At 49.2% G+C, this 55,072-nt stretch overlaps 1 protein-coding gene across 1 annotated transcript; it reads left to right on the top strand.

The window, feature by feature from the left end:
• The first annotated feature begins 4,683 nt into the window (after nucleotides 1-4,683).
• On the top strand, nucleotides 4,684-54,632 carry HTRA1 (HtrA serine peptidase 1). The gene is made up of 9 exons (XM_081074165.1): nucleotides 4,684-5,304; nucleotides 30,451-30,550; nucleotides 30,964-31,168; nucleotides 47,365-47,559; nucleotides 48,540-48,572; nucleotides 49,953-50,067; nucleotides 51,300-51,357; nucleotides 52,852-52,947; nucleotides 53,926-54,632. The coding sequence occupies exons 1-9, from the start codon at nucleotides 4,725-4,727 to the stop codon at nucleotides 54,092-54,094; spliced, it is 1,551 nt and encodes a 516-aa protein (XP_080930291.1). The 5' UTR covers nucleotides 4,684-4,724; the 3' UTR covers nucleotides 54,095-54,632.
• Nucleotides 54,633-55,072: the final 440 nt, after the last annotated feature.

Raw genomic sequence — 55,072 nt, 5'->3', positions numbered from 1 at the left:
CTCGACCTCGGGGAAGCGCCAAGCCCCTTGCCTCAGCCGACGATGGAATGGCTGCTAGCCCTAACTCTGCTCAACATCTGGGAGAGGAGCCACGCAGGGATCAACCCTCACCAACCCCATAAGCTAACATGGACCCTAACGGACGGACAAACCCACACAACCCTTAATAGCACTACACATATTGCCCCAGTAAATACGTGGTGGCCAGACTTGTTTTTCGACCTGCGTGACATTTTTGGCACCAAACGTGGACGGCAGTATGACTACTCAGTCATGTCCAAGAGGGCCATAATCGACACCTCTCAAGGACATAGTGCGCAAGGGTTTTGGGCTTGCCCAGGGAACTTAAGAAACAATTGGAAAACCTGTGGCGGCCCAGACCGCTACTATTGTAGTAGTTGGAGTTGTGTCACCTCCAATGACGGGCCCCAACGGTGGGACGTAGAGAACAGGGATCTAGTCAAATTCTCTTTTAGGGACCCCCACAACCGGGTACCCCAGGTACGTGTCCAATTTAACCAAGACGCGGCACAAAAAGAGCGTGGTTGGTTATCAGGATTAACTTGGGGGTTCCAATTATATACAGGCCGTTGGGCATGGGCAGGACCTCATCCCGGCGGTCTTCTAACTATTCGACTATCGGTCGAAACAATCAACACTCAGGTAGGTCCAAACAAGGTACTGGCCCCTCCCGTCCCTACCAAGAACCCAGGTATATCAAGGGATAAGGACACCGCAGGAGGGATCGCAGGACCCCAGCCAAAGACCTCTGTAACTCTTTCGACACCTGCTACGCAGGCAACCGAAGACTCCTTGCGGAAGCTGGTGCGCACTGTATATGAGACCCTTAATGCCACCAGTCCTAACCTCACGACCTCCTGTTGGCTGTGCTATGATGTAAGGCCCCCGTTTTATGAGGCAATAGGACTTAACGCCACCTACAACGCCTCTAACAGTAAGAACCCCTCTCAGTGTTCATGGGGGGATCGTAAAGTTGGCTTAACCCTGCAACTAGTGAGCGGCAATGGGACCTGTTTAGGGAAAGTGCCCCAAGCTAAACAAAGTTTATGTGCCTCCATGAACAGCTCCCCTAGTTGGGAACGTGACACTAAGTGGTTAATCCCCAGAACTGATGGATGGTGGATATGTTCAAAGACTGGCCTCACCCCGTGCCTATCTACTTCGGTCTTTAATGCCGCCGATGAATTCTGTGTCCTAGTAACTGTGTTGCCCCGCATCCTCTATCACCCTGAGGAAAGCATATATTCGCATTGGGATGGTGACACAAGTACGAGAAGTAAGAGAGAGCCCATCACTGCTCTAACCATTGCCACCCTATTCAGCTTGGGGATAGCTGGAGCCGGGACCGGCATAGCTTCCCTGGCCACTCAACAATCAGGAATGACCTCCCTAAGGGCGGCTATAGATGAGGATATAGAAAGACTAGAAACCTCTATTAGTCATTTAGAAAAGTCGCTCACTTCTCTATCTGAGGTTGTGCTCCAGAATAGAAGAGGACTTGATTTATTATTCCTCCAACAAGGGGGACTGTGCGTCGCGCTAGGAGAAGAATGTTGTTTTTATGCTGACCATACTGGTGTAGTAAAGGAATCCATGGCTAAAGTAAGAGAAGGGTTAGCTAAAAGGAAACGGGAAAGAGAAGCTCAAGAAAACTGGTTTGAGGCTTGGTTTAATAGATCTCCCTGGCTCACCACCTTAGTATCTACCTTAGTGGGCCCGATTGTCTTGCTTGTACTCATTTTAACCTTTGGCCCTTGTATATTGAACAAGCTTATTAATTTTGTAAAAAAGCGCATTAATACCGTCCAGCTCATGGTCCTCAGACAACAGTATGAGAGAGTGGCTGCCCCTGAGGACCTCTACGGCTGGCCCGCACATGAGCAAGATTGCTCATTATGAACAACAAACAGGGGGGAAATGTAAGAGACTGTTAGCCTGAGAACTGCTATCTTAAGGTCAGGGTTAACGGCCCCTGGCTTGAAACACAACCTGACTGTAAATTCCAAGATGTGGGCAGTGACAGCGAGGAGACAAGCGGCCCTGTAGCTTATCTTATACTCTTTGAAGCTGTGTAAATCCTGTAGTTTATCATATACTCCTTAAAGCTGTGTAAGTCCTGTAGTTAATTGCTGTGTGCCTTTACGTCCTGCAGTATATCACATACTCCTTAAAGCTGTGTAAGTCCTGTAGTTTAATTACTCTGTGCCTTGAAGATGCTATATAAACCCTGGGTTTTTAGTGTTTGGGGTCCTTGTTGAAACCCGCTGTGTCGGGCAGATACTCGGACCCCAGCTAGCTGGAAATAAACCTCGCTGTGTGACTTGCATTATCGTGTGACTTCTGTTCACTTGAGGAGGGGTTGACTCCGGACCCTAACACCAGCAGCATGGCTTCCAATGGCAGGGAGGTGCCATCGTTCTTCCCTGGCAGAATAACCATGTGGCCTCTGTGGCTCACATTTATCTTTACACACCCTCTTCTAGGTTGTGAACTACCAGAGGAGTGGTTCCATTGCCCCATACACCCTTAGGTTAGTCACTGCAAGGAGACATGCAATCAATGCCATTTTCCCGGTGAAGATCCCTGACGTTCTTAAACAATGTGCCAAAGTCACAGAAGGGCCACAAGTGAGATTTTGAATCCAAGCCCATCAGATGGCATGGCTCCTGCCTACTTCGCTTAGTCACCCTAACCCACATTGGGGGTAGAGGAAGGGCATTTCAGGAAGAGGGAAGAGCATGAGCAAAGGCACAGAAACTTGGAACAGGATGGTTTGCTTCAGAAAATGCAAGCTATTCAGCACTGGCAGAGTCGTGTGTGAGGTGAGAGGATGGGGTGAGGAGGGATGGGGACTCAGTGGGACCCTCAGGGACTGTATTCTCTCACAGGGCAGGAGCTTGGAGACCCACCCAGCACAGGGTGGGAAAGCTTTGGTCACATGTTTTTAACCAGCTAGTTCACTCTGCAGTTTGGCCAGTTGGCTATGGGGTGGAGGATGGGGCCTTGCAGGCGGAGAACACTTAGAAGGCGTCCTGGCTCCATCATTCTTGTCTGTGAGGCTGGCAGAGTCACCACATATTTTGTTTCTGGCCCTCAGTATTCTCATCTGTAAAAGGAGACTAATGGACAATAACAACTTTTCACCAATTTATTAACCACCACGCCCCCGCTTACTTTATCTTCCCTCTAGACTGCAGTGGGGAGTTTTCATTTGCTGATGGACTTTGCTAATTATTCCCTTCACCACACCCCACCCACTTTTTGGGTAATCACAGCTAGCCAGCTCTGGGAGCCTCTAATTAGCAGAGGTATCACTCCCCCTCTTCAGTATCCAGGGCTGAGTGACTTCTCTGTCGAGGCCTTCCTTCCCACAAAGATGAGGTTCTGGCTTTAGGAAATATTGCTCTGGGGTCTAGGTAAACAGGCTGGGGACCCCAAAGTCCTTCTCATACCTCCAGCTTCCAGGCTCTTGGTCGGAGGGGCCCCTCCAACCCCTGGAAGATAACATGACTCACATTTGGGAGATGCTTTGAGGGCAGCTATAAATATTTGGATTTCATTTTTAAACTACTGTATTTTTTGGGGAAAGTATTGGATGCACAAGGGAACGACCCCAAAGCAGATGAACAGTGCAAGATCCCTAAGCCTCCCCGCTCCTCCTCCTCCCAATCCCTGCCCTCCTGCCCTTGGGCGCCTCTACGAGGGGTAGGTCGGGGTAGGTCGTGTGCAAACCAGCCTCCTCCTGGCTCCTTGGGCCCAAGCTTGCCCCATCTGGTCCACCTCTGCCAGAGGCGGCCGCCTGAGGGCCTGGCACAATAAGGAGATCCACCTCCAGGGTTGCCCCTGTCCTTCCCGGTGCCGCCTAGACTTTCGCCTGTCCCGAACGATGCACCAGACTCACACGTGGGAGAGCTGTTTTATTTACAAACGTTTTGAGATAATCATGCACGTGGTGAAAAATTCAAACAGTACAAAGCCTCTCTCCCACTCAAGACTCCCACTTCCCAGGCCGTTTCCTAGCTTCTCCCATCTCCTGGAGCGCTTCTGTGCACCTGGTACAACTCGCACCCCACCCATAACAACTTTTTAAAGGCATCAAATGCAAATGATTATATTCTAATTAATAGTGCTCTTCGCCTTTTTTTGGGTATTAACCGTGGGTCTATACACAGGCTTCCCTGAACGGCTGCACAGGACCCACGGTCACGGTCGCGTGTGCTGGGCACGCGGGTCAATTCCAGAGAGGAGCTCGCCCTCTTCTGGAGCGCGTGACCGGCGCCAGCGGTGCCACGGCCACCCGAGGTCTGGGAACCTCCCCCCCGCCCCCCGTGGTGCCGGGGCGGGTCCCCAGAGAGGCAATTTGCGGGAACTTTCCGGGCTCGCGCGCGCGCGGGGCATCCGCAGGTTGCCTTTGCAGAGTCTCCTTTTAGTTTTAAGGTCGCGAGTCGCGGTGAGAGACCCCACGAATGCGGGATAAGTGGGACCTGTAGACCGGGAAACCGAGGCCGGCGAGAGGACAGCCCCGCGCCCCGCCCCGCCCCGCCCGCGAGCCCCGCCGTGCCCAGACGCGCCCGCCCTGCCCCCGCCGCAGGCGGTCCCGGGTCCCGCCGCCCGCCCTGCCCCCGCCCCTCCCGCCCTCCGGCCGGCCCCCCTCCCGGGCGCGGTGCCCGTCCGCGAGGCGGCTCGTCACCGCCGCCAGGCCAATGGGCTGGGCCGCGCGGCCGCGCGCACTTGCACTCGCTCCCCGGTCCCTCCTGCTCGCCCCGACTCTGCTCTCCAGCCCGCGCCCAGCCGCCGCCGTCGGAGCCGCCATGCCGCCCGCGCGCGCCTGGTTCCTGCCGCAGCTGCTCCTGCTGCTGCTCGCGGCGCGCGTCTCGGCGCAGCCGCCCCGGGCCGGCCGCTCGCCGGCTGCCGTCGTGTGTCCCGAGCGCTGCGAGCCGGCGCGCTGCGCCCCTCCGCCGGGCCACTGCGAGGGGGGCCGCGTCCGCGACGCGTGCGGCTGCTGCGAGGTGTGCGGCGCGCCCGAGGGCGCCGAGTGCGGCCTGCTGGAGGGCCCGTGCGGCGAGGGGCTGCAGTGCGTGGTGCCGTTCGGGGTGCCCGCCTCGGCCACGGTGCGGCGGCGCGCGCAGGCCGGCCTCTGCGTGTGCGCCAGCGGCGAGCCGGTGTGCGGCAGCGACGCCAACACTTACGCCAACCTGTGCCAGCTGCGCGCCGCCAGTCGCCGCTCCGAGAGGCTGCGCCAGCCGCCGGTCATCGTCCTGCAGCGCGGCACCTGCGGCCAAGGTACCTGCCCCGCCTCGCCTCGCGCCGCGCTCCGGGGAGCTCCCGGGGCTCGCCATCCCTGCCCTGCCCTGCCCCCCGCGGGACGGACGGGCAGACCCAGGAGGCAGGGCGGCGTTGCGGGGTGGCCAGGACACCCCCTCGCTGGCAGAGAAGGGCACCGGCTCCCGGGGTGGCAGTGTTCCGCGGACCCGCTCTGAACCAAGCTTTGCGCCCTTCCCGGGGTCAGTTCCGCGCCTGGCGGGTGCCCAGCGCGCTCTGTCCCGCTGCCAGGGCGTCCCGCCTGGTGGCCTGCTGCTGGGTTCACTGCTGGGACCCACACAGCACCAGGGACAAAGGAGTCAGAAATGTGGGCATAAGGGAAGAGAGACGTTCTGGACTGGTAAAGGTGCTTTGTGTCGAGTAAGCCTGAGTAATGAGCCCTTGTGACTCATGACTGTCCCTTTCCCTCCCTTCTTCTTCTTTGCACCCGATCCCTCTCCCCCCTTTAAAATTAACTATGCATTCATTTTATTGCGGATCCTGCCCGTGACAACTTTATTTAAGTTTTTATTTGAAAGGGGCAGTGTTGCTCACCCCACCCCCCACTTTCTCCAGATGAAGTGCCTGGCGAGGCACCGCTTCCTACCATAGACCTTTCTTTCAGTGGCGGCGCTGCCTGCCTGGCTTCCCGTGTTTTGAGTTTACTCCACAAAAATGAAAGTGACTGTTTTTGAGTAAGCCCATCGGGGTTTGGGATCACTCCATCTGAGGGGCAGCGGTGATGGTCAGATTAGGGATGAGGAAGTGTACCCCTTCTCCCACCTTAGGCATCTTTTCTGTGTGAACAAGCTGGGTCCTGGCAGGCACGGTGGTGGTGATGATGGGGCCATGGGTGGAGAAATCTTCTATCTCGGGGAACTTTCCAAAGGGATGCTCCTTGTCTTCAGACAGAGAGACCGTGTGGAAAAACAATACGGAGTTCAGCCGTGGCCAGTGCAGCTTTGCAGGGATGGGACAGCCAGGCTTGGCAGTGTCCTTGGCTGCTGCCACACTCTGCCTCCTCATCGCTGGCAGTGCATGGAGAGGGGGAGAGGGTACCTGACACAGTTTGGTTCGCACTGAGAGGAAGGTGCAGAGCGTGTAGAACTCGGAGAGTGTGCATTCCAACACAGGAGCAGGGCGCCTGGTATCCACCCTCAGGAAACAGCCTCGTTAGAGGGGGGAGGAGAGTTTTGCTGGAGAGAGGTGACCTGCAGAGCCTGGGGACGGGCATGAACACGCACAGCTGTTGGTGCCCAGTCTGTGCCCCAGTCCTTGTGCCGGGGTGTTACTCGTGGAACCTCACGTGGCCTTTGCAGCCTCCCAAGGAGAGAGACTCTGCTCTCATTCCCATTTTACAGGTAGGGGAACTGAGGTTGAATTACTTGCCCAAGGCCACTCAGCAGGACGTTGAACCCAGACAGCCTACAGCTAGCTCCTTGCTCAATCCCGGGGCTGTGGAGGAGAGGTCAGGCAGGGTAAAGGAAGTTTCTGGAAGGCTGGGAAGTGCCTCCCAGGTGGAGTGGGGAACAGTCTGAGCTAAGCGTTGTTTGGGAGGTGGTGAATAGATGGGTGCTTTTGGGGACATTTGGGAAGTGCAGCAAGAGTGACCCAGGCTGGTCGCGCAGTCCCAGGGCCATAGAGGACGGGGGTGTGCTGTGTACTCAGGTGTTCTCTAACCAGAGCAGCTCACAGGAAACCTGGCGTAGGACTCGCCTAGCGGTGGGGTGCAGAACGTACCAGCGTACGGAGCCAGGGCTACTGCTGTAGTCTGGGTGTGACGTGATGACCTTAAAAAAAGCATATTGCATATTTTTGTCAAACACAAGCCAGCTGTTACTGTTTGTAGCCTCCCTGCACAGGGCCCTGAGTAACTGGCACCTTTCAAGCACCTAATTTATTGCCAATGAGGTGGAGTTCCTTAGCAAGCTTTGGAATTGGCAGTCATTAACAGTCATTGTGTGGAGAGAAACAGGTCCTCTCCCATTAGCGGTCAGGCCTGCAGCAGCCTCCCGGGAGAGCAGGCGAGGGGATAGCCACAGAAGGAAGAGTGTGGTGGCCCTGAAAGGAAGGAGAGACAGAGAAGGTACAATGCTGTTTCATCTTCCCCTCTTTTTTTCTGCAATAATTTGATGAGCTCTGTTTGTCTGTCTGCCTGGCCCATAGGAGTCACCTGATAGATATGTGGGTGGGTGAGGAATGAATGAATGAACGAACAAAACGAGATGCTTGAGAGATACAGCCATCCACTCTTCCATTAATGGAAGGCTTTACTTTTGCTGCCCCCCTCTGCCCTCATCTAATACTGTGCCCTTGACCTCTGGGAGGTGCCCTTGAGGACAGGAGCCTGGGAGCCAAGACTTCATTCAGCCCCAGCTCTTCCCAGGAGTGGATCACTTGACACCATTGTTAACTGAGGTGACCTGGCTGCCTGCTCTGGCTCAGAGGTTTGGCACGAGTGCTGTCTTAGCTGGCGGAACATGGGAGGCCTTTTGGAGGAGGGGCCGTTGGACTAGAGGCCTGAAGATGGAGCAAGCCACGCGAGGATGTGGGGAAGGAGCCCCTGAGGCAGGAGCGGGCCCACGATGTCTAAGATCCTTAGGAGGGTTTGTTTGGATCAGAGAGTCAGGACAAGGGGGGTAGCAAGTGGTGTCAGACGAGAAGTCCCTGGGCTGGCGAGCAGCCAGTTTTGGAAGTATGGTGGGTCTTTGGATGGTGGAATGCGTTGTTCTTTGAAAAAGAGCACTGTTATCTGTAAGCTGTTTAGCAGAGATTTTAGGGAGCATCGCTAATCATGGTTCTGGAAATGAAGGCAAATCTGTTTTAGAAATCCATGCTGCTGTCAGGGGTTGGATAGGAAAGTGTCTGGTTATACTAGAGAACAAAGGTCTGTCATCTTCCACTGTTAGCAGTTTAGATTAGTTTAAAGCCAAAGCGCTCTACTGGTCAAGAGAGTACCAAAGAGAAAGGAATTGCAATTGATAATATTGTCATAATACCATGTTTAGTGCCTGTTCTGTGCCCCGTTGACCCTCCTCACCATCCTGAGGGGGTGTGGCTGTCCTCCCCATGTTACAGCTGGGAGACAGAAGCCAGAACACCTTGTGCAGGATTTGAACCCCGTGCACCTGGTCCAGAGCCCATCCCTAATCACCATGCTGTGCTGTCGACAGAGAAACTGAGATTCTAAGCCAACCCCCCTAAGCCACAGCTAATAGCTGGAATCAGTGCTCCAGATGACTGTGGCCTTGAGATAAAACTTAGGATATTCACAGCTCTCACTGCGCAGGCACGGGAGTCAGAGGACATGGTTGTCCCTAGTTACCATCAGTGCAGCTCTTGCTAAAGAAAAGAACGGGGGGCTGGAGTAAAAATGGTTCCAAAGCAGAGCCCCAGGGCCCAGACATTGCAAAAGACCAGCCCGGGTGTGCAGCACTGAAGATTTCTGCTGAAAAATAGACAAGAAGCCAGGAAAAAGGCCTGAAAAAGACTCCCTAAACATCAGCAGTCTAGTCTGCTTCTCCTCCTAGTACACTCAGGAAAGCCCACCTGACCCCAAAGAGCATCCCAGACGAGCCCCGGGGTCTCCAAGCCCAGGGATGCCTGGTCATTGTCTCCCTTTGGGAGACAATGAGTCCCAAGGGGGGAAGGTCTTTGAAGGGGGAGGCCAGCCATCCATTCCTGGTGAGAAACTCCTGGCTAGGATGTGTTTTGAGCAGTTTATAAGGCTTTGTTCACTCTGATTGGTTATCTTCTTTGATTCTCTGTTGGTTTTGCTAAAGAGTCAAAATATGAAGGTTTTATAGAATTAGTAAGTTAACAGTGAAAGCCAAATGTTTGAGTAACTTCATTCCATTCAGAGCGCTGTAAGTAGGTTGCATTAGAACTTAAAATAACTGCCCTCAGTAAGCTATCATGGTGTGGACCATGAGCTAACTGTGGTCAGCCGCCCAGCAGCCTCGGGGCTGCGGGGCTGGATTCTGAGTCCATTTGGACTTGTGTGATCCTGGACGCAGTTCCGTGCCTTGGACTGAGAAGTCAGACTTTCCATGAGCTTATATTTTAAGTGAATAAATAGCTCTGGTCAGACTTCATTTGAAGAAGAAATCAAGCTTGGCAGGGGTTCAGGGCTCCTTGGGAGGCCAGCGGGGGTGGAGGGTCTGGTGGGCTGGTGACTGTCTCTGGCCCTTCCCAGGCTGTTACCTGACCAGGTGACCGGCCCCCAACTTCTCAGGGCCTCAGAAGTGAGCGGATTGGACCAGATGATCTCTGAGGTCCCTTCTCGCTGCACTGGTCTGTGATTCTTGTCAGAAAACCAATCTATGAAGAGTTGTGGTCACTCATCCCTATGTTAAAGACCAGGCAGGCTTCTTTAAGAGTTACTTCTTTTTCTTAAAATATTGATGGTCAAAGCCGAGGTTGGCATTGAATGCATGTGGCCCATCTTGGGCCTGGTTAACTGTATGTCAGCTTTGTGCCGACTGCTCAGAGACCCTGGATAACCACAGTGATGACATACCCACCCCCTAGACAGGAGCTTCCCAGGGGCCCCAAGCCTGGGCCGCAGGCGTCCTTGGAGTGAGATCCCTCTTGAACCGTTTCATGTTTCCTTTCCCACCTTCTCTACCTTTAAAAAAAGAAAGAAAGAAAATTAATACCAAACAGAGAAACTGAGACGTATAGCCATCCCATTCGCTTTTCCCAAAGGCTCCCTGAAGTGGCAGAGAAGTTTATGTGACCCAGTGCTGCTCCGTGACACGTGTCTAGAGCCACCGACAGACACCAGCAAGTACAACAAGCCTAAGGACAGAAATGAGTGGCAGTAAAGAAGCACATCAATTGTTGCCGGAAGGCGCAGAGTTCAGTTTTTGGAATCAGCGACATGAGATCCATTTCTAAGTTCATTTAGAACATTTATGACCACCTAGTATATATTCAGAAGTGTCCAGAAATAGGGAGTCAGAGGTGAGTAAGGCTTGGTGGTCCATGATCTCAAGGAGTTCATTGCGGGTCACGTAACATCTGGCTTTCTTACCGTGTGGCTTAATCTCTCCAAGTCCCAGTTTCCACATCAATAAAATAATAATAGAAGTAATAGTACATGCATACATACCTCATAGGGTTGTGGGAGGAAAGAAACACCTAATTATATGCCATGCTAAGAACTGTGCCGGATACATTACTGGAACTCAATCAATATAGCTGTAATAATAATAATAATTATTAATAATAATAAACCTCATCATCAAGACATCTAACCAGGAGTCAGCTCAGTGGAGGAAGTGCTGTCGTGATCTTGTCTCCTGGGGATAAGGTGGGTGGGTGGGCCTGTTAGAGGGAGATGATGATGCAGGAAGTGTGTCAGCTGGAGGCTGACTTGGAATTTGCCAGTAAATACGTTAGGAAAGGTTCTCCGGGCAGAAGGACACTGACACGACCTTGCCTGCCACCCTCTGAAATCCCCAGTGGTTGCCTATCACATCTGAGAAGTGTGTGACTCCTCTTGAATGAAGAAGTACAAGTCTGGAACGCCGGGTGTTTACAAATGTCATTAACCCTCCCAGGAGTTTGTGACCCTCAGGGGAGAGCAGTGTATGGAAGCCCTGACACCTTGACCGTTGCTTGGTTTGGTATCCATGCTTTGGGAATTCCTCACAAGGAAAGATTTGTCACATCTTTGGGGAAAAATAGTGTGGGATCCATGGATACCCTATTGTTTTAGATTCCGAGGACAAAGTGTCAATTAAGCATATTTCATAAAAACTGATCTCCACGTAGCGTGTGACAGCAGCTGGTCCCTCACCAGGAGACAATCATGATGGTCTCAGAGGACGTATTGTTGTGGCTGGAGTTTCTGATGATTTTCGAATTTGAATAAGCCCTGTCTTAATGAGTCAGAGCCTTGTGCAATATTTTCAAGCCTCGGGAAACATCTTTTTCATTAGTTGTGCAATCAAATCTCAAGAAGACGGCAGGCCTGCTTGTGTGATGAGCTGTTCTTTTCTCAGAATTTAGTGAGATTTGCACTAGAGGTCCTTTTCACATATTCTCAGGAGAGATTTTAGTGGGTCATCCAGCAGTTGAGTCATCTGGCACCCTGTGATCAGGAGAGCCCTCTCTTTGGTGCCAGTATTCCAAGTGGCAGCCACTGCTTGGTGGGGATGGATGGACCCGGAGAGTTCTGCCAGTTGAGGCTGCCCAGGCAGATACTGCCAGCTGGATACAAAGGAGAGAGGGCTTAGCATTCGGCAGTCACATCTGCCTTTCTCTGGCACAGAGTGAGCTAGCCTGGGGTAAGGGAGCAGGGGACAATCTTCTCCAGGACAGAACTGGACAGAACAATGACCCGAAGAGCTGCCACAGCTGGGAGCTCTCAGGGAGGTGGGCACTGTGCTGATTGTGTTATGGGCCTGCCTTGTTCTTTCCTCATTACCACTCACAGAGGTCATTTCCCAGCTGAGGAAATAAATGACGCTCCAGGAAGGGAATTAATTGTCCATGGCTACCCTGTAGGAAAAGGCACAGCCAGGATTGAACTCAAGTCTGTCTCATTCCCAAACTATTCTTGAGTCTTCTTTGACTTAGGTGTTACGTAAAGGCGTGTTGGGGGTCTCTAGCTATCCTTCTGTGACTGATTTCTAGCTCAGTCCTATTGTGGTCTGAGAACATATTTTGTATGGTTTCTGTTCTTTTAAATTTGTTAGCATGTGTTTTCTGGTCAAGAATGCGGTCTTTCTTGGTGAATGTGCCATGTGACCAGCAGAATATTCTGCTGTTGTTGGATGGAGTGTTCTGTAAACATGAGTTAGGCCTAGAGCATTGACAGAACTGCTTAGGTCTACTACCGGTATATCATCACTGGTTTTCTGCTTAGGTAGTCTTTCAGTTCCTGACAGGGGATGGTTAGGTCTCCTGAGTCTATTAGGAAGCCCTGAACTGCTGTCTCCTTTATGACTCATAGTGTTCGGGAACCTGGGTCCTAGCACCCCTTTGACCTTTTGGATGAGTTACTAACTCCCTCCAGCCTCAGTTTCCTCATCTGCAGCATGGGTATAATGACCTTGGAAGGACACTGTGAAGGTAAGGGGAGATAACGGGTGTGAAGGTGCTTTGTCAACGAGGAGTGCTAGAGCATTGAAGTTACAAGGAATTAGGATCTCTAATTGGCAATTCCAGACTCTTCCAGGACTCCTGGTTGAACCAGCACCAAACAGTGGAGCCAGAAGGATGGAAAAGTAATATGCTTTCTGGGTATCAGGACATGGGTCTCCACTGGGCATGTTCTCTTGTCCCAGTGAGACCTTGTAGCTCTTGGCCAGCGTGATGGAATTGTCCTCAAGCACTGACCCTCTGTTTCGGGGAGGCCAAAGGCAGAGTTCACTGTCATCATCTCCCAGGGCAGACGTTTGGTTCAAAACAGCAGTACTCCAATGATTATACAGAGCACACGGCAGCCTCTTATGCCTACATATAGGGAGCCCAGGCTCCTTCTGGGAGTCTGTGGTGTACGTTCTGAATGTCACAGCTGAGTTTCTGTTGAACATTTGCTGGTCAAGAAATGGCCTGAGTTGAGGTTCCTTAGATCTTAGCTTGACATTCTCCACCAGTTTGGCATTTTGGGCTCTGAAAAAATGTAGCCCAGTATGGTTCAGCCCTCACTGGGAAAAACCAAGTAGGAGTCTGATAACAGAACGGAAGGTCCAGGAGGTAGGGCAAGAATTGCAACCACTAGAAAGGAGCCACGTGCACTGATCCCTTCCTCTGTGGGGGTTCAGTAATGCTCTCATCCACAGTCTGTTCCCTCGGGATACCTTCACTGGTCAACCGTGTTCATCCTCCGTCCTCTGAAAACTATGTCTGTGCTCTATGTGCGGAAAACTGTTCTGCAGCTCGTCTCTGACCACATCAACGTCCCCATTTTCATGTTTTCTGGGAAACTGTGGACAAGGTGACCTCCTTCCCTGCAGAGACACTAGTGGCTGGCCAGCATCACCAACTGGCTTGTAGAGAATCTCAGAGCATGAAACCGGAGTGTGGAAGGTCCTTGCAGGTCCTTCAAGCCAACCCTTCACTTTACAGATGGGGAAACTGAGGCACCCAAAGGTAACACGACTGTCACACGCTGCCCAGCTCATCAGTGGGGGGGGGGCAGTGTGGACTCTGTCCTAAAGCCCAAGGCAGAGCCCAAAGCCCTTCCCACCTCAGCCACTCCTTCCTGGAACAGGCTGGGTGTTTGGGAGAGACCAGGGTCCACTCACGTGATTTTCCCGTGCAGCTGAGAAACACTGGGTGCTTTCACTTAGTCTCCCATTACAAAGTGATGCTAAGGAAAACTCACCCCGCCCCCAAATGATCTCTTTGGGTTGGAAGATGGCCTGAAAGCTATCCATATAATGACTGATTTCTCCTCTCAGAAGTTCTAAGCGCGTATTAGTGTCCTGGAGCCATAATTACAGGGCTCTTGCTGAAGGGGAAAGAAATCAGTATAAATATCATGGTGGACATGCCAGATAAATCAGGGCTGACATGCTTCAATGTCTTTCAAGCTGTGGTTAGATTTTCTCTGGGAGGAGTGCACCAAGTTTTCCTCTCTTAGCATAAAGCCCCCTTTTCATTTCTGTAACCGTTCTGTGTAGACATCATGGGCAATGCTTTCATACATTTGATGACATATTGTACTGTATCCGTTTTGTATAGTTACAGATATGTTCCACGATCCCACCATCATTCGAGCAGCTTTGTCATTTCTGTCCCGAGCATTATACCGCCGTGTGTTTAACTCCTCCCCTCTTTGTGTCTACCTGGACTATGGTCGCTATTGTAAACAGTATTGAAAGGAACGTTTTTATGTCTGCGGTTATTTCTGCATCTAGGGTTATGCCCTTGAGGTGGAGACTAAGTGCAGTGGCTGGACGGAACGCAAGGGCAGGACGTAGATTTTTCTTTATGGCCGTTGGTATGTATTGCCACATTATTCTCCAGCAGGTTGTACCCATATTCGTTGCCATCCGCTGTAGAATTATCACCCTCTTAACTCACCGAAAGCTGGGGCACCAAAAAGAAATTCCTCCAAAAGAAATCCTTCAGGATAAATGGAATAGTACCAAACCAGTCATTCTGCTCAGTTGGTAAATAACCTGGTCTGTCTTTAAGTTACTTTTATTCTCAGGTTGATCGCTTTTAGGAGATAAGCAATGTTTAGGGTAGAAGGAGCACTTTTACATTTTGGTTTTACCTGGGGATGGAGTTGTGATCACAGACTGTCTGACCTATAAAGGATGGTGTGGTTGGCAAGGAGCAGGGACCGGTGAGGGGACGTGAAGTCCCGAGGTCACAAGCCAGGCAGTGACAGAGAACCTGAGTTCCTGGACGCCCAGCACAGAGCTTTCTGCCTCCAGATGCCAGCTCTGTCCAGGAGGTAGGAGGAGGCCAGACGGTTTTTGTTTGTTTTGAAAAGTGAAGAGTATATTTATTCAAATTTTTTGTATATATAAACAGAAATATAACATGAACCACATACATTAAATCCAGTTGTCTACTAGCCACATTAAAAAAGTAAAAAGAAACAAGTGACCTTAATTTTTTTTTTTATGGCAGTTTTTTTGAGATATAATTCACGTACCATAAAATTTACCCTTTTAAAGTGTACAATTCAGAGTTTTTATATCTTCAAAGAGTTGTGCAACTATCTAATTATCTAACTACCACGATCTAATTCTAGAACATTTTCATCACCCCAAAAAGAAACCCAGTACCCATTAGCAGTCGCCCCATACCTCCCCTGTGCCCAGCCCTAGGCAACCACTAATGTGCTTTCTGTCTCGATAGATTTCCCTACTCTGGACACTTCACAGAAGTGGAATCAAATAACACGTGGTCCTTTGTGATGGCTTCTTTCACTCAGCATAATGTTTCTAAGGTTCGTTTATGTTGCAGCAGGTATCAGTGCCTCATGCCATTTTGTGACCGAATAATATTCTTGTGTGTGATACAGGAAGACCAGACTTTATTTTTTTTCTCCTCTCCGTGATGGGGAATCCTAACCCCAGCCACAAAAGTCACTTTGAAAGTCTAAACTGCTGAGGCGGCATTGACTTATATCGGAAGAGACTGGAGGACATGACACAGGGAGCCAGCTTTGAAAATAGGAATAGTCTATGAGGATAGGAATCCTGCACTGAAAGGAAAAGATCGGGAAATGCCCTTTTCAGATTTGTTAGATCATATATCATTTCAGGGAGCTGGAAAGGCTGTTGGCAATGGTCTAGCCTACCCTCATCTTACTGATGAGGTAACTGAGGCCCAGAGAGGGGAAGTGGCTTGTCTTGGTCTCAGCGCCCACTTTTCACTTCTTACTTGAACCAGATTCTTTTTGGCTTTGGTCTCAGTTCTACACGTGTCCTTCATCCTCCTCCTTGTATCTCAGGCATAGTGCTCGTCAGCAGATGGATGCAGGGGACCTCTCGGGAAGAACTGTCCTCTTCCTGGCTTCGCTGTCACCTTATGTACCTCCCTCTACCCTCTAGTCTCCTTTTCCCCAAACCCCAGGCCATCCCTCCTCGACCATGGGCCTGTGGGAGGGTGGCTGATGACAGACTCCTTAATAAACTGAACCTTTGGGCCCCTCCCCACTTTGGCAGGAGCATGTGGGTGCCTGAACTGCCTTGGCCACTCCAGACATAACAACCAGGAGCAGTCGGAGCAGGAAGAGAACCTAGCTGAGAAATCTGGGAAGGTCAAGACCGGAGCCAGATGCTTATCGAAAGGAAAGTTAATAGTGTTTTTGTGGGCTGAGCAGTCAGCCGTTTCCCTAAAGATAGCAATAGACACATGTCGGAGGTTCAGGAGACTTCTGAAACAAAGCCGTATGGTGGAATTGATTGGAAACATTTTTTTTCTAATATATGAAATAGGTCAGCAAAGACTGTCAAATCGGCAGTGCTGACCAAACCCAAGCTGTGCAAGCAGGGGACTTTTCTTTTTTATGTTTGGCCAATGAGACTGAAAAGGGACTATCAGTGACAGACACCTTTAAATACACAAATCTGAAAAGGCACCTTTTCCCAGGAGAGGTGAAGTTGCAGAACTGGGCGGTGCCTGTGACTGCACATGTAGGGGTTTGCAGCCAACTGGCCAGGAGCCCCCCAAAGCTTGTTGCTAATTGGGCGAGACTGTCTTAGACTTGTTTGGGTCAATTTCTCTGCTTCTTCACGTCACCTGCCCAGTCTTTTTTAGCACCATCTGCTGCAGCCTTGGCCCAGCCCCTACAAACAGTTACTTGCTCAGGACACATGGAGATGGGGACAGACCTGCAGTCTGAGGTCTGGCATCTGGCGGGCTTTTCCCACTCTGAGCGTCTGGGAGACTGCACCGGAAAGAGAAGGGCTGCCAGCGCTTGAAGTGCCAGTGTGGGCTGGAAACCGAGGCCAGGCTCCCAAGCTCCGCCTCTCCTTCCTCTTTTATTCTTTATGAGGAAAGAAATAGGTCACACGTAACTCTCCTGAATTTTATTTCTTTATTTCCTCGCAAAAGACAGAGAGTATAGTAGTTCCATTCAATTTTGAACCTTAAAAAAATAATGCCAGTTGCTACTTGTGAATTCAGTTTATTTGAACAAGAATAGGTCGCAGAGCCTTTGGCCGTGGGAAGCTTGACACCAAAGCTGTGTCTTTTCTGTCTTGTACATTCTTCCTTAGATTTGCAGAGGATCTTCAGGTTTATTTTAGACCTCCGTCTGCTGCCTTGGCCACAGCCAAGGGACGCCTCTCTCTTTCCTGTGCGTTTTCTCTACAGTAACACACGGGCCTCTCTGTGCCCAGGCCCCCAGTGGCCTGGAATTTGCCGCCACAGCACCGATTAGAATAGGGGTCTGGTTTCCTGGAATGTGCAAAGTCTAGCTTCTGTTTCTGCTGCCGCCACGCCCCGGACCAGTGCTGGACCAGCCTCCGGGTTGGAGCCATTGCTGACAAGTTTCCTTGGAATTTAATGGAGTGGGACATACAGAATACAGTCACTCAAACTGAAAACACGGAGAAAATGAGTCTTGTGGGACGTCTTTGCTGCAATCGCTGAGTTATGCTTTTTTTTTTTTCCTCCGCAGGCAACCACTCGTGCAAATAGGAAGCCCTATCCCCTTTGCACTTCAGGTCTCATTACCCATTAGGAACCTGTCTAAATTGATTTCTCTCTTGATGCTCAGGGAGAAAGTAGTCCAAGTTCACTGCATGAGGATGAAGCCATGCTTCTTTGCCTTCCTGGCTCCCTTAAATGCAGCTCGACTACCTCCTTGCCGTCCCCCACCCCTTACCCCCAGCCCCCAGCTGGTCTGGCCTTCTCCTGTGCTTCTCACAGTAATTCTCAAATTCATCATGCAGCCTCACAAAGAAAGCTTTTCTTAGTGAAAAATCATCCCCCTTGCCCTCCCTGAATGTGGACCAGCACCTCTCCCAGCTCCACGGTGTCAGGTTAGTTAACCACCTGCCTCCTGGTCTGGTCTCCATGTGCCTACACACCTGGGACAGGTGTCCCGCTCAGCCAGAGTTGTGGAGCCTGAATTCCAGTTCTGACATCAAAAGGCCTAATGTGGGGCCGGCCCGGTGGCTCAGGCGGTTGGAGCTCTGCGCTCCTAACTCCGAAGACTGCCGGTTCGATTCCCACATGGGCCAGTGGGCTCTCAACCACAAGGTTGCCAGTTCAATTCCTGGAGTCCTGCAATGGATGGTGGGCAGCGCCCCCTGCAACTAAGATTGAACACGGCACCTTGAGCTGAGAGCTCCCAGATGGCTCAGTTGGTTGGAGAGCGTCCTCTCAACCACAAGGTTCCCTGTTTGACTCCCACAAGGGATGGTGGGCTGCGCCCCCAGCAATTAGAAAGGGCAACTGGACCTGGAGCTGAGCTGTGGCCTCCACAATAAGACTGAAAGGACAACAATTTGAAGCTGAATGGCACCCTCCACAACTAAGATTGAAAGGACAACAACTTGACTTGGAAAAAAGTCCTGGAAGTACACACCGTTCCCCAATAAAGTCCTGTTCCCCTTCCCCAATAAAATCTTTTTTTACAAAAAAGGCCTAATGTGGCCGGCAGTGTGGTGGGGACCCATGGTTTCAGCCTGAAGCTCAACATTCCAGGTCTTGTCTTCCACCATCACAGTGACTGGCCATTGCAAGCTCTCTGTATCAGGTGGCTTTGGCCTGTAGCCATCTCAAGCTCTCTGCTTTGTCTCCCCCTGTTGTTGAACCCCCACTCCTTAAGAAGTGTGGGGAACCTTTGGCTCAGGGCATGCAGTGCTGGGAAGTAAGGGAGCTCTGGGCCGAGTCCTGGCTGCATTCACTCCCACCCTCCCTCCCCTGCCCCTCTATAAAGGTGCTGGATTGTGAATGGAGCAGAGCAGGTGAGGGCAGGCCCTTGGGTGCATGCAACTGATGTGCCTGGAGGGTAATTTCCTCCTGGGGTCCCCTCTACATTTGGACCTGGCTTTACTTACCCAGCAAGTAGCCTCTTTGTAGTTACTTTTAATCTAGCCATGTCAGGGACAAAGAAATATTCAGATGTGACCCTTGGACCATCAAAACATGAAGAAGAGGACAGCCTCCCGCTACACCCCCATGGCAATAACTGCTGGGGTGTCACTGGATTCTGGGCCTGAGTCTAGGCTGGTACTTGAAGAATGGGGTTGGGATTCCTGCTTGGGGTTTTGGGGCTATGGGAGGGTAGCTGATGACAGTTGAGGAGTATGACCAGACCCCTTTAAGCAACTGAACCATTCCCAAAGACGATTTAAAATTTTCATGACACCCAGTAGGGGTCTGCTGTGGTTGCTTCTTTACACACGGCTTCTGAGGCAGTAGGAGCCTGGCTGGCTGTGTCTACTGGCGGCCGGGGTGTGTTTCCCAGGGCTTTTGGGTGGGACTTTGAGTCTACAGAAGTGGTGGCTCCAAGCTGGCATCTTAGCGGTATTTCCCTGGGTTGTTCATGGTCAGGAAGGGGTCTCCTGGCTCTTGAAGTGAAAATGGGAAAATGCTTTCCATTAGCGTTTCTTCATTTTCAACCTCTGTACCATGCATTTTGTGCCCTTACTTTTGAAAGAACTTTATTGCTTTTGTCACTTGTGCCCAGGCCACAGAACAGAAGGAAGCGAAGGGCTGGACTGGAAGCGTTAGGGCAATGAAGGAAAGTGTGGGAGGGTGACCTGTCCCTTACTGACCTGCCACACGCCGTCCCTTGGCCAGCAGACACTGGCCGAATCCAGTTTCTTTGTGGCTGAGTTTCTTTCCTCGCATTTCATCCTTTCCCCTGAATCCTGCCAGCTGTTGGAACTGGGCTGTGCTAGGACTTATAGTCTTTAAAATACCAATGTCTTTGCTGGAATTGAAAGTTGAAGAAATTAGGGGGAAAGGCATGAGTGAGTTCTTGCCTGTCTCCGTGAGTGCCAGGAGGGACCAGGAAGCCACCGCGTTGGTCGAGGCTCCTCATTTTCACGTTGAGGAATCTTCAGCACAAGGGGCTGGCTGGAGGTGGTGTGAGCTGTGCCCTGCACCTTAGATCACGAAGGCAGAAAGCGGGTGGCGGCTGCCTCCCTGCTCGCGGGGTGCGGTCAGCCCATACAGGCTGCCTGTGGGCACCTGGGCATGACCCGCTTACTGCAGCATCTCCGTCAGCTCCTGAGCAAGGTGTGCTGCTTTTCACACGTCACCTGCACTTTGGGTTTTGAATTAAATGAGTCTGTAATGCAGGCAGGGCTGGTGTCACGGTAGTGCCACCTGTGTGCAGTCCCACAGGGCTCTGTGCTCAGAAGGGCCTGCACCTGGTTTGATGCTGTGCTGTGACCATCTTGGAATTCTTAATAATTTTGGAATAAGGGGCCCCCCCACATTTTCATTTTGCACTGGGCTCTGCAAATTATCTAGCGGGTCCTGCATGTAGGACAGTGCATTAAAATGCCAGTGATTTGATCAATCTGCTTTTGTAGCTGATTTGAATTTTGGGAACATGCTGTTCCCTCTGAATAAAGGAGGATTTATTTCTTTTCCCTCAAATACACTGAGTTGTTTTCCAAATTCGTCCTACTTATCAACTCTGGTGAGAAATTGGATTGCACGATTGTTCTTGCTGGAAGCGAAGGTTGGGTTTTTAATCCTGAGTCCTGGCCCTGAGTTCTCAGGCCCGGAAGTGGGAAGCTGTTCCCACAACTCCATGGGCTGCAGGGGGCTGGAGGCTGGGGGAAAGGGCTGGGACCTGGAAGGGAGGCCACAGATGCAGAGCGAAGAGCTCCAGCTTGGAGCCAGACAGATGGGGTGAGAGTCTCCTGCCTCTGCCGCTCGCCAGCTCTGGGCCTCTGAGCAACAAGCTTTAACCTCTCTGCCTTACTTCTCGGGTCCTCCGTTTTTCCATCGTTTTGTAGACTGGGGATAAGGTTCCCTGTGCAGGATTGCAGGAATAATTCGAGATAGTGTTTATTCATTGCCTAGCATTGTGCTTAACACATAGCAGATGCTCAATAAATGAGTACTATTCTTCTTGGTGATATTCTAGGCAGGAAGAATAGTAGGTGTGTGAGTGCAAGCTGGTGGGGTGGAGTGTAGTGTGTTTGGAGAGGTTTGCAGGAGTGGAGAGTGTGCATTAAGGAGTCTTGGGAGACAGGTGGGGACCCAGAGCCATGTGATGGCGTTGTGGGTCAGGTAGAAACTGGGGAGGCTGCAGTAAGTTCATGCACCCCAAGTGGCAGTTGTGAGTCGGGGAGACAATGACAACAGGCCAGACCTGCCTGAATTAGAATGTAGAAGTGGGACTCTTAGAAGTTTCTGAAGTGTGGGAGGAGCCGCGTGCGGTGTTGAAATGCATCTGGGAGGAGGAACGCAAGCTGAGAGCTGGGAGGTGACAGCCCCGTCCTGGCCTCCAGGTGGGCGTGCGTTTTAGTGCTTTCTGTGCACCCTCTCACTGAGGACTCCCAGCCACCCAGAAGGAGGTGGTGTTAGCTCCAGATTGCAGAACGGGAGACAGGCTCACACAGAGAAGGCCACTCCCTGAACTAACACAGCTGTAAAGGGCAGAATCGGGATTTGAGGCCAGGTCTGGCTCTGAAGTCATTCTGGCAGTCACAAGGAGTCTTGGGACCTTTCTCAGCCTCCCTGGCCCCGCTAGGAATATCTGAGGTTGCAGTCAGCGTGGCCTTCCCCTCTATCCCCATCTCTCTGAGTTTGTGAACCAGAGTGGCTTGGCCAACCCAGTGGGAGAGGGTGGGCAGCTCCGTGTGGAGAAGGGGCAAGGAGTAGAGCCAGGCACAGGGGCACAGCATCCGGGTCTAATGCTAGGACCACTGGAGCCAGGTCTGGGGCAGCTGCAGACTGGTGCAGGGAGGGGGCTGCCCTGAGCGTCCCCTGGGCCTGCCAGGCAGGGCCTTCAGGGCTCCCCTGGTCCTTCTAAAGCAGAGCCCTCCCACACTGGCCATGGTGACTGCTCAGTGATGGAGAGTTCTGGTCGGCCGAGGCAGCGTGCCCTGTAGGTGTTGTTCAGGGGTCCTGCTGGCATGGCTCAGGTGTGCCCCCTCACACTGTGAGTCAGCTGTGTGCTCCAGAGGGCAGGGAGGCGTGGGGCCTGGGCCTCCTACCTGGGCAGGAATTGTGCAGGCGTTATGGGATCTGACAACTTGTGCAGGTTGGGGGATCCTCTGTAAGAAAAGACAATTCAAAATGATGACCACAACAATAGGCATGGAAATAATTTTTTATTTAGCTTGAAAAAAAGAAACTACCACAAATTACAAATTTTAAAAAGTGGACAAATACCTTGTTTCCCCGAAAATAAGTCTTAGCCGGGCCATCAGCTCTAATGCGCCTTTTGGAACAAAAATTAATATAAGACCCAGTATCTTATATTATATTATCTTATATTATATTATATTATATCATTTTATACTGGGTCTAACAGTAAAATAAGACCAGTTCTTATATTAAGTTTTGCTCCAAAAGATGTATTAGGGATGATTGTCCGGCTAGGTCTTATTTTCAGGGAAACACGGTACTACAATCTCCACAAAAGCCAGAAAAATGTCATGATGTTGTTATTAACCACCAGATACACTGTCATCTCTAAAATACTTTACCCCCTATGTATTTTTTCTGTGACTCTTTGATCACCTTTTCACATAACAACGATTTTGTAATATTTCCTATGGAGAGAATAGAATTAATAATGTATTGTTGTTATTGTTGTTATTAATGCAGTCTTTCCCCGAGCACATTTCTCCACTACCCACATACTTCCATCACCATAATCCACACAACATCTGGCCTGCATGAGGGGAGGGGGCAGGGCGGCAGTAGGAGTATCCCTGGCAACCATTTATTTCTCTACCAGGATAGATCAGTTACTTCATTAGACAGAGAAGTGACTTCACAGCACAAAAACGTATGTAATTAAACCCAAAGAAAACGATTCCCCAGTATTCATTCCACTTTAGCCATATCCCCAAATAGCCACAGCCATTCTGATAGGACCCGAGACGTGTGACAGAGGGAAGGAGACAGTGGCCTCAACCAACTGCAATTAAAATGTTTTACTTCTACTAATTTTTCAAAAGCACCTGACAACTGAATGCTTCGCCTTGGACCCTCGCAGGGCAAACAGACTGCTCTTGGCTGAAACTTTGTTTACCTTCTGTAAATGCACTTTTGCTCTGAACTACTGCAGTCGTACAGGGTTTCAGGATTATCCACTGGAGAGAGTCCAATAGACAGCAGGTAGAGATTCCCAAATTTCATGGTTGGTGCACCCTTAGTGTCTCAGTAATTTTTTCATGGTACCCCCTAGACCAAAAGAAATATCTAACAGTTCCACCTATCAAGTGATGAGGCCCGAACAATTTAGTAAGTATTTGTGTCCCTACAGCATAGTTCAAAGTTATTTAGTAATCACAATTACTTACGAATAGGACCTATGTACCTATTGGGTGCCATACAGTCTCTCAAATCTTGGAATCAGATTGGACACTGCCACCCTCATTTCCACTTCAACATTAATTTTTGTACAGTACTTGCTTTTAATCACAATTACCACCAGAAATCCAAATTCATAAGGATATGCAGTCATCAAAAGGACTACAGTGAGATCTGATGTTGAAACTTTGAACTACCTACAGCTAGTTCTCAAGGTGTCTGACAGATATTAAGTATCACTGTATTTCCCCAGGAAATTTGAAATATCCTGCAAACTTGCTGGGGTGGGTACTCTGGGGTGCCTTAGGGCCCAAGTTTGAGAGCCATGACATTAGGCCCAGAAAGACTTGCTTCTCTCTCTTTCCTGTTGCACATCTAATTTTCACCTGATATTTTTGCCTTAAAAATGAAAAACACACACGTTTTGATGCATTCAAAGCACATGTCCAGTTCTGTAGTAAATTTTTGATTCTTAGTCCCCTCGTGATTTTCATTTTCACTGCAACACATTTTCTTCAATGTGATAGTGTCTGTCAAGCACTTTTCTTAGCGTCTGGCTTTTTTCAGTAAACACTTAGTAATGGAAATGTCTCTTATTCTAATTTTGATATTAATTATGCAAGTCTGTCAACACTGTCTCTCCTCCTACAAGGAAGTTGTTGAAAGTCATTAAGAAGTATTATCTGTAATACTCCAGGGATGATGGATTCCAAGGAAGCAATTTTGTGGAGTTGTGAGCTTGACTCGTAGTTTGTAGAGAGGAGAGATGAATCATTTATTATCTTTGGATGGAAACCTGCCAATTTAAAAACTCATAAAATTATAGGAAATATTAATGGGTCATTTGTTGTGTTACAAACCAGTAATGATAAATGTTTATTAGCTAAGTGGAAAGGTCTATCTTTAAAATGTTGTGACTCATCATTCTACTAATTCCAGTGACTTAGACTTTTTCTGTTTAAAATAAAATCTCATAGGTCTTTCAGTTTTCTCTTTTTGAGAATTATTTTGTATATCATAGGTTCTTTGCTTTTCACATACATTGTAGAAATAGATTATCAATTTCTAGAAAAACTCCTGCTGGGATTTTCATTGGGAGTATGTTTCAATCTTTAGATCAATTTTGGGAGAATTGATAGCTTAGCAATAGGGAATCTTCTGACCATGAGTATTGTATCGCTCTCTATTTATTTAGGTCTTCTTTAATTTATTTCAGCAGTGCATCGTAGCTTTCAGTGTACAGGTCTTGTACATATTTTGATAAATATTTCCCTAAGTATTTAATATTTTTGTTATAATTGGTATTTTCGAAATTTTATTTTCCAATTGTTTATTCCTAATCCACAGCAATACAATTGACTGTGTATATTGACCTGTTATCCTGTGGCATCGATCAACGCGCTTATCCTAGGTAGTATATTTATAGTAGATTCCTAAGCTTTTTCTGTGTGGACCCTATGTCATCTGCAAATAAAGACAGTTTTATGTTCTCCTTTTTAATATCTACATCTTTAATTTCTTTTTCTAGCCTAATTATCCTGTCTAGGACTTCAATAAAACGTTGACTAGAAGTGGTAAGAGTGAATGTCCTTGCCTTATTCCTGCTGTTAGAGGGAGGGAAAGCAGTTTTTCACCATCAGGTATCATGTTTTAGGGTTTTTTTTTGTTTTTTGGGTTTTTTTTTTACTTGATACCTCTTATTAGGATGAGAAAATTTTCTTCTATTTCTAGTTTGATGAGTGTTGTTTTTTTTTTGTCACAAATGGGTGTTCAGTTTTGTTGGATCGCCTTTTTGCATTTATTGAGATGATCCTTTGGACTTTATTCTTTACTGTGTTAATATGGTAAATTACATTGTTTGGTTTTCAAATGTTAAATCAACATTATTTATCCTTTCCTGGGGTAAACTTTACTTGGTCATGATATATTATTATTTTTATTATATTGCTTAATTCTGTTTTCTAAAAAATTGAAGGATATTTATTCTATGTTAATGCTGGATATTAATCTATAGTTTTCTTCTGTCTTTTGTCTAGATTTTAAATTAGTGTAATGCTGAGTTCCTGAAATAAGTTGAGGCATTGTTTCCCATCTTCTGTTTTTGGGAAAAGTTTGTAAAATGTTAGAATTTTTTTTTTTTTTTTTATTAAATATTTGGTAGAATTCACCAATGAAGCCATATGGGCCTGAAATTTTCTTTGTGGGCAGTTTTTAAACTACAAATACCATTTATTTAACAGATATAGAATTATTCAGGATATCTATATCTTCTTGAGTGAGCTTTAGTAAATTATGTCTTTTAAAGAAATCTGTCCATTTTATCTAAGCTCTAGAATTTATGTGCATACATTTGTTCATAATATTTCCTTCTCAAATTCTTAATGTCTGTAGGATCTGTGGTGATGCTCCCTCTTTGATCCCCGATATTGGTCATTTTTGTCTTTTCTTTTTTTTAAAAATTAATCAGGAATGTAGAAAATACCTTACTTTCACTTTTCTGAATTCTGACTTGCCAGCTTTCTGTAAATGGCAGGCCATTACAGAATACCTACCAATCAGCTCCAGCTTTCTTCACAATAATGGAACATTTAGAAGTTCCAGGCCGTGACCCTTTCTGTGACTTCCCATCCTCATTACTTCTGCTACATCAGTTCTTCTAACTCAACAAGACCCTTACTTATAGAGGGAGTTGTGTTTGTCTCCTTCTGGTGCAGGTTGGTGGCGTTTGAACCTGGTTGGTGCAGGTTGGGAGTTTGAAGGTTCAGCTGGGCTTCAGTTCAGGCTGGATTATTCTGCTGACCTAGCTCACCATCTTCCTTCTGCAGTGGCTGTGGGATACTTTTGTTAGCTGAGAAATATAGACACATGTCAAAGCAAGACAAACTGGCCTACCTCATAGCTTCCCCTTGGGCTCTGCCTCTGCAGTGGTGGCCACGATGGTTCTGTTAGGAGGAGCCTCCACGACCTACAGAACTTTGCCAGGGTGGGGAGAGTGGTTCTCTAGACACCTTCATCTCTCCCTTTACTTCTCTGCTGTACCAGTGAGGTATGTGGTATTCATATTAGTCCAGAGCCGCCTACTGAGCACCACTTTTACCTGTCCTTTTTTTAAAAAATTTTAAACTGTATGGCATGACGTGACCACGTACTTCATATGTAGCAGCTCATAAAGTCAGCATCCAAAACACATTGAGGTAGGTGTTATCGTCCTCATATTTTATGGGCAAGGCAATAAGACATGGAGGAGTTAGGTGACATACCTACCATGTTTCCCCGAAAATAAGACCTCGCCGGACCATCAGCTCTAACACGTCTTTTGGAGCAAAAATCAATATAAGACCCGGTAGCATATCATGTATATCATGTATCGTATCCTTTTTGTATCATATCATATCATATCATATCATATCATACCATATCATATCACATACTGGGTGTTATATTAATTTTTGCTCCAAAAGACGCCTTAGAGCTAATGGTCCGGCTAGGTCTTATTTTTTGGGAAACACAGTAAGGTCACACAGCAGGTAAGTACTGTGCTGAGTATCATACTCTGATTCTTCTGAGACAGAGCTTGTGCTCTTACCCATTCTCCCCAGCTCAAGTAGCCTGGAGGCCACACCCCTCCATCTGTCTGCATCACTCAGAGAGTGGGTTGTGGCAGAGCCAGCCTAGGACCATCTCTGGGAATTCTCCACATAGATTGACCCCTCTGGAAGGAAGGTGGTTGACGGGCAGTCGAGATCAGAGCAAATGGGGTCAGCCAGGGTTTCTAAACACCGTGAGACAGCAGCAGCAGCTTCCTCTAGTTTGATGGACAACCTTTTAAAGTCCTGAGTCATGCTGCTCTTAGAGACAAGTTTATTCCTCATTCTTAAATTGCGTTTGGAGAAGACAAACACTTCCTTTTTGGTTTAACAGTTTGCCCATCTGTGAACAATTAGTTGATGTTCAATTGGTTCTGCTCTGTTTCATTTTCCCAATGACACTGGTCCACCACGTGATGTTACTGCAGGTCACTGGTTGCTTTGTCATCTAAGCTGCACGATTAAGGCTGGTCAGTTGGGCTTTTCAGTGTGGTCTGCTCCTCCTTTCTGTTTATTCATCTGCAGAATTTGGAAAGCCCTATGCCCAATCTCAAATGCCACAGCTCTTATCTTGCTATAGCAAGTTCGGGTAAGAGGGTGAGACAGGGATTACATCATAGAATGTGGGAACTGAAATAGACTTCACAGCTCATTCTAGAGGTAGTTGGCCCCATTTTACAGATGGGGAAATGGAGGCCATCCAGCAGACAGAGGATGGAAACCAGCTCTTTTACTATCCAGGCCAGTGTCCTTTCGGTTCTCCCATGTGGCTTTCCCAGCTGGACAGACCCTGGAGGCACTTTTCTCTAGTTGGTGTGAGAAAGCGACTAGTTCTCATTTTAGCTGGAAATACCCGTTTATTTTCACTCCTGTTGTGGGCAAATTCTCCCATGCTTATTTGGAAGACAGAAAGTAGGAAGTGAGTTAATGATCCTTAGTGGCAAGGCTCTCTAATAATCGTCCTTCTTGTGAGGGTCTCAGAAACTCCGCGTTTCCCTAGTGGGTTGCTGGTCTTATTAGCGTGAAACCTGCTCTGGCCTTTTCCCAGGGAGCTGGGCTGAGGAAGCCCAGATGGTTTGCTTACAGCTGTGTCTGGGTGGTGTTCACTCAGTTCTGGGTTGAGAAAGAACGCTTCTGGCCCCTTATCTCTACCTCTCATTGGAGAACTCAGGGAAACGTACCAAGTAAGTGTAACTACCTGGAAACCTGGGAAGGTAGCAGATATGGATGGGGCCAATATTAAGTGAAAAAGTTATGGATTTTCTCAGATTTTCTTGTTATTTACACTCTCTATTAATTTAGCATCTATGGAGAAGTCCTTTGAAGTCTGTGAGCCCCAGTTTCCCTAAGTATAATATGGGAACAATACCTGATTTTCCTCTTCCACAGGAAGAAGGGAAAAACAAAAATAAGGTAGCATAGGAAACGGTTTTAAAACAAAAATAATAACATAATGCTAGCATGAATTTGTTGAATTAGTTTATCTTGCCTAGAAGTTGCAGGTCTTTTTCTGTACCTTAGAATATCACGTTATGCACAAGAGAGCAGATTCCAACCCTGAAATAAAGCAGCTCAGAGTCCAGTAGCCAGCTCAGAGAAGGCCCCTTTGTTCATTGATGGTCTCTCACTTCCAAGAAGGAAAGCTTAGGAGAAGCAGGCTGTCCCCGAGATGTCCCTGTGTTCAGTGGTATTGAGTTGGGTTTCTGCGGTCCCTGATGGGGACACACAGCCATGGCAGGAACTGAGGACACAATCTCTATAGATGTTGTGGTGCCCATGGGGCAGCTGTGGATTTGCAGCTCCGAGAGCCCCCAGAGGGCTTGAAAGTGTCGCAGGTCTCACTGCTCACCTGGGGCCCGGAAATGACTGCCTCTCTCTCATGGAGGGAGGAATATACACATTCCTGGAGGATGTACGTGTATATGTGTGTCTATGAATATGTGTCTATGAGTGTATGTATGTGTATGTGAGTGTGTGTGTGAGTGTGCATGTGTGAGTGTGCATGTATTGTGTGGATGTGCTTATGTGTGTACGTGTGAGCATGTGTGCATGCTCATGAGTGTGAGTATGTTTGTGTGAGCGTCCGTGTGTGAGCATGTGTGCATGAATGTGTAAGTGTTGGTGTGGGCTTGTGCTTGTGTGAGTATGTATGTTTGTGAGTGTGAGTATGAGTGTGTGTGTGTGTGTGTGTGTGAGGGGCACTTTTGCAGGCCAGTGATGTACTTTTAAACTTGAGGCACGTGTTGCTTATCCTGCTGAGTGAGCTATGATGGGGAGCGAAAGGGCGGGGGATAGACCAGTGCTTCTTAGACCACCTGTGGTGAAGGAACCGGTTTCTTTTCCATTTCTCTCCTATCCATCATGGGGCAATACTTTTGTACAATAAGCTAAAAATAAATGACTACCAAAATGCAATAAAAAAGGCAAAATACAAGTCCTAATTTAAAATTTTTGGATGCAACAGGCGTAAGATTTCTCTGTCGGAATGCCATAAAGGTTTCTGAAAGCGTCCTGCCAGTTTCTCCAGGGGGCCGAGTGGTCACGAGTGTCTGGCAGAGCCGCTGTTCCCTGGAGCAGGCTTTGTGCAGCGCTGAGCTGGGCTGCTGGGCCAGGAGGAGGTGAGGAGAGAGAAAGGAAAGCACTGTAAGTTCTTGGCTGCAGACTAGCCGAGAACCCCTCTAGAGAGAGACTTGTTGGGGGATATCAGCAGGTGGCCTGGTTGTACTTCTGGGGTGACGTTGTCTCTGTCACCACATGTACCAGCAAAATGGGTGTCCTGGCACCCTGAGTCTCCAGCAGCTCATTTCTGAATCAGATGCCCTCGCTGTGTGCGTCTGTTGATGGAAACTAACTTTTTCTTGCTGGGAGCCCCACATTGGTCTGTGATAGATTTGTCTGAAAGTAGCTTTGAAAATGCCCACCGTATGGGGGGGAGGGGTCACTAATTCTAGTGTATATTTTTATCTAGAAAATTATTGTCATTTGATTTCTCTCTTTTTCCCCCAATGGTATCAATGCACCTCTTGCGCCTTTTGGCCTGGGAAGTTCCGGGGTTTGGAATGACTGGTTAAGGTGTAGCAGAAACTGCTCTGGGGACAGACGGTGGCCTCTGTTCACCTTGTGGTATTGATGGGGTAGACAGAACCTGTGTCTTTGCCTTAATGCTTTTTCATAATGGCCTTTTAAAATCTATGAGAGCTGATGGGCATCTCGTCAGAAACAGCCTCAGCCCTCTCCTTGACGGTGGCAATGTGCTGAGAAGGGCTGCTTTTTTGTGGTGCTGCAGGAGTTGGGGAAGGGACACTGGAGGAGGAAGGTGCCATGGCAAGGTGACCCTTGGGTGACCAGTTGGGAATAGCTGGTAGGAGGTTCAGGTATTTACCGGTGCCTCTGGCAAAACATTTTTGTGGTGAAACTATTGAAAGAAGGAAGCCAAGCAAAGAGGCAGCTGCCTTATCTGAGTGGGGACCTTCTCGAGAGCCAGAGGACCTTGTCCTCACCCCCCTTCAGGCTTCCAAAGGCCCTCTAACCCATACCTTTCTCCAGGCGACCACTGCACAGAGCACAGTATTTTTAAGTGTCTCCTCTTTGCTTTTGTTCGCAGGGCAGGAAGACCCCAACAGTTTGCGCCATAAGTACAACTTCATTGCCGACGTGGTGGAGAAGATTGCCCCGGCTGTGGTTCACATCGAATTGTTTCGCAAGTAAAGAGGGCCTTCCTTTCTCTTGTGGCCTCGGAGGCTTCCAGCAACACATGCTGCCATGCGCAGAACGTCAGAGCTATTTCTGAGACCCTTTAAAGTGTCAAAAAGCCACTGCATATGTTCCTACGGGAAGACGACATTTCTCCCTTAGGATGTTTTCCCAGTTGCCTATTTAAATCTGCATTATTGACCCTCTAGATGTTTTAAGAACCTCTGTCTCTGAAGAACATTTTCTAAGTGGAATTTTTTGATGCATGTAAAAGTCGGCCCAATGTTCCCTTTTCTGATGTTAGAAGCCCAACATGTACACTAACGATGGTTAGATGTGGGTTGCTTCTGTAGAACAATTCATCAGTGTGTTGAGTTGATTTTCAGGTCTTTCAGGCATAACTGGGGGCTCCTTTGGGTTCTAGGCTTCCTTTTTCTAAGAGAGAGGTGCCGGTGGCCAGTGGATCTGGGTTTATCGTGTCTGAAGATGGACTGATTGTGACAAATGCGCACGTGGTGACCAACAAGCACCGGGTCAAAGTTGAGCTGAAGAATGGCGCCACCTATGAAGCCAAAATCAAGGATGTGGATGAGAAGGCAGACATCGCACTTATCAAAATTGACCACGAGGTAAGTGTGTTCCCCACCTGCAGAACCGAGTTCTCAGGTGCCCTCGTGACAACTTGGCAAAACCTGGAGAGTTCAAAAGGCACCAAGCTCCTCTGGTCAGAGAACCAGTCAAATCTGGGCCAAAGGAGAATATTTAGCAGGTGTTAGTATGGCCTGGGGTGGGGCAGGAGGGGGCTCATGGAAGCTTCCGTAATAAGCAGGCTGTAAAATCAGAGTTTTAAAAATAGTGTTTTACATTTTTATAAAGGAAAGCAATAGGTTTATAAGGAAATGGTAGACAGGCAAGGAAAATTGAATCTCCCTTCCATTCCTGACCCTGAGGTAACTGTTACTGCAAATTTTTGTTCATTTGTGCATTCTAGGTTTGAAAACAAGCCAGGCCTCCCAGATTGGGTTTTTGCAGGGTTACTAGATGGTTTCTGTTTGTTTGTTTTGTTTTGAATAAAATCATACTTTAAAAAGTTTTGGAAACTTTGAATTAAAACAAAGCAAAAGGGGTTTCTTCCTTATAGAACTTGTCAGAACTTTTAGTATGCTAATGTGCACGTGACTCTCATGCAAAAAGTGTATACTCCAAATTATAATTATCTAAGTATAGAATCTTTCTGTTTTTCAAAAGTGAGAGATAGTGAGCTCAGCTGGGGAAATGCTATGTTTGAAAATGTTTTGTTTTCTACTTAAATACTCTCCTTGCAGTCGTTTTTGCTGTGTTGATTTGTTCAGCAAAGTCTTCCTACCTGAAAGTAAATCCAGTTTTTAGGAGACCATCAAAAATTCCTCTGGTTGACACGTTGATTCTGGAGGTTTGGTTTGCGTTGTGGGATGTGCTCAGTGAGATTGCGTTTTCTGGGTTCTTCCTGCCCTTGTCATTTCCCAGACTTCACATGGAAAGAAGATGCAGGGTAGGTTGGACTCTTGTTGCTGGCCCAGGAAAAGATCATCGACTGAGAACCAGGCGGGGTCTTCTCTTCCAGCTCCCTGCATAACTTTACCTGGATGTGGGCTGTGAAGTCAGACCAGGGTGGGGTCGCACATGCTGATTTTGTCCATGCTGTTCCTCAGGGCTTTGGGCCCTGTGTAGTTAACTGGACGTTAGCAAGGTCACAGTTGCCTATTATTTCTATGAGTTTCTGTGGAATTACTAGTAATGACGAATCTTTCAAAATATTTTTAGTGGTCACAGTATAATCACAATAACTTCTATTCGATAAGCTCTAATGCTGGGACAGGATCTGCCTTCACTTGTAACTTTCCGCTTATCTACTCAATAGCTGTATTATCCCCATTTTATAGAGGAAATAACAGAGGCTCAGAGAGTGTACTTAACCTGCCCAGAGCCACACAGCTATGCTGTAGTAAAGTTATAGCCTCCTAAGCCAGCCAGGGTGCTACTCCCTTATTGCTCAAGCCTGTGGCATCAGTGGAGGCATGGAGCCTGGCCTTTTGGTGTGATGGGATGGCTGGACTTTAAATAGCCCACGGGAAGGCTGGTGCGTCCCTGTTTAGGAACATGCCGCTAGAAAGGTGTCCAGGATGTGGTAGTCTCACCGGAAGGAGGCCGGCCAGAATAGCACATCCTGGGGCCCCACACCGGGACTTTTCAGCTCCACCGAGCCCTTGGAAAATAGTCAGCAGTGGGGGCTCTCTGCAGACAGGGCTGGATGGGTGCTGCGTGAGCTGCCCCCACTGAGGAATTTCGTGTTTGGAACGTGTGGGTGCAAACCGTGCAACTGCTCTGGCCACGGGGTAGTCTTTTCAGATTTTGAACCAAGGTGGTGTGTATCCTTGTGTCACCCCTGGCATATCCAGGCAGGATGTGAAAGATCTCAACAGACCAGCTTTGTAGAATGTTTCTGACCTGGCTCCTGCTGGCCCCTCCTCCCCCCAGGTTTCCCCTTCCACCAGCATTATGCTGTTTGAGCTGTGTTTCTAGCCCAAGAAAAAGGGGCTTGGAAATTTAAAGTTGACTAATGTGGCTTTTCAAAATAGAATTGGAAATGAAAGGATATTGAATTACAGACACCTACACAGGAGACCGCTTTCCACCAACTAACCTGCTTTTTTTTTTTTTTTTTTTTTGATAGTCGTTGAAAGTGGGGAGAGTGCAAATGTCTCTTCCAGCTCTTTCCCTCTCGTTCCATAGTTTGATGATGGGTTATTTAGGAGGGGGTGTGGAGGCTGGCTTGGAATGAGGCTTCTCGCCTCGGCTCATACACGGCTTAATAAATGTGCAGGCAAGGATGAGGTGTGAGCCTTGCGCTGTGTCAGTCTCAGGAACAGCACAAAAGAAGAAACAGCAAGAAAACTCAGACGAGGCCGAACAGAACCAACAAAAATTGGGCTTGATGGTTGAAATTGGTTCCAAATGGTACTTGCCGTGTGAGGCATGGCCCAGCCTCCCAGGGCCATTTTCTAATGACCCAGTGACACTGGTGTGACCACCACCACATACGGGGCCCAGGGGCTAAGTTGTTGGCCCCAAATCTGGGCCCATTTCTTCCCTCCAGTGTCCTGATTTCACTCAAAGTGTTCCCCATTACTTAAACAGTGATTGACCTTCCCGAGCGTGTGTTCTCGCCCCTTTTAATGAGTGGAAATGACCATGGACACCTGTTGTCATTGCCCACTTGTCATCCAGCTGTCTTTTTGGCAGCAGCAGCCACTGTTTGCTTTGGGGTCTACTTCTCCTCCACTGGACAGTCTTGGTGGGACCATCAGTCATGGTGTCCATGACCCGTTAGGCCAAGCACATCCTCCCCTTGGAGACGTAGCTGCGTGCCGCTCACAGAAACACTGCCTGGGTGAAGCTGGCATAGCCCCTGCTGCGGAGACCCCCGGGCACTGCCTGAATTCCGGCCCCTTCTGAGCCTGATCTGCCTAATTTTCCTTCCATTCTTGATGCGCCCCTCACATCTCCAGTAAACCTCCCTTGGCTTGAGACTGCCAGAGACGTTCTGGGCTTGCAACCAAAGGATGCTTTTTCTGCTTCTCACTCCTGAGCGCACACATGTGTGCTCACTTTCCCTGCTGAGTTTTGAGCCGGGAGAACTTTCGGAAGAAAGCTCACGGAGCCAGCAGCCGGCTCTTGTCTGGTCTGCAGCTCCCACCACCTGGAGGAGGAGGGTGTCCCCCTGCGGGCCTTCCCCTTCTGTCCTCAGATTTGTAACTCCCCTTTCCTGGGATGGGGCCGTGCTGGGGCCAGCATTCGCCTGGAGAGGGAATGCCAGCTGCCGGAAGTAAGCACAGTGCGCATGCAAACATTTTAATAGGAAGCAGCTTGGAGGGCAAACTAGTTCAGCTTCAGATACAAACTGTTTCCAAATGTGTTTAACACGACACTGTCCGTGTTCGGAGAACATTGTAAATTTTTATCCCATAGCAGTGTTTTGTTCGTGCAGTTTTTCTTCCTGAGTAGTTCAGAAAAGGAAAGAGAAAGGGACACAGGGAGGGAGGAAGGTAAAAGGAGAGCTAGTTGGTTGCCTTAGGCCAGAGTATGGGACAGAAACACCGGAGATGTTTTGAAGAAGGAATGAGGGGAAAGTTCGATGTGTTACAGCTGTTTTGTCCAGCTGTGTTGATGAGGAAACACAGAGGAGAAAAGCAGACGCCCCCCTGATGATCGCAGCGTTCAGGCCATGTCCTGTCCACCCTGTATACAACCCTTGACACGTTTCCCACTGTCCTCACAGAGAGATCTTAACTCCTCTAGGGCCTGGGAGGCCCCGCCTGATGGGGTGTCCCCTCTGGCTCCCCAACCTCATCACCTCTGTCTACCCGTCCCCCACTCTGCTTAGCCACCCCTCCTCTATTGCCTCCTTACGCCCATGTCTCTCGGGGGCACATCACCTCAGAGACAATCACGTTTCACTGTTCATTTCTTCATCTCCTTATCATAGCTTACACTTGACTTATTTATTTGTTGATTTAAGTTTGTCTCCGTTGCTAGAGTGTAAGGGACACCCTTGTCAGGTGGTAGGTATCCTGAGTATGCACTGTCCCCAGTGTGTCAGAGCCCTCTGCTCAGAAAGACGCAGGGCCCCTGCTCCAGGATGCAGAGCGCAAAGGCACCTGGGCCTTACATGGTGAGTTGCTGTCCCATTTTCAGATGAGGAGATGACGGTGTGGCAGGCTGGTTGCAGAATCCCCTCCTCCCCGCCTCCTGCCACCCCATTTCCCTCCCAACTTCTCGGTCAGTACTCATCTGATCCCAAGGACTGTCTGGGACTTAATGACACCTGGCTTTGCCGGGCCACAGTCGCTTGTGGTCTTTGGTAACTCAAGGTGCTGGGGAGGTGGTAAGGTTTCCTGTGGGCACTTTTCCTGACGCCAACAGCCAGGGAACTATCTGGAAGCAGCCTTGTTGAGGCTAGTGAGGTGGTTTTCTTCCCTCACTGCTGAGGCCTGCGTCTGTCCCTGGCCACCTTCAGGCCAGATGCCACCTACAGACCTGTTTGAAGTGGCTGAAGAGTGAGACCTGGAGGCGGGAGCGACTTTGTTTTTGGAGGGTCCTTTTACTGCTGAGCTGGCTGCTGGAGCAGGAAATGCTGACAGCACAATCTTCCTGGAGTTCAGAACTGGGGCCCCTCGGGGTGAGGGCCTGGGGCCTTTCACACGCAAGTCCCAGGAGCAGATGAGCAGACTCTGGTCTCCAGGCCTGTCTCTCGGAGTTCGGCCCTGTGTGTGGTGAATCTGCCCTGCATTCTCCAAGGTGAGGAGGATCCAGGTGTCCCTGGGATGATGGCTAGGAGGGGAGTGGCTGGGTTAGGCATGACTCATGCCAGCCTGTCAGCCACTTCTCCTCAGGCAACCTGATTGTCAGAAGGCGCTGACTAAGCCGAATGAGCTCATCCAAAAGTCAAATAACACAGGGCCTGCACCGGAATGGCTTCCCCTCTTCTAGAGTCTGTCACTTACCCTCGTAAAGCAACTGGGAGCCTGGAGTGTGGACTGCTCTGCCAGAGTTACCCTCTTCTTTTGTTTCTGTGTTTTTCCATTTTGGATTCTTTCCCCTCACTCTCTCTGTACTGCTCTTTTTGTGGTCTCCGTTCTTTGTCTCCCTGAACTTACAGGCCTGCCGTTTAAAGTGCTAAACATGCTGCAGACCCTGTTGATGTTCCCAGGTTTCCATTACTGTATTGATTGCTGCCATTTTTAGAGGAGTGGGAATCAATATTTCATTAGGCAATGTAAATCCGGACAGCAAAGCGGAGGCCGCTTTATTCCTCTGTGCCAGCCTTTGTCCTGGGGCTGATGAGGACCTGGTTCTTTATAGCCCTGACTGCAGCTCCGTTTGGAATGTGAAATGTTTCAGTTCCCCACGCTGTACAAACCAGCCCTTCTGTGTTCTCTGGCCCCGTTTCAAGAACTTAGTTGATTGAAGGAAATTCTTTGGCTATGTTTTTCTCTTAATATGGTAATGGCTTTTTTTCACTTTGGCACTCTCTTCAGGGAACTGGATTAGGACTATTATTTATGGTTCTGGCAAAGCAGGTCCCGGGTTGTTGGGACTGAATTTGTCGGTGGCCCATTGGGAATGTCTTCCGTCCTCTTCACTGAGATGGGATATGTATTGGTTCCATCTGACAGTTTAGTGCATATGTAATAGTATGTTAGAGTACAGGGTTGGCCGACTGCAGTCTGCAGCCCCAATCTGGCCCTCCATCTGTTTTTGTAAATAAAGTTTAATTGAAACACAGCCATGCCCATTCCTTTATGTAGTGTCCATGGCTGCTTTCGCCCTGTAACAGCAGAGTTGAGTAGGTAGGATGGAGACCAGATGGCCCATGAAGCCAAAGGTATTACTTTTTGGTCTTTCACAGAAAAAGTTTGCCAGCCCTAGTGTGAGTAATCAACACCTTATCCTAGAGGAGCTCCGTGTGCTGGGAGCTAAATGCTTTTAAGACCCAAGTGAGGCGAAGCCCTCGGTGACCGAAGGGGAAGGCACAGAGAAACTGATGTCGTTTGCTCTTTCTCTTGGGGAGACTGTACTGCTTTGCTGCTGCTGCTGCTTTGGTTTTGCCGGATTAAACAGAGAGAGAGGACTTAATTTTGCCCATTTCTCTGTGATATCAGTGGAGAGGAGCTTACGTGAATTCCAAGATGTTTTGCAAATTATTATCCAATTTTAAATCCTAATGATCTTTCAAGGCCTGGCTTATTCATTCTTTCACATATCCCTTATTCATTCACAGATTCTGTCAATGTTAATTGAGCATCTATCTTGGCCGAACACTGTGGTAAGCGTTGGAGATGTATCAGCAATGGGCAAATGCCCTAAGATTACCATCTAGTGTGGGAAACAGGTAAATGGGAGTACATATGGTGATAAGTACAGAGAAGGAACGAGTGGAAGAAGAGGTAGAAGGCAATGGGGGCTGGGGAGACCTCTGTAGATAATGTAGCAGGAAAGCTTATCTGAGGTGACATCAAGCTGAGATGGGAAGGACAGACAGAGCCACGCGAAGGGAGGAGTAGGGGCACTCGAGTTGCTTAGTTCTCCTTTCCTGCCCAGCCTGGAAGACGTGGACCTTGGACCAAGTGCAGCCTGATTTCCCAGGGCGTTTATTAGAGCCCTGTAGAACACATGCCAACCTTCCTGGTTAGCTGTTTCCTTCATGTATTTTTTTATATTTCTTATTGGCTTTGGGTCTTTGGGATTCCTGGTCATACTCTGGAAAGCTCTAGTTTCTTAAGAGTCCAAAAGTACAAAGACTCACAATGAGCCTATCACCTCTCATTCATGGCGGGGTAGGTTCAGTTTCCCAAAACTTGTTTCCTAAAACCTTCAAGACCACTTTCTATGGCAAGGGAGAAGTAAGACATTCTGGTGAATTAAGGACTGACTATTCTAGCGGAAGTGCTAACTAACAAGTCACTTTTGTTAATCAAGGCACCAGAATCTGATAATGAGAACATGTGACTCATGGTATTTTCCTCTTTGCGTTGGGTACCAGGCAGCTCATAGAAACCATTGGCCCTGTGGTTAGAATATTCTCTGTGTTCCCATTTTATGTCATGAATATATATTAACTTATTATAATATGCCCTGTGTCATTGACCATCTCAAATTATTTTTATCTAGAGGAGGTTATATATCTTTAAACTTTAAAAAAATCACTTTGAAAGCAATGATACCATGTTTCCCCGGAAATAAGACCTAGCCAGACCATCAATTCTAATGCGTCTTTTGGAGCAAAAATCAACATAAGACCCAGTATATTATGTTATGTTATGTTATATTAATTACATTACATTACATAAGACCCAGTCTTATGTTATAGTAAAATAAGACTGGGTTTTATATTAATTTTTGTTCCAAAAGCCGCATTAGAGCTGATGGTCTGGCTAGGTCTTATTTTCGGGGGGAAATGGGCAACTTCTTTGAATATGGTATAAGCTCTAAGCGATCATGGGGAGTGAGGAGACGCTGTGCCTTCAGTTCCGTTCGGCAGACACTGAGCGGCTGCTGTGTGTTGAGTGCGAAGCCTACCAGAGTGACACCATAGCCCTTTCCCTTGAGTGGCTGGTGGATTGTAAGCTGTTCTCTTTGCTCCCCCGAATCCTGAGCCTATAACCTTCTAGACGGCTGAAAACCAGGCTGCGTCCAGAGTCTCTTACCTAGACTGAAATGCCTAGCTTAACCCCAATTATTGGGCGAACCCCACTCTTAAGATCCTGATGGATCTTTTAAGACCTGATTTGTTTCTTCTTTTCACATTCATTGATTTTTATAAATGTGTCTTGGCCACTGTTGTAGTAGAATTGGCTGAGATGAGGTCAGTGGATAAAAGTGGGGGAATCAAAGGGGCTGATGTATGGAGAAGACCAGTCACACTTGACAGAGACAATGTTCTTCCTGCTTTGGATGCCACAGAAAGTATACACTCAGTGGCCTTTGGGCCCCTGTTTACAACTGTTGACATTTTGTGGTTTAAACAACAAGAGTAAGGAAACATTGGAAAAGCAAACATGTCTTGCTATAGCTTCAAGACTAAATATTATGGTGGTGCCCATAAAGAGTGAGGGGGAAGGTGGTTTCAGTTTTCATTTGCAGTTTCTCTCCATTTTTGCAGAACAAAAACCTTTCTCCCTCCAGTTCCCCCACTTCTCTTATCTCTCCCACCTGAACCCCTGCCCACCTTCCCATTTGTCCCATCTGTTCCACGTCTCCCATCCCTATTCAGCAACAGTGACGTGTCATTTGGGGAAACGGGTGTTGGCAGCTTGATGACACCATTCTTCTGAGTGCGGTCTGTGTTGGTGACCTCTGTCCATGTAGCACGTCCTTCCTGCCCTGGCCTCTCGGCTCCTTGGTCTCACCTGCTGCTCACCTGCTCCATGTAGCCACCCTTCCTTGGTCATCACCTTGACCTCGTCATTACTGATGAATCCACCATCTCTAATCCGAATCCCAGCATCTCACTCTTGGCCCATCACCTTCTCCCCCAGCAAGGCTGCTTTATGGGCATGTGACCTGTGTCCTCACGGGCCCGAGGCTCAGAAGGGCCCCCTGCTTGCTGGTTTAATGCTCTGAGGTCATTGTCTTCATTTTGTCTTTGAATTTGTGTTGTGTAAGTCCAGTGAGACAAGGGAACATGTCTCAGGAGGCTTGGAGCCTTAGCTCATGCACTGGGCCTCCTCCTGTTGCCTTCCTGTCTCCCTGGGACGAGTTCTCAGGCTCCCAGCTCCCCTGTTCCCTGGGACCCCAGGTCTCCCCAAACAATAACTGCCATCCTCCTCCGCCCAGGGAGTGCGGGCAAGGGGAGAGTTGGGTTTGGGTGTACACATTCCATGGCATCTGGGGACAACGGGTGGTGGCAGGGCTTGGGTGGGAGGTGCCACTGGCGTTCTACCAGCGACAGGGCAGGGCCAGGCCTCTCCCCCATCCAGGTACCTAGTGCGTCCTGGTGAAGGAGGAAGTTGCCCTGCCCTAGGGGTTGTCCTCCCTCCGTGGGTTGGGGCAGTAGGCCCTCGGGGTGGGGAGATGCCTGGCTAGACCTCCCCCTCCTGGTTGCGCACGATACATGGGGCTGTCTGGTAGCTTGTAGGCAGAACACTGAGTCCTGGGGTCCCCGGAGCCTGCTCGCACCCCGTGAATATCTTCGTGCCCCAGGGAGCGCGGCATTAAATAGCAAATAAAAAGACCTCAGGGCAGGTTGAGAGAAAGAGAATGTGGAAGAAAAGGAAAAGCTTTGTATTTTAGTACCTTTAATGACGCTTTGTATGTGCTTTGTGAACAAGGGATCTACATTTGTATTTAGCCCTGAGCTCCGCAAATTATGGCCCTGTCCCCAGTAGCTCAGCTCCAGCAAGTCTGTGATTCATCTGGGTCCACAATCCACGGATCTGCTCGCCTTTCCAGCCCTCCGGGGCTCACTTCCCTCCTCACCAGGCTGGATCCCGTCTCTCAGTCTCTCAGGCAAGTCTTAGGTGCTTACATTCCCCTCAAATCCTCTGCGCCCTCGTTTGCTTTTCCTCAGCAGACATGCAAGCTCTATGACACTGCCGCTTGCTGGGTATGGGGGACGTGCTATTTTCCCCATTGCGTATTTTTTAAAGAAAATGAAAGGTTAGCATAACTGTTTTCAGAAGGCACATTGAATCACTGAGTTGAGTCACCGCCAGTTGCTGCAATATTAGCCTTTGAAGGAAACCTCAACACACACGACCCGTCTGCAGCTCCAGCCCCTTGAAAACGAGGTGCTCGGCAGCTGGCAGACACAGTGGCTTCTGCAGATTCAGCAACAAAAATATTTTTGTAACAGGAGCACTTTATACTTTTCAAGGAAGAGAAAGAAACAGTTGACTTGCCTCATTAGGTTAAAATAAAGTTGCCAATTTTTCCTTTAGTTTCACTGGTTTGTTTTATTGCTCTTTACTCCAAGCTTCAGGGAATAAGGCTGCGATGAAATGAGCACGCCAGGGCTGCTGTTAGGCAAAACGCAATGTGGCTGGGTCATCGTTTTTTAGGTCCTTTCTAGATGATTACCAGCTGAGCCAGCATCTGGAGAGTTCCAGGAATCTCCTCTCTTCCCACAGCCGTAGGAGTTCGCAGGGATCGTCTGACCCCGTGGTGGAGTTGTCTGAAAAGAGATTTACCAAGATCTCTGGTGCCTGTTTTGATTTTACCAATTTAACTGTTGTCTGCTAATAGGTTGTTTTTTAGAATCAGCCAGGTCTTCTGGAAAGAACCATGATTGTCAGAGTTGGGATGACCTTGGACGTCACCAGGCTTAACTTCCTTATTTTAGAAGTGGTAAAACCGAGACCCAGAGAAGTCCAAGTGGCCCAAGGTCACGGAGTGAGTTAATACACGACCAAGACCAAATCCAGATGTCCTGCTTCCTTGGACAGTGCGCTCTCAGGATACATGGAGGGCGAGGTAGCGTGTGTGTGTGTGTGTGTGTGTGTGTGTGTGTGTGTGTCTGGTGTGCACTTTGTCTAAAGTCTTCATTCTGCACCACCCTTGGATGATGCTGGAGAATAAGCTGGAAGCAAGCCATCAGCCTGGGGGCGTTGCTCAGCTCAGGCCTAGCTTTTCTGCCCTGGGCATTCCAGCAGTTATGATTCACCTTCAGCCAGAGGCCACACGTAGAGCCCATGAGGCAGGTGGCACTGTGCAGGCAGCCTCCACGTCCCCGTCTGGCTTGTCTGAGGATAATTCAGGCTCCCACCATCAGAAAGCCAGCATGGCCCTGGGGACGCGTGAAGTCGCTTTGCCTCTATTCTGATTTTTCTTCAACTCCCCCACTGCCCTTTGTGTGTCGTCTCTGCTTCCGTCACCTGCCCCTGTGGAACAGTCCAGGCACAGAGCAGCTTTCTCACTAGCCATCACGCCACGTGCTCAGCACACCTGGGCAGTGGTCAGAGTGGGCTGGAATGGAGGAGTCTAGTCCTGGTAATGCCACCACCCAGGCATGGGACCCTCAGTACCTTGGTGAGCGGAATGGGCACGACGCCTGTCCCACAGCGTGCTGGTTGTAAAGGCCGAGGGAATGACAGAGCCCGAGGCGCTTAGGGCGTGTTTACGAGGGCTGAGTTTGCCTATGGCTCTGCTCAGACTGCTTGTATCTTGCTGACCCCACAGAAATTTTGAGACCACTGCTTTCCTTTGAAGCAGACTTCTCTAAAAACCACATGAAAGAACATACACTTATTAGAATCCTTTTCCCCCAAACACTGTTATGTACTAGGATCATCACTCTAAAATACACCGTTTTCCCCAAAGCTTCGGTGGACTCTAATGGTTGCCCACCCCGCAGCCTCCCTCTCTCTGCTGGCAGAGCCCTGGGTTTGTTTTAGGTCCACCCCTGCCCCATCCCATTCCTGATGCAGGCAAATCCTGAGGGGCCTGAGGCAGTCCCAGGGTCCCTCGCCCGTGGGTGATTGAGGGCATCTTTCCACCCGGATGGTGGCTGATGACCCACGAGGAATGTGCTGGGTCCTTTTGGATTCTCTTCTCTTATGAAGAGACACACCAGGGAGATAAGATCCTTACTTCCACTGGGCATTGTTTTTATGTAATGACTGGCATGGCGATGAGCATCTTGTGACTGTGAGAACAGGCTGAACTTGATCAGACAGAAAGAAGGAAGGAGCCTCTTCTTATATTGTCCTTGAGCCTTTGAAGTGATCAGCCCTGGCACCACCCTGCCCTGAACAAGTGGATATTTATGCCATTTTGAGTTGGATTTTCTGTTACTTGCACTGAAAACACCCAAATCGATATGCCCAAATCATTTTTAGTGTTGCTCTTTATTTAGCCCTTATGGAAGATTCTGGGCTGAGCTAGCTTTGGTGATGGAGATTTGGACTTCGTCTCATTTTACTGCCGTGTGTCCTGGTGGCTTGCATGACTCTCTACCCATCAGACAGTGAGCCTGGAGGGCACGGGTGGATTTCATTGACCTTTTGTGTTCACCGTGCCAGCACGTGGTGCATGCTCAGTGAAGGCTTCTCTTTCTGTCGAGAAAGTTCTCTTTCACGGTGGCAGTGTTCCATGGGAGCAGTGCTGCCAGGCCGGCTGGTTGTTATTTGTTTGCTGTGATCAAAATGAACGGCAAGAGCCTTCTTTAATCAGTGTGCCCCAGCCTCTTCCAAGTCTTAGCATTAAATCGACCACACAATTAGTATCCTGCCTATGGCTAGTATCTGGTCATTTAGCATCGCTGTGGAGTCCACACCCAGGACTTCTGACACCCTCCCCGGGCTGTTTCTCCATCCACCTGGGTGGCAGTGGACAGATACCTCAGGTATCGGGGGATTTGTGTTTTCTTAGTCATGCTCGTTGGCTCTCCTGTGAGCGTGTCATGAGCATTAGTGAGCACGTGCAGACTGCCGGCAGCTGTGCATTTCCACCTGGACCTCCCTGTTTTCTACTGGCCTGCCAGGCTTCCCCTCTCGCGAGCATGTGCATGAGCATGACCTCGAGCAGTGGCAGCATGACGGGCTTACTTTGGGATGGACATGCTCTCTGGGTGGGGCCCGAGGGCTCCAGCTCAGCTCTGACGTGGACTCGGAGTTTTACCTTTGCCCCGTGGGAGCTCTCCCACCTCCCTGCTTTGGTACGCACCCAGACTTGCTGAACAGGACTGTGCGCCCCATTCTTCCCCCTCCCCCTGCTCTTCTGCTAAGTGGAGGACTGTCTGCCTTTCAGTTCGTAGGCATGATACGAGGCTCCAGGGAGATGGAGAGATGTGAGAAGTGGCTGTTAGGAGAAGGGCTGGCATCTCCAAGATGGCCTGTGGCTGGGGCCCACTTCAAAGGAGATCAGACAGCGTCTGCAGTCGGGAGTCTTGAAATGACTTTCATGTGGGCAGCACGGGAACCAGCCTGCGGACGGCAGCGCAGGATTAGACCAGGAATGAGCGGCCCGTTTCACGTCTGCAGGTCAAGGCCGGGCATGGCTTTGTGCTTCCAGCCCTATCTGCATTTCATCTCCCCAAGTGCCCCCATGGAGCGTGTGTCTAGACAGCTATAGAATAAAATCCTCACTCACTGAGTAGGAATTTGGCCCGCAGACATATAGCCGCGCCTAGCAGACGGGCCTGAGGTGAGGATGGTGGCAGGAAATGAACTCCTCTTGGATCGGGAACAGACTAGGGAGCCTGATCTCACCAGGCCAGCCGACTTCCAAAAAAATCGCCCCCAAGAGGCATTTTGACTTCATGGGGACGCATGAATGTGGCTGGGCCCACACCTCTGTCCCATGTCACTCCCCTGCCAAGAGTTCTGCCTGCAATTAGAAATCTAGGTGAATATATCCGAGGAGTGTAAGTCTGAGAACTGTGAAGCCTGTTTTCTTGTTCAGTCAGGCTGCTCATTAGCTCTGAGAAGTCAATCCTCTGAGCCTCAGTTTCCACATCTGTAAAATGGGGGTGGGGTGGGGAAAGGGAATATGCCCTAACTCCCAAGTTGGTGATGGAAATGCTTTGTCATTTGGGAAGTAAAATGTTCATTTCTTCAATTCAGGTTTCATATTATAACCTCCCCCCAACCCTGGTATGTATCCACTTGCATTTTTCTGTCTTAAAATAGTTGTTCATAATCTGAAATGTTCGAGTGAATAAAAGCTTATACATAGTGAGAGCTGGTGTTGCCCACTGGTGCAGCTTTGACTAAATGGCACTTGTGACTGCTTTTCCTCCTCTGTGTTCAGTTTTCGGGAGACTCTGGGCTGTATTGGCTGATGTCCCCTTTTCCAAGCCCGTGTGGTCACTTCAGCTTCACTGCGCTGAAGCCATGCTTGTCCAAGGGGTTCTCTGGGCATCCCCTGGAGGCCTGGCCTTACCCAGCCCACGTGATTGAGCAGCACGCAGGCCCTTGATAGTGTGCCCTCGTGGGGGTCTGTCACCCGTGTCCTCACAGCTCTGCACCGCCTCCCATCAAGCATTAGCCTCCTTACCTCATTCTCTGGGCTTGAACTCGGACTTGGCAAAGAAGCAGTCCAGGGAGCACTGTCTTTAGGCCCCTCTGCCTTCTACTCCCCTGAGACCTGAGAGCCTGGCTCCGGCTCCCTACCCAGGGGGTGGAGGTGGAAGGTGGAGTGGCAAGGATGGGGGATGAGCAAGTTCTCATCAAGATGTCCACGTGTGAGTCCTGCCATGTAACTTTCTGAGGTGGTTCCCAGCTTGTGGCTGAACTGATGTGGGCTGGGCTCACCTTTCTGTATTTGAATTTTATCTCTTGCATTGAAGTTGGCAAAAAGCAACTGCTGTCTTAGGCAGCCAACTGGACCCCCAGGAGCCTCTGCTGTGTCCGCTTGCCCATCCCTCAAGCCAGCCCTGAAGGCTGTTCCCAGGCCCTGAAGGAACGGGAGTGTCCCCAACGGGCCTCCCCTGTCACCAGCCCTGACTCCCGCCTGCCCACCCGCTGCATTTCGACTGTTGGATGAAGTCATTTCTGGCAGGGGTGGCTGGCGCCGGCCCAGGGTAAACAGGCTATGCTGAGCTCGCCGGTGTGCCTGGACGCTGATGAGCCCGGGGACCGCCCCCTCCAGAGCAGCACCAGGCACTCCGACCTCAGGCAACCTTAAAGACAATGAGTTGCGGTCGGGGGTAGACCTGGGCCACCAGCCCTCTCCTGAGTGGAGCACTGGGTGACGCAAACTAGCTTGTAGGAGTTTAGTTGGTGGGGTTTCCCCCAGTGGGAAATACTAATACTAATACTAATAGAAATAACACTAACCGACACACGATGTTTGACATGAGCCAGGCGCTATTCAAAGAGCAGCTTAGATCTTATGTCACTTAGTTCTCACCACTAACTGATGAGACAGGTGTACAACATGGTTCCCATTCTTCAGATGAGCACACTGAGGACCCAACTGGTTGTAAGCTCAGACCAGGATCTCATCAGGCCGCCTGGCCCAGGGTCTGCGCTCTTGACCACTGGTCTCTACTGGGCCTCTCAGTATCTGTGGTCTGAGAGGCAGTCCTTATCATGCATCTCTCTTAAAGTCAGTTTGAGGTCTTAGATCCTTCCTCCATGAACTTTCTGGCCCAGCGTCTTCCTGAGCAGCACCTTCATTATTGGGGTGGGGAGGGGGTCTTGGTGGCGAGGTGCTGTGTATTGGATGAGAGAGTCTGGGCCTGGGATCACAGCCCCAGGATGAAATCCCTGTTGTGTCTCAGGTCCACCCAGTGACTTGGAGCCTCAGTTTTTTCATCTGCTAAATGGGCCCTGTGATCACCCTACCTCATCAGCTAGAGGAGGTGCTGACTTTACCACTTGTTTCTTTTTTGAGTTGGACAGACATGAGGACCCCTGAATTGCACTTAGCACGAGGCCTGGGCTAGGTCTTTGCTTTCTGGACCTGGCCCGTGTTGTTGGGGCAGCTGCTTATTTGATTCAGAGAACAAAGGCAAAAGGAACTCCTTGGTTCTGGGAAGGAAGGGAAGGGGAGGGCCTAAGGCCTTCCCAGTGGAAAGCGCTGTTCTCCTTGGCCTGGTGACTCAAGCTGCTTGTATTTCGTCCCATTTGGGTTTGAAGAGTCATTTGGGGCTTCGACTCTGCCTGGCCTTCACAGAGCATCTGGGATCAGACTTGCTGGGTTAATCAGTCCGCCTGGGCCGGGGTAGAGGCGGTTGATGGAGGACTTTTTCAGGCAAGGAGAGAGCCCTCCTCTGAGGTGTTGGTATGTGGGGGTTGTGGAGGCCTTGCTGGCCCAACCCCACCACTGCCTCTCACCAGAATGGCACTGAGTCTGTGCTCCAGACCCCCCAGGACTCGGGAGGATGTGCCTGTGCTAAGTGGGGGCAGCTGCCTCCTTTCCCTTCTCCAGGGGTGTGTGGACTCAGGATCTTCCCTGGGCTTTCGTGCTCTAAGAACGCCCCAGGCAGTCTTGCCCCAAATCTGAAATTTGTCTCCCTCTGCCTCCGGATCTCAAGGTTTCAGCGTAAGTCCCTGCTGATAGCTTCAAGATGTGCTGACCTCGAGGTGGCCTCTAGTAACCTTCCCACATTTTCCATGGCGTGTGGCTTCAATGCTCACAACAGCTTACAAAAAAGTATTGATTATTGTGGGTGGGAAGGGGTGTGGGCCTCACTCAGCCCAGAAGGGATGCAGGCCTGACCTCAGTTTCCGAAAGGCCTGGTGTTTACAAGTGCCCCGCCACTGCTTGGCATTCCACGACATCTGTGTGCGAATCCCTTCCACTAACTTCACTGAACACAGCAACGCCCACCTTGTGGTTCCAGGGAAAGCTGCCCGTGCTGCTGCTTGGCCGCTCCTCAGAGCTGCGGCCAGGAGAGTTCGTGGTCGCCATTGGAAGCCCGTTTTCCCTTCAAAACACAGTCACCACCGGGATTGTCAGCACCACCCAGCGTGGTGGCAAAGAGCTGGGGCTCCGGAACTCGGACATGGACTACATCCAGACAGACGCCATCATCAATGTGAGCCCGGCTGCCGCCACCCGCTGGGGTTGGGGCGGGTTTTCAGAAAGTCCGGCTTAGGAAGCTAGGGTGGTGTCAGAACCTCAAGGTGCTGTCCAGGGAGTTCCCTTTGAAGCCCTGCAGCAGATGAGGCTGCAGGCTGGTGCTCAGCCCGTTTGCGGTCTCCAGGGACTGCTGTGAGGGGGACTTTAGATTTGCCAAGGTATGCAGTCTGCAGGAGCTCCCCCCTCCCTCAGGGGCAGCGGACCCTCAGTGGAGCTGCTTTGGCCACTTTGTGGCAGGAGGGCCACTCACCCTGGCACTGGCTCCATGGCCCCCAGAGGTGTGTGCTCTGCCTTGGGGCACAGTCTGAGCCTTGCTGCAACACTATTCAATGTCTGATGAGGCCAAGGGTTGCTCTACACAATCTCCTAAATGGAATCTTTTTTCAATCACTTTTTTCCACTTCAGTTGTCTCCCAATAGGGTTGACGTTTCTAAAAAGCAATGTTCCCCCCATTTGTCTAATAAATGAGAAACAGCGTGTTTTGTGCACTCGCTGCCTGTAGTAGGCATGATTCCCAAGCTTTCTTGTGATCTGCCTGAAGTAATAGAAAGAGAACAAACCATATGGATTTCTAGCCCCAGCAGCAAAGTAGAGATCACACAGCTGGGGGGAGGGGGGGGCTGTGTAGGTTGATATTTTGTGATACTGGGCAGGTGGGCAGCCAGCCTGCTGCCAAGAGAAGTTGTGTTGGATGTTTTGGGGAATTTATAGTTGGCCTCTGGGCTTCGGAGAGGAAAAAAAAGAATATTCCCATTTATGGCACATCTAAAACTTTTTGAAAATGGTTCAGGTCCCTTTTTTTCCAGCAAAATGTTATATTGACAGGAACAAATCTCAGGAAAGAATCTGCACTCAGGAACCTGCCAGGCAAGGAAGTAGCTTGGAGCTTGTAGGGACATCAACTCATAACCTTTTTAATTTTTGTTTCATTTCAGTATGGAAACTCTGGAGGCCCATTAGTCAACCTGGTAAGACCTTTCTAAAAATCTATGTACGTGCTTTTTTATTGCTTTCTTTTCAGACATGCATTTGCCAAGCACATTATCTAATTCTTTTGAAATGAACTCTGTGAATGTACTGTATCCTTGCAAATTACCCTTATCTTTTCTGGAAGGAGTCAGGTATGCTGGAGTTGAGGGTGGGAAATGTTATGCCAGTGGACATGCTCATGTTTCAAAGTTATAAGTGTATGCAGTGGAATTCAGGGCCAATGCAGGAGTAGCCAAAGGGACAGATCTTTGTTTTGAAGATATCAGTAGTTCTGTCCTGTCACACAAAGGCACAGTCCTTCAAATGTAGTCTCAGGGCCACTGGAAGAGCTGTTTGGCTTGTCCACGGTCTTTGTCTTGGCCAGAAGCCCTCGCTTAAGACCTGGCTGGAATGAAGAGTTACCCCGCTCACCGAGATGTCACTTAAGCCTGTGTTTAAATATGTAAGCATAGAAAGGGAAGCCTCAGAATCAGACTGTCAGAGTGAGGGCACAGCTCAGGGGACTTCCAGCTCAACTCTCATTTACAGGTGGTGAAACAGGCCATCTTGAGCAAGGCCCAGGATGGCAGTGCCCCTTGGTTGGCCCCTTGGAGTCGGGGACTGAATTCTCAGTGCTACAGAGGTGCCAAGAATGATTTATTCTCTCTTGGCTCTTTTCCCTTTTAAGCCTGAATTGAACAAACCATTTAACAATAGGATTCAGAGTAATGGTCGAATGGTGTGAGGCAAGCTTGTTATTCCAGGATTATTTCCCATTGAGTAGCGTTCAGTAAACTGTGAATTTATCTTGAATTGAAGCACGCCCTGTTAACTGGCTTCCTCCGTGACTTAAAGTTAGTCCGAGACAAGCAGAGGAAATGAGGCGAGAATGAGCACCCCTTGGCCCCGTGCAGCACCCCTAAGGCTGCTGTGTGAGTCCAGAATGCATTTTCTCCAGTGAAGCATGTCAGCCCTAAGGGCTGTGGTTGTTTCTCCTGATATCAGCAAAGGAATCTTAAGATCACCAAAATGGGAGGAGCAGGAGGGTGTGGAGAGCCACCTGAAGGACTCAGAGGTTTTAGATACACACTCCCTGTGAAAAGAACAAATGTGCGTGTCTTGAAACTATCTGCTTGAAGCTGTTTTTACAGCACCGTGAAGACCGAGCCCGGAGTGTGTGTGTGTGTTGGCTGTTCCCTTGCTGAGCTTGACTTAACATTGCCGAAGCCTTGCCTCCCTCCTTCAACCCTGGAACCCCCTCTTGTCACTTCCCCCCACTCCCTCAAAGACTTCTTTTATGCAAATTCTCCATTCTCTTGGTGCATGTCTTCCGGTAAACCTTCGTGGATTCAGTAAGCCATTTCCATCTTACTTTTCAGGACGGTGAAGTGATTGGAATTAACACCCTGAAAGTGACAGCTGGCATCTCCTTTGCAATCCCATCTGATAAGATTAAAAAGTTTCTCACGGAGTCCCATGACCGACAGGCCAAAGGTAAAGAGAGACCCAGGCAAGCAGCTGGTGGGAGATTCAGGCCTGAGGCTTGGCTGCTTCTTGGGGACTTGGGGGCAGGAAATGGCACACCCGAGGAGCCACCGATACTGGCATATTTAGAAGGGGAAGGAATGCATGTTATTAACTCCTGGCATTATGTCATAGATGCTTGACCATTTTTGACCTATGACTATGAATGTCTCATACAGTTTAATATGTGCCAGGTGTGGTCCTAAGTGATTTCTATACATCATTTCACTTCATTATTCATTTGTGTCATTTAATTCCTTTGCCCTATTAGGTGGGTATTATTAGTCCCATTTTACTGATGAGAAAACTGAGATTCAGGGAGATCATTTTTTCCACAAATGTTTCTGGACCCATCTGCTCTGGGTCAGACTGGGGTTCCCTTGCAGGTATAACCTTTACGTTCTCTCCTCTTTGGAGGCTGATAGTAAACAAACAAATAAGGTAATTTCTGATGACAACAAGTGCTTCCCAGAAAATGACGCAGGGTGGCAGGCTAGGGAGTCAGGGGAGAGGCGGCCAGTGGAGACAGTGAGGCCAGAAAATGCCTCCCAAGCTGAGACGAGAAGGAGAAGGAGCCAGCAGGGATGTGGGGAGAGAGCATTCTGACAGGAACAGCTCGTTCCAGGCTCTGCCATGGGCACAGTATAGTGGGCATAGGACCTGTGAGTGGGCTGTGTGGCTGGACGCAGTGCACGTGTAGAAGTGGAAAGAAGTCGCCAGGGTCATAGCACGCCATGATGAGGGGCTGGGGTTGCGTTTTAACTGCATCAAGAAGATGGGAGTTTATGATCTGGCTGATGTCTTTAGGTCACTGTCAGGACTGGGGGGAAACTGTGCTGTAGGAGTGGGTGAAAGTTGGGGGGTCAGTGAAGAGGCTCTCCCAGTCATCCAGACAGGGGAGGCGTGAGGGGGCACATTCTGGGTTTGTATGAGGGATAGAACCCTTATCAGATGTCACAATGAGGCAACGAGGCAGTCGATGAAGGATTGCACCTAGATTTTTGGCCATTAACTGAAATGGCAGGACTTTCTAAGGCAGGACCCCTACGGCAGGTAGGGGTCCGGGCCACAGCCTCAGGGTACGCCCCCAGGGCCCTGACTTCACACTGCAAACTTGGGGATTGAATCTCATGGCTCCCGGTATCTCCGACACAGCCACCAAGTGGGCTGACTTCTTTGTTGTCCTTTTGTTGTCACACCAGGCAAAGCCGTCACCAAGAAGAAGTATATTGGCATCCGAATGATGTCACTGACATCCAGGTGGGTAACAGGACGTTTATGTCTGTGTCTTCAATTCAAATAAACCTGAACTTCAGAAGGTGCTCACTGGTCCCCCTGAAAGAAAAAGCCTTCTGCTGTCTTAAGATACCTCTGCCGTAAGTTTCTGGTTAAAATTAAGTAACATTAGGAAAGAAACAAGGGGTCATTATCCTTGACCTCTTTTTGTGTCTTTCATTTTATTTTTGTGTTCTGAGCAGGTCCTTCCTTCTAGAAGGTTTTACCCTCCTCTTTGAAGGCAGGCCTGAACAGCAGGGACTGTTGGTCCCTCTGCCTCAGGCCTTCCTCTCACCACTTGGTCTGTTGAAACGCACATTCCGGGAGTGCCCCAAGCGCCTCCCTCAGCCCCAGAGCGTCCTGGCCGTGTGCTGTATGTGGGCTGTGGCTCCAGGAATGCGGGTCAGGCCCAGCGTGACTGACGGGCTTGTTTTCCCCGAGCCGGTGGAAGTTGTGGCATGTGGCTGCCAGGCCCATAACATACTGGTGTTTTACCCTTGATGAAAAAAATCTGCTGTAATCGCCGGAGTCCTGGTGACTAAGGGCATGGTTGAAACTGTTGTGGGTAAAGTCGGCAAGGACTAGAACAGAGTAACATAGATATTAATATATATTGTTATAATTAATGAACTATTAATTAATTATGAACACAAGACTGTAGGTTAGATACCCATGAGCTCTCCAGAATATGGACTGATTTGCCAAGGTGAAAATGGGCACCAGTTCTTGCTTGGAACTGTGGGTATAGTTCCTGGGTATAGGTCCTGGGGTCTGGCTTCCTGGGTTCTCATCCCAGCTCTACTTTATGGCTTGTGATTTGGGGAACGATTTGGTCTCTGAACTCCTCAGTATTCTCCTCTCCAGGATGAGGGTAACAGTGCAGGCATTTTGGTGGGTGCTGAGGACCGAGTGATTTCATGTGAAGTCTCGGATTAATGGGTGGTGGCAATAATCACTAGCTACAGTGACACTAGCCACTATTTGTCACCTGCTTGTTCTGCACCCGGCACTGGTGCTCTAGCTAGATGATCTCATCTAATCCTCACAGAAACCCTGTGTCGTACAGGACTGTCATCATCCTTATTTTTCAGGTGAGAAAACTAAGGCACAGGAGGTTAAGAAACTGCCCAAGGTCACACAGCTAGAAAGTGCCAAAGCTGGGGCTCCAAATCAGCTCACTTTATGGCTTGTGATTTGGGGAACGATTTGGTTACAGCCGCTATACTGTACTGACTCTTTAAGTGGTAGCTGCTATCAATTAACTAATAAAATTAATGATAATGATGAAACACTTGCCTCACTGTTATCCAGTAGGTCTTTGACTCCAGTAGAGAGGCAATTTAAAGCAGAATCAGAACTCCTGGAGGAGTTTTACATTAGAATCAGGGACAGAAGGAGAAGCCGGGTGGGAGCTGGTTCTCCACAGAGGAAGGCCCTTTGGCACTCGATATTCACACAGGTGCTTTTTCTCCCAAGCAGCAAAGCCAAAGAGCTGAAGGACCGCCACCGAGACTTCCCGGACGTGCTTTCCGGAGCGTATATCATTGAAGTGATTCCCGATACCCCAGCGGAAGCGTGAGTTTGAACTATTTTCCCTTTCTCTAATATCCCTGTGGTTCCTGGGGGTCCTGGGGAGCGGGCCATGTTCTTTCCATGTCCACTCAGGTGATTGTGAGGGTCCTGGACCCAATGGTTGGGTGTCCTTGGTCAGTCCTACTGGTCGGGCCTGGTTCAGTGCAGGACCAGGGCCAGCAAACCCTTTTCTGGGGGCCGGGTCTGGCAGGCTGCCTGCTGTTGTACCACCCATGGGCTAAGAATAGATTTTGCATTTTTTCAATGTTTGAAAAATTTTTAAAATAAGAATAGTGTGAGATGTGAAAATTATGTGAAATTTAAACTTCAGTGTCCGTAAATGAAGATTTACTGGAAGACAGCCATACCCAGTGGATTACCTATCGTTTATGCTGGCTTTGGGCCCATAATGGCAGAGTTGAGTAATGACAGAAGATAGTATGGCCAGCAAACACTAAGATATTTTCTACCTGGCCCTTTACAGAAAACGCTAGCTGACCTCTATGCTAGACGATTAAAGACCATGACAGCCTATTTGAGGCTGTCATACATAAGAGCTAGAGTTGTGGCAAAAATAACAGCAAAGTGCCACGTGAGAGAACCACTCTGCCCATCTCTGTAGGAACCATTCTGACTTATGACACCCATTACAAGAAAGTCGGCCTTGGTCATCGTACATGGTAGATAGTATCCGGTACATCCTTGCCTCCTTCCTGGCCAGTCTGCACAGATCATACAAGTGCTGGCAGGCATTTCTGCAATGGACATGATTGGCATTTGACCTAAAACATCGCAGAAGGAAGTAATGCAGTCTGTTGGTGGTTTAAGCCACTCTCCCAAGAGTTAACCATCATCACACCCTGTCTGCTCTGGGCTTTTAGGTGCTAAACTGTGCCTCTGTCAAGGTAGTCAGTCACCCTTCGTGGCAGTTAGACCTGGAGGAATGGAAACATCACGATTGTGTTCCCCTTTGTGTTGCAGTGGTGGGCTCAAGGAAAATGATGTCATAATCAGCATCAATGGACAGTCGGTGGTCTCCGCCAATGACGTCAGTGACGTCATTAAAAAGGAAAGCACCCTGAACATGGTCGTCCGCAGGGGCAATGAAGACATTATGATCACGGTGATTCCCGAAGAAATCGACCCATAGGCAGAGGCATGAGCTGGACTTCATGTTTCCCTCAAGGACTCTCCGGTGGATGATGCACGATGACTCGGCTGGTGGCATGGGACACCCACGACTCTGGGCTGCCATGTTCCTTGTTCAGCAGAAACACCCCGGCCAACAGACTCCTCCGTGATTATTTGCAGGCAAAACAAATGTAACGTAGATGTTCAGGCAGAGACTCGCCCTTCTGTACCGTATGTATGCAGTGTGCTTTTCCTTGCCAGCTTGGACTGTTCCTGCTTACAGTCAACATTTGTCTCCTCTTTTAACTGAGTCATCATCCTAGCCCAACCAAGGCAGTTGATAGAACGCGTAGATAAGAGGACGGTCCCATGGGAGCCAGAACGGCACCAGGCGTGTGTATGCTTTCCTCTGAGTCAGCACCCAGAGGGGGCCGAGACCACGGGAGGCTGAACGCTGGCTTTCAGTACAGCCAAGGTTGCCTCTTTGGGGAATCTCTTCAGAACGGGGAGCCCAATGACTTTGAGTTTGAGCTATTAAAATACTTCTTTATACTTTGCTTTCTGGCGTGCTTCTTTTCCTTTCCACAAACAGCTGGTTGCAATCTCTCTCAGATGATTACAGTGTCAGTGGGCTCCTCATTAAACCACAAGGGCTGATCTTCCCAGTGATTTCAAAATCATCCCGTGCGGTTTACCGGTGTTATGAACAACTGTACTTGGCTGTCCTGGCTTCGTCAAGTTGGATTTGAGGACATTGCATTTGCATCTGAAGCGCTTCAAACTAAATAAGGGTCTGTTGACCTCATGCTTCATGCAGTCAATCCACAAAGATTTTCTGGGCCCCTGCTCCGCGTCAGGCGTGGGGCTAAGTGTAGAGGGGTGAATGCAGACGTGCTGCCGCTCCCTCCCTGAGTTCAGTCAAGAAACCAGGTTTCTTTCTGAAAGGGAGACAGTTCAGAAGACCAAGATGCAACTCCCAAACTGTCTTGTTCTAAGT

Source organism: Rhinolophus hipposideros (genome assembly GCF_964194185.1).
Source record: "Rhinolophus hipposideros genome assembly, chromosome: 15".
NCBI lineage: Eukaryota > Metazoa > Chordata > Mammalia > Chiroptera > Rhinolophidae > Rhinolophus > Rhinolophus hipposideros.
The sequence above is the reverse complement of the archived record's forward strand: the minus strand, read 5'-3'. Positions and strand labels throughout refer to the sequence as shown.

Bases quoted from the DNA above. Each gene is read 5' to 3' on its own strand.
- HTRA1 (XM_081074165.1), top strand. From the start codon at position 4,725: ATGGGCTGGGCCGCGCGGCCGCGCGCACTTGCACTCGCTCCCCGGTCC. The intron at 5,305-30,450 runs GTACCTGCCCCG...TTTTGTTCGCAG, and splicing joins GCGCGGCACCTGCGGCCAAG to GGCAGGAAGACCCCAACAGT. The intron at 48,573-49,952 runs GTAAGACCTTTC...CTTACTTTTCAG, and splicing joins GAGGCCCATTAGTCAACCTG to GACGGTGAAGTGATTGGAAT.